The 72,089-nt window shown below is 39.1% G+C and overlaps 1 protein-coding gene and 1 long non-coding RNA gene across 2 annotated transcripts; both read left to right on the top strand.

Annotated features, from left to right (window-relative positions):
- Window positions 1-48,631: 48,631 nt before the first annotated feature.
- Window positions 48,632-49,049, top strand: LOC118480316. Its single transcript, XR_004861864.1, has 2 exons — window positions 48,632-48,687; window positions 48,798-49,049. It is a non-coding gene; the product is annotated as an uncharacterized LOC118480316 (long non-coding RNA).
- A 4,311-nt stretch (window positions 49,050-53,360) lies between these two features.
- Window positions 53,361-67,931, top strand: LOC118480202 (cysteine-rich receptor-like protein kinase 2). Its single transcript, XM_035974926.1, has 7 exons — window positions 53,361-53,746; window positions 64,287-64,693; window positions 65,169-65,288; window positions 65,370-65,488; window positions 67,120-67,330; window positions 67,416-67,647; window positions 67,724-67,931. Exons 1-7 carry the CDS (start codon window positions 53,361-53,363, stop codon window positions 67,929-67,931), a joined length of 1,683 nt encoding a protein of 560 aa, XP_035830819.1.
- Window positions 67,932-72,089: the final 4,158 nt, after the last annotated feature.

The raw sequence follows: 72,089 nt of genomic DNA, 5'->3' as shown, positions 1-72,089 counted from the left end.
CCACCGGAAGATGGCACGCTTTGGCATACACAGTCATGAAGGGTGTGGTTCCTAACAGTGTTTTATAGGCGGTGTGGAATGCCCATAATGCGTCGTCGAGCTTTTCCGACCAATCCTTTGTACTTTTTCCTACCGTTTTTTCTAAGATTCTCTTCACCCCTCGGTTTGCATTCTCTACTTGGCTACTAGTTTGCGGGTGATATGTTGTAGAAAGACGATGAGTGACACTGTAGTGAGCAAGTGCCTTTTCCATGGCGGAATTGCAAAAGTGCGTACCACGGTCACTTATGATAGCTTTAGGAACTCCAAAACGTGTGAATAGCTTTTTAAGAAATCTCACCACCACTCGGGCATCATTAGTGGGCAAAGCTTGAGCTTCCACCCACTTTGAGACATAGTCCATGGCCACAAGGATGTACCTATTCCCACTTGATGAGGGGAAAGGTCCCATGAAATCAATACCCCAAACGTCAAATACTTCAAGAACTTGGATGGGATTTTGGGGCATTTCATCCTTGGATGAGATGTTGCCGGTATGTTGGCAACGGTCACATGTCCTAACAAACTCTATGGCATCTTTAACTACCGTTGGCCAATAGAAGCCACTATCAAAAACCTTTTGTGCCATCACATTCGGCCCGTGATGGCCTCCCGTTAAACCCTCGTGCACATGTATAAGGATGTCCATCCCATCCTCTTTTGAAACACACCTCCTAAGCACTCTATCACCACCTATCCTAAATAGGTACGGGTCATCCCAAATGTACTTCCTAGCATCCCTAAGAAGCGTTTTCTTTTGTTGGTAGGACATACCCCTCACAAGATCGCCGGTTGCTAAATAATTTGCCAAGTCCGAAAACCATGGCAAACCCTCTACCTCGGCACTAACAAAGTCTATGGTTTCATGAGGAAAAGTGTCTCCTATGGAATCCTCACGAACTTCCTCTCTCTTAGGATCCTCTAAGCGTGACAAATGGTCGGCGGCCACGTTTTCCGCTCCCTTTTTATCCTTAATTTCGATATCGAACTCGGAGAGCAAAAGAATCCATCTAATGAGGCGTGGCTTGGCGTCTTTTTTTGGAAAAAAAGCGCAAAGAGGCATGCTTGGTGAACATGGTGGTTTTGGATAGAACGAGATATGAGCGAACTTTTTAAACACAAACACTACGGCTAAGAGCTCTTTTTCCGTGGTGGTATAGTTCTCTTGAGCATCATTCAAAGTTTTGCTCGCGTAGTAGATTGGATGGAAATGTTTATTGACTCTTTGACCTAAAACCGCACCTACGGCATAATCACTTGCATCGCACATGAGCTCGAAAGGCAAGCTCCAATCGGGCGAAACAAGGATAGGGGCACTAGTGAGTTTCTCCTTCAAAAAATCAAAAGCCTTTATGCACTCCTCGTCAAAGACGAAAGGTACATCTTTCTCTATTAGTCGGGGCATGGGGCGCGTAATCTTAGAAAAAATCTTAATGAAACGCCTATAAAAGCCCGCATGCCCTAGGAAACTACGAACGGACTTGACACTAGTAGGTGGAGGCAATCTACTTATGGTATGGCCCTATCCACCTCTATCCCCCCTCTTGACACCTTGTGACCTAAAACTATCCCCTCCGTCACCATAAAGTGACATTTCTCCCAATCGCACCAAAAAATCGACTTCCTTAAGGTTTGTCTCTATACACCTCTTAACCATCTATCAAGATTTAAAAGACATTGATCGAAAGTAGTACCAAGACCGAGAAGTCATCCATGAAAACCTCCATAGAGGTCTCAAGCATGTCTTGGAATATAACAACCATGCATCTTTGAAAAGTAGCCGGAGCGTTGCATAACCCGAAAGGCATGCGGCGATACGCATAAGTGCCGTAAGGGCATGTGAACGTCGTGTTATCTTGATCCTCCAGGGCGATTGGGATCTGAAAATAACCCAGAAATCCATCGAGAAAACAATAAAATTGTTGACCTGCTAGACGCTCCAACATTTGGTCAATGAATGGTAAGGGGAAATGGTCTTTCCGGGTGGCGTCATTTAACTTTCGGTAGTCTATGCATACACGCCAACCGGTAACGGTACGAGAAGGGATTAATTCGTTCTTTTCATTCATGATCACCGTCATCCCACCTTTCTTTGGGACAACTTGAGTCGGGCTAACCCATGGTGAATCGAAAATAGGGTATATCACCCCGACATCTAACAACTTAAGCACTTCCTTCTTAAAAACCTCTTGCTTATTCGGATTTAGGCGCAGTTGAGGTTGCACCACCGGCTTATAATCATCTTCCATGAGTATCCGGTGGGTACAATAGGCGGGGCTTATGCCCTTGATATCCGAAAGTCGCCATGCAATGGCTTCCCTATTCTCTCTCAACACGTCTAACAACCTACCCTTTTCCCCCTCCTCTAACTTAGATGAAATAATGACGGGAAAATCGGACCCCTCACCTAAGAACGCATACTCTAAGTGGGATGGAAGGACTTTAAGTTCTAATGGGGCGGGTTTCTCTAAGGGTGTACTCTCAACCTCACTTTTTACCTCACTCAACTCTAGCACTTCGGGGAACCACTCGGTCTCTTCTACTTCCTCACTCTCACTCACAACCTCCTCTACCTTCTGAACTACCTCATCTACCTTACTCTCATCTAAATCGGCTCCACTAATATAGTCAAAGCAATGGTTGACACATGATAGGAAAGACTCTATGAAATAGACCGAATGACAAGGACTACTAAGATCATCGGAACCACTAGGGTGTTCCATGGAGCGTGCTATCTCGAAAGTAACTCTTTCCTCACCGACTTGGAGTGTGATTTTACCGTCGAAGACATCGATGATAGCCTTGGCGGTACACAAGAATGGGCGTCCTAGAATGATAGGAACCTTTTCGTCGGCTTCCATATCAAGAACGACAAAGTCTACGGGAAAGACGAATTTATCCACTTTGACTAGAAGATTTTCGATTATGCCACGTGGATACTTCACTGATCTATCGGCTAGAGACAAAGACATACATGTAGGGGATAACTCTCCTAGACCTAACCTCTCATACATGGAATAAGGCATGAGGTATACTCGCTCCTAAATCAGCTAGGGCCCTACACTCGGTATCACTCCCAAACAAACATGGAATGGTAAAAAGGCCCGGATCTGTCAATTTTTCCGGGACCTTGTTCAAGACTACGGCGGAATACCCTCCACTAAGGGGAATGTTTGAAACCTCTCCTAACCTATCCTTACGTTTTAGAAGGTCTTTTAAAAATTTTGCATATTTAGGCATCGATTGAAGGGTTTCTATGAAAGGAAGGTTGATTCTAAGCTGCTTAAAGATCTCTAAAAATTTCCCGTACTGTTTGGAATAAGTTTGGTTTTTAAGACGGGAAGGAAATGGAACACGAGAAAGATCAACAGCGGGTGATGGAACAGCTTGTATGGGCCTTTTTCCTATACTTTTCTCACTTTAAGCCCCCCCCGTGTGTGCGGTACTTGCTGGGATGAACCTAGGGTGCGCTTTACTGGGCGCCTCCATTTGAACCTCTTCATCTACGGGCTCCTCATCTTCAATCTCAACACTCTCGGGTCTCACTACCTCTCCTAAGGTTCTACCACTACGGGTCGAAATTGCCTTCTAAGTGCCAGATGGGTTGGGTGATGCGCACAAAATGCAACATATAAATTACATCAATTGTGGCATTAAACTAACCCTTTTTTAGTACTAATGTTGGAAAAAGTGTGCTTTTGTCTTCCTTTTGAATTTTCAGGATTAAATGAGCTCAAATAAACAAAAGAAGCAACAAGGCAGCTAAATCTAACATAAATACAAGAAAAGGAGCAAACGTGGCATGCGCGACCTCCCGACAGCATCTTCCCAAGCAAAACAAGAAGACTGAACACGCCCCGTGCTTAGTGAGCACGGGGGCGTGCCCAAGTGTCAGAAGAAAAGACAAAGTTGCAGAAGCTTCCATCGCCCACCACGGGGCCGTGCTCAGCGGACACGGGGCCATGGTCAACTATAAGATTCGCGGAATCCAGGCAAATCTTGATAGTACTGATATGCTTCTGCACACGGGGTCGTGCTCAGCGGACACGGGGCCGTGGTCAACTAATGCAGACAAACTGCATTTAATGAAGAAAGAGAGGAGGATGGACACGGGGCCGTGCTCAATGGACACAGGGCCGTGCCCGAGCTTCTGTTCAGCCTATAAATAGGAGTGCTTGGAGCTCTTGCAACTCATCCCTTGGCACACCACATCTCTCACACTTCACCCACCACCCACCACCATCACAACAACATCATCCACCACCATCATCCATTGTCCATCATAGAGTGTGTGAGTCGTCTCGGGATCCAAGATTGATCGTAAGAGTTCTTGACAATCAAAGGCCATGTTTGCCTAAGTCTCTTACATCACTTGGTGAAGACAAGTGTTTAGTGTAATACTTTTTATTTTTAATCTTTTGCACTTTTTAATTGTTTTTGTATTAACGACTTTAATTACTAGTTTCTTATGTTGAAGGTGATTCTTCCTTATCGTTTGTCCGTGGTGTCTTGGCATTATTTTACTGTTTATATAAAATAAAAGATTTTCACCATTTATATCTCCACGGTTGGCTACATGGTCGGGGGTTAAGGGAACGGTTTGGTAAGAGTCTTGCCATTGTTCAGTGTATAGATCCTGCAAAGGACCTGGGTCAAATTTAGTAGGACCTCCTTCAATACCCACCGGTATTGGATGGCGGGGGTCCAAACTCTTTGATCCCCTCATAAGTTAAACTACTATTATAACTTTAACCCGGCTACTTAGGACTGTATCCCTGCTGACTCAGACTACTTAGCCAAGGGTAAAGTCGCCTTCAAAAGAGGGGCCTACCACATTATGCATTAATAACTTAATTAATTATCTGTCAATAATCTGACCCTTTAGGATTGTATCCTTGCTGACTCAAACTACTGGGTTGAGGGTAACGTCACCTTCAAAATAGGGGCCTACTACAATAACTAAGATAATCTCTTAGACAAGTGCAAAAGTGCGAAAATAATCAAAGGTTACACTACACACGAGTCGGATCCAAGTGATTCATCTTGTCTATCTGTTTTTTATTTTTATTTTCAGCATTTTAGTTAGTTTTATTTTTCTAGTTTAAAAACTTTTTTTCTAACATTTTGATATGATTAGAGGTTGAGGATAAACCGGTACTAAAAGCTCTTGTGTCCTTGGATGACCTCGGTATCTTACCAACACTATACTACGTCCACGATGGGTGCACTTGCCCACATGTGTGTTTAGTGTTAGTGAATATTGTGTTTATAAATTTAAAACCTGGCTAAAAAGTGTAAAAAGGGCTTAAAATATATACCTAAAATATATACACACTTCATGCACATCAAGTTTTTGGCGCCGTTACCGAGGACACAAGGATTTTAAGAAAGTTATGAATCAGCGGCCTAATCAATTTTTTATTTTTTTATTTTTACTTTTTTTAGGATTTTCTTAATTTTTCAGCTTCTGCAGAACTCAGCACGGGCCGTGCCCGCTGAACACGCCCCCTGCCCAATCATTGGAACTGGCAATCTTGTTTAAGTCAGACAGTACGCTGAACACGGGGCCGTGCCCACTCAACACGCCCCCGTGCCCAAGATTCAGTTACTGAAAACAGAACCGTAAGATCCCGACGGTTGGTAATTTCTGACACAAAAATGAGTGATAATGATATTTTTTACTTTCGGCACTTTTATGGTACGTGGTGTCAATTATGTGGTGGCCGTCATAAAGAATTAGAATGCTATTTTCTAAACTATAAGCCCAAATATATAGACCCATCGTTTTCCTGTAGCCTTAAGAGGGGCGAAAGTAAAAATAATCCCTATCTCTCCATCGAATGCGCTCAACTGGACATTTTAGGAGAAATGCTTCTTGATGAACTATTTCAACTAGAAGATCTAGTTCTTAATTGGTGAAAAGAACTTAAGATGGATTTCCTTAATTCATCTCAAGACAATGACCAAGAAGAATTGTTGGGGTCGCATTCAAATGAAAACAACTTCGTTGTTCCTGACATTACCTTCAACTCAAGCGAAGACTTGGACGATAGTCGTCCCTGTGCCGATTGTGCCGTGAAGGACTCTCCATCGACTTCGTTCGATGCATACATAGACCTGAGCGATTCGGCATACACCTTCTTTAACGAGAGCTCGGAAAATGTTTGGACTTGTCCACCTACATTTAGCATAGGACTCACCCTCACCGACAACCTCTTGCGTTCTCGTCTTAATCTAGAGCAATTAAGGTATCTTAGGCATTTTGGGGTTGTTCCATCCAGTAAGGAACCGCTCGATCCGGATAAGTTCCTTAAAAATAGACAAACTTCATAATCAGCCCTTCGACACGGGGCCGTGCCCAGGCCAACACGCCCCCGTGTCTACCAAAAGATTCCCTTCTGACTTTCGGTCAGAATACGGACAAAGTGTGTCAGGATCTTGCCTGCACACGGGGCCGTGTCCAGCCGACACTGGGCTTGTCCAGCATGCTGTCGTTTTCTATAAATGCAGCCAAGAATCCGGCACATTTGGACCATCCAGGGTGTAGGATCGTGTTTTGACCCGAATGAGTCGTTCAGAGGCGTTCTTCTATGTTTCAGGTGCGGAATAACAAGAAACATAGATAGAAATAGCTTGTTCTTCACTTAAACTACTGATTTCATTTATTTAACAATGTTTACAGCTCAAACGTCACACCGGCAGCACTTCGGTATGGAAATCACAAAACTTGCAAATGATTTCGCTTATCAGGTTTATATAGGTGTTCAGGTTTCGCTTCAAGTGACATGTTCACATAAGCGAAACCTCATGTGAACACATAAGCGGAACCTCATGTTCAACCAAGCGAAACCTATCTCTAATGACCCTATAAGCGAAACCTCTTCCTAACACACATACATTCTCCTATTTTCTCGTATATTGAGCCCTAATCTATACAATGCAATGCAAGACTTGATCCAAGACGAAATCAACAGATGTAGTGCATCAACAGACTCCCCCTCAGATGTTGATGGAGTAGTTCATCGATTCACGACCATGCTGTGTCTTTACATCATCAGTCTTGATCAGTCTTTGGGCTTTTCTTCTCACTCTATCTTCAGACTCTCTTGATCAGATCTCTTGATTCCTTAAGTTTATCAGTTCTAGGATCGAAATCTGGCTCACATTCTGCTCAGGTATCTTCAGACTCTCTCTCTCGATTTACTGGCATTCTTTTGTTCTTCAGTAACATCTTCAGGATTGTTGTCTGACCTTCACAGGTTTTTCAGAATCGATCAGTCTGGCTCAAACAGAGATCTTCAGGAATCGAAATCTAGCACTCTATCTTCAGATTCAAGATCAAACCTCTCTAAATTTAACAATAAGATTTCTAAATTTAACAACTTGAGTGCACCAACACTAACTCCCTCTCATATGCATCAACAAACACTCTCTCTCAGATCATTCACTTATGATGAACCACTTGATAATTTGAAAAACATATTTTGACAATTAGACACTCTCCCCCTCACAACAATGTCATCATGATTAGCACTTGGAACTTTGAAAATCAGCTTTCCAACATCAGTTGTCGAAAATCTTTTTGAATTTTCTGAAACTTTATGCAAACACACACAAAATCTTTTTGGATTTTTCTAAAGGAAAGTAACTGACACCATTTTTTAAAAACACGAAAATGTAGAAATGAAATATTTACAAACATATTTTTGTGAATTCATGTAAGAGGATCATATTAGTTTATAAGACATGTCACAAACACCGTTAAGCTTCATTTCATTTTATGTTCTAAACAATTCACCTAGATTGTCAGTATATTTGTCCACTTAAATTTTCACACAAAGTTCAACTATTCCGAGATACGAAGTTAATGTCTTTGATACTGACTTATTCGTGTGTCTCACTACTTGAATATACTCCCGTATCCAGATCCCAATATTCAGTCTTACAGGTGAATATACCACAGATGATATCTGTATAGGGGTTAAATGCGAGGGCCGTGAGAGCTCAGGTCGATACTTCCGTATACGCAGAGAGATGACGGCTTCGACTTTTGGAGTGTCCCCTTTAGAGGATCTTTTAATTTCAACAGTGGTGACTATCAATTTTATTGTTTCATCAGCATGCTGAGGGTGAAGCTATGTTTCAAGCTTTTTGCGGAAAGCATTATCCGGGGACTAGGTCAGTACTTCCATACAGCAGAAGTCCTGGGATAATACCCTAGATATCACTGAGCATAAAGACCTAGTATCTCAGAATAAGGGACCTTTCAAACAAGATTTCAGGGGTTACCTATATATCCAAGTTTGTGTTAACCCACAGAACAAGCAAGTTTGAAATTTAGTTTATATCTCGTGACAATATACTAAATGTGTAAAAACCTACTGACACATCCTCAGTGAGATTGTTTATCACTTTTTATCTTTACGTTTCTTTAGCATGTTTTGACAGTCCACTGATGTACTATCATTTCCTCTTTTTACAACGAAACTCATTTTTGAATTTTATCATGTTTTTGTCTTTTTCAAATTTTCAAATGTTTTTGGATTTTCTGAAATTTCCCTACTCCCCCTAAAATTCAAACACATTTCAAAGGAAATTTGAAAACTACTAGACTCTTGACCCACTTGAAAACTAAAAAGTAAAACAAAAACTGTACAGAAACCTGACAACCGACATCGAATCACATCAAATCGCCATTCACTCGGCATAAACAATCTGAACTCCCCTTATCACAAACCATTTTCTCATTTAGATTTCAAAACACTTAAGTTTGTTTTAATCAAAATGATTTATCCGGAAAATGAGTTTGTTGTTAACCACTTGAAGGTTAAACATGTGTTAAAATCGGGGTTATGGTTCATCATCTTGTCAGTTTTTCTATCATGTTAGTAAATCAAGTACAACTTAATGTCCCTGATTTACCGTTTTGCACTCAAATAACTACTGTACCACTTGTAAAAATTACCACTTGTAGGTACAACCAACAATACCAATTGTAGGAATGAATCATCTACATTTTCAATCAAGATGCTGATTCCTGCTTCGCACTTACTCACCTGGAAGCTCCGGCGTAGTCCTTCAACCTGTAAAATTCAAACACTATTCAAAATCTTTCAAACACACTTCACAAACACTAGAAAGATGTCGATTCCTGATCCAAGATATAAACTTGGGATCTCCGGCATAGTCCTAAGACTATCATGGAAAGCAGACTTCCATCCAAGTCTTTTCAGACTTGATGGCTTTCAACTCTATCGCAGTGGGGTTGTATGTTGCCTTTTTAGTCGCATAAAAATCCTTAACCCCCTTTGCTTTCCCGTTTAACATTTTCCCAAAAATTTTCTTTACACTTCCATTAAAAGTTTTCTCGACATCAAATTCATTTTTCTCAGTGTAAAACTGTTTCGAGATATCAACTTTTCCAATTTTCTTTTTAACCTCTTCAAATTTCAGTGATGGAAATTCATCATCATCTACTGAAATTTTTTTTCAAACTGTGGCTCTTCTTGCTTTGTGGAACCAGATTCATCGCCGACATTCACATCACTCCTTTTAACAACCCACACTTGGTTGTCTTTTCCTTTCTTTTCATACATATTCCTCTTTGAACATTCACCAACCTCATAAGTTGAGTTTTCAAAAACTTTAAGTTTTTCAGTTGGTGGTTCAATATCGACAACTTTTTCTTTTAATTTCTGAGAAACTCCCTGTATTGTTTTTGCATTTTTCGAACAATTCCATGCAATGTGACCAGCTTCATTGCATTTGTAACAGGTTCGAGTCTCTCTTTGATACACCACTTTAGCTCCATTCTTTCTCTTCTCAGCAAGAAACTCTTGATTTGACTGTCTCCAGAATGGTTTCTTATGTTCCTCATCTGAGCTTCCTCCTGACACAAATTCTGTTTTTGTTTTAGAATTTTTATCATTTTTATGATTTTCTGGCGGAACAAAACCAAGTCCTTTCTTTTTGTAGCTACGATTTTGGTTTGGTTTCTTTTGAAAACCAGAACCAGAATTGTAACCTTTTTTCTTGTTTAACCGTTGTTGAACTCTTGAAGTATATTTTTTAGATTTTTCAAAACGTTTCAAAACTTTCAATTCATGAATATTAATCTCTATTAGTTTGAAAGTTTTGTTAATCAATTCCGTTTTAATACTCATTATTGGGAACTCTTTGTTGTAATATAATTTGTCAGAACCATTCAAAGTATACACAACTTCGAATGTTTCATCATTCAAATTAGCTTTTAATAACAAAAATTCTTTACTGTAAGACCGTTTGACCAACGAATTTTCCCTGTTGACTGACGAAATTGACTTTCCAGACTTAGACTTTGACTCAGATTCCTCATCAGTATCCAACACTTGATCGACCACCTTTTTTATTAACTCAGACTCATGATCAGTATCGGACGAGGTAAACGTGACATCAATGTTATCCGGTAAAACATCAGTTGTGTCGGTTTTAAGCTTTATATTGACTGCTTTTTCCAATTGCTCCCCGTTTGGTTTTCTAGGAGAATACCCTTCCCAAATTGGAGGCGGACACTTGTTATAGCTAACAGTCGGTTTCTTACCACAATCTTTCTTTTCCCTAGGCTTCTCGTCTTGAAAAGCTTCCATACCTGCAACAGTTGGGTAAATACGATCAATGAGATAATCAGAACTAGAATAGCTTTGCAGTAAACGTCTAATTCTCTCATTTTTGATCTTCTCGGTCTCCAACTCTTGCTTCCACTTTGCACTCTATTCGATGTAGAAGTTGATAGCTTTCTGCTTTGACATCATGACTACATTCATCATCGTCAGTGCTTGTTCTCTCTCTGAGTTTGTCTTTTGGAGACCAGTTACTGTTTTGTTCAAGACATCGTACGATTCTTTCACGTAGTTGAGGTTGAACAGTAACTGCTCCTTCTTCTTCTCATACTCAGCAATGATGTCGTCTTTTGCTGCACAATCCTTGCAAGCTTCCAAACACTTCTCGCAAGGCTTTACAACTTCAACAATCTTCTCAACCTCGATTGTTTTCACAACTTCAACCACTTTTTCTTCTTCTTTCACCTTCTCAACTTCAAACATCTTTTCTTCACTCACCAGCTCAGTCTTATCATTCTCCTCAGCAACACTTTCAGTATTCATTTCCATGTGTTCTTTTTCAGCTCTTTTTGCCTTCAACTTTTCCAAGCATTCTGCAAAATAGAAATGAAAACTTTCAGGAGAAAGATGAGATTTTGCAACATTTATATGTTTCTCTTCCTCATCATCACTGCTACTATCAACTGGTGACTGATCAAACTGCACAGACTTTTCAGAATCAACATTTGATGAACCAGAATCAGATGGTGTTTGATCAAATACAACTTCTTTTTCTAAATCAACAGCATTTTGTTCATTTTCATCTGAACTTTGTGACTTTTCAACAGAACTTTCTGAACTTTCATCAGAAGTAACGGATTTTTCATCTTCACTCGTCACATTCACTCCAATAGACTTCATCCATGTAGCAAACATGTCTGGCTCTCTGACAATCTTGGCGATGAAGGCTTTGAACTCTCCTTTTTCATCAACGAACATATCCTAGCTGAAGCCTTCAGGTAGTCTCTCATCATATTGATCAACTATACAGGCTTTGCTGTCAGCAGATATGTATTTGTTCCAGCTGAAGTCCACTAAACACGCTCTCTTTGAATCTTCGATCTTCCTACCATGAGCCGTCTGTGAATCTTGTGATTGACCAACCTGCTGATAAATGGCTTTCCGATAGTAGTCGTCTTTTCCGAACGGATTCTGAGCACCGCTAGCTTCTCTGCCCTTGCACTCCCGTTTGAAATGGCCTTTCTCCTTACAACGAAAACCAGTAACTTTAGATTTATCAAAACCTAAAGTAGGTACATGAGCATCAAGAAAGTCATTTCTCCCGGTGATTGTTTTGAACTTTTCAGCACGCCTAAGAACACTAGCAAGACACCATTTGATATCCATTAATTCCATCTCTTCGGCGTCAATTTGGTCGTAATCCTCTTTGGTGAGCATAGGATTTCCGATCCGACCAGCGACAAGACCCTCATAAGATAACAACACAGAACCAAGAAGTGTCATGTGGTCTTTATTAGTGTCTTCTGAAAAGCTTTGACTTTCTGGAAGGTTTAGAGCTATGATGCACTGAATCACGTATCCATTTCCTGTCTTTGTGCCCTGAGACTGAAAGCTTGTGTTTGATTCCTTAGGATTGACACTCGGAAATGATGAGAATCCGCTGCTGCTTTTTGTTGAACTCTGATCAGCTTTTTCCGTTGAATCACCAGCACTGAAAGCAGTTTGGATTTTCGGACTTCTATCAGTTTCAGGAACCGGAACACTTCCTTTATAGTACATCTTTACATCCTGTTGACCACTGGGACTGTTCATCCTAGCAATCTTCTGTTGTTCCAGATCTTGACTCTCTATCTTTTCGATAAACTGAGAAATCGTTAACCCATCATAAAGACCCGTGTTCTTCAGAATCATCAGATAAGTTCCCCACTCTTTTTGCGGTAGTGCATCAGCCAACTTATCCACCCACTCTTCACGATCTTTAGTAATGCTCAACATAGACATGGATCGCACTGAGTGACAGTAAGGTTCGATCAGCTTCTTTGTATCCTCTCCCGGTAAGCTGCTTAACAGATCAAACTCTTTCTTAAGCAGCGCCTTCTTGCTCTTTATCATGTTCTCGCTTCCCTCAAATTTTACTTTAAGAGCATCCAAGATTGACTTTGCAGTTTTGTCGTGCTGTAACAGAATGAATATGTCTTCTTTGATCGCTTGTTGCAACAGACTAATCATCATTTTCTCGGCTTTGTACATAACCCGTTCCTGATCCGTGAATTCTGATAACTGTTTGATAACCTGCAATTTTGTTCGAGGCAACACATATTTCTTTAAGATGCATTCCCATGATCTAAGATGATTTGCCTGAACCCAGTTCTCGAATCGATCCTTCCACCCGTAGTATTCTTCGATACTCATTAATTTCGGGGGCTTTTGGGTGGTTCCCGTCTCGTTCTCTAAGTTCATGGCCTGAGCAATCGCAGCTGGAGTAGACGGAGTAGCGAACGCGTTGTAAAACTCTAAATCCATGATGACTTTGCACGTTTTTCAAAATCAGTGACAAATAAGCGAACCCAGGTGAGAATGCACAATAAGCGAAACTACAAAAGTTCACACAAGCGAAACTAAGGTTGTCTGAATAAGCGAAACAATGATTGATCACTGAAGCGAAACCAATAAGCGAAATTCCAACACTGTCCCTTGAAGCGGAACCTTTGATGTTTTTGAAGCGGAAACTCACTAATGGTGACACACAAGCGGAACTACCACGTAATTTGGAGCGGAACCACTCAAGCGAAAATATCAAGTGTCAGTTGAAGCGGAACCTTTCAAGCGAAACAGTCAAGTGTTCCTTGAAGCGAAACCTGGTCCGAAGTTCATTTGGTCCATTTTTAGTCTGTATTTTGGCATGAAACTTTCCAGGGTTTGTTAATGTCCAGTAACACACAATCTGTGAAATTTTGAGTCAATTTCGACCGTCACAACTTTCTGAACTAATAAAAGAAGGTGTAGAAGTAGAAAACAATGACAAAATCTAGCTAATTTATGTAGAAAACCTCCTCCCAAGCTCTGATACCACTTGTAGGATCGTGTTCTGACCCGAATTTGTCGTTCAGAGGCGTTCTTCTATGTTTCAGGTGTGGAATAACAAGAAACGTAGATAGAAATAGCTTGTTCTTCACTTAAACTACTGATTTCATTGATTTAACAATGTTTACAGCTCAAACGTCACACCGGCAGCACTTCGGTATGGAAATCACAAAACTTGCAAATGATTTCGCTTATCAGGTTTATATAGGTGTTCAGGTTTCGCTTCAAGTGACATGTTCACATAAGCGAAACCTCATGTGAACACAAGTACCTGACGTAGAAACAGCTAGATATCTCTTTAATTCTCTTTTCTCATTAATTTGACACCTTTTACAATCGATTCTCACACCGGCAGCACCTCGGTATGGAATTTCGGAAGTTACAAATGAGGACCTCTCTTGTGGTATTTATAGGAGATGTGGGCCTCTTATACGGACGTGACGAATAAGAGGGCCAGGAATGTCCATAAAAGGGGTCCAGGAAGTTGTGAGGTGGACCTCTTATTCGGCATGTCCGAATAAGCGGTCCAAGACTCTAAAAACCTAAACTCTCCAGTTTTCTCGTAAAACGCGCCCTAATCTATACAATTCAATGAAAAACGAAATCAACAGATGTAGTGCACCAACAGACTCCCCCTCAGATGTTGATGGAGTCGACTATCGAGTCACAACAATGCTGTGTCTTCACATCTTCAGTCTTGATCAGCCTCTGGGCTTTCCTTTCTATCTGTCTTCAGACTCCCCCTCTCGATTTACTGGCATTCCTTTGTTCTTCAGTAACATCTTCAGGATCGACGCCTGGCTTTCCTGTATAAACTCTACCTCAAAATAAATTTCTTTCACATATAAAATTCAAACATATAATCCTGCATCAATTCACACTTTCCTTCAAAACAAACACAGATTTTGATGAACCACTAGAAAGGATAGATTTAAGAAAACATTTAATTTCATACACCCACTCCCCCTCAAGTATTAATCATCATGTTTAGCACTCGGAATATTGAAAATCAGCTATTCAACATCAGTTGTCAAAAATCTTTTTGACTTTTTCAAAATTTTATGCTAAAACACACTAAAAATCTTTTTGGTTTTTTAGAGTAAAATGCAGAAATGAAATATTTACAAACAATATTTTTGTGAGCTCGTGCAAGAGGATCATATCAGTTTTTGACTAAGCACTAGTACCGTTAAGCTGATATTACATATTAAGTACTAAACAGTTTGCAAAGTTTACCGATATATTGATCCACACAAGTTTTTACACAACTTTCAATATGTTCAGGATATGTGATTAGTGTTTTAGGACTTAAACGTTTACGCGTGTTCCCACCTCAGAATATACTCCCGTATCCAGAATTTCAAGTTTCAGATTTACAGATAATTGTACTAAAATGATGTCTGTATATAATTTAGGGAATGCGAAAACTGAGGGATCTCAGGTCAGAACTTCCGTTCAGCAGAGAGATATCAGTTTCGACTTAGCAGTGTGTCCCCTTTAGAGGATCTTTTTGCTACAACAGATGATTATCAATTTTATTGTCTAATCAATTTGAGGGCTATAATGCTATGTTTCAAGCATTTCAGGCAAAGCATTATCCAAGGACTAGGTCAGAACCACCGTTCAGCAGAAGTCCCGGAATAATACCCCAGACATCAAGTAGTAGAAAAATCTAGTATATCTGAATATGAAATCTTTCAAACGAGATTTCAGGGGTTACCTATATATCCTGGAGATGTTCCCCACGCAAACGCAAGTTAAATTTAGATTTATATCCCAAACTGATTTACTAATTCTGTAAAAACCTATCTGTAAAAATCTATCGACACATCTTTAACAATACTACTTAGATACTTTTATACAACACAAATCTTTAGCATACTGTGATAGTCCACTGATGTACTATCATTTCCTCTTTTATGCAACAAAAACTCATTTTTCAGTTTTATCATGTTTTTGACTTTTTCAAATTTTCTGATGTTTTTGGATTTTCTAAAAATTCTTACTCCCCCTAAAATTCAAATACATCTAATGAAAATTAAAAACAAACTATACAGAACATGACAACTGATATCAAATCACCTCAATTCGCCATTCGCTTGGCATAAACAATCAGAACTCCCCCTATCAACAAACTATTTTCCCATTTAGATTTCAAAACACTTAAGTTTGTTTTAATCAAAATGGTTTTTCCGGAAAATAAGTTTGATTGATTTTATCACTTGTAGGTTACCACTTGTAGGTTATCAAGTATTCGGGGCGTGGTTCATCATCTTGTCTTCCAATCAGCTATAGGAAAATACAAGTACAACTTAATGTCCTTGATTTACCATTTTCCGTGCAGAAACCTCTGTACTACTTGTAAGAAAAACACAAAGAAACCTTTTTACCGATTGTATGATTGACGTTACTGAATAAACTTCAAGAAAGATGCCGATTCATGCTCCACACTTACCAACCTGGGAGCTCCGGCAAGTCCTGAGACTTACTGTTCATAATATGTACCATCCCAGTCACAAACCAGGGATGGTTCAACCTTTTCCTTCATTGTTTTCTTTTCGTAAAATTCTTTAACCCCTTTGACCTTTCGATCAATCATCTTTCCAAAGATATTCTTTACTTTGGAGTTAAAGACCTTCTCAGCATCAAATTCCTGTTCATCATCAAAAAATTGGTTAGAAATCTCAACTCTACCAATTTTCTTCTTGTAATTATCAGCCCGATGTGATGGAAACTCATCATCATCAACACTCGGAACTGATTTTTCATCTTTTAAAATAGCTTCACTTTTTGAAACAACTTGTGGCTCAACTGACTTTGTGGAATCAGTTTCATTGCCTGAAGATAGCTCCTCTAATTTTGATCCATCAGAGTCATCGCTAGAGCTTTCACCACCCTTAACAACCCATTTCTGGTTGTCAGATTTTGCTCTCTTCTGATAAAACTTGTTCGAACTTTCACCAGTTTCAAAAATAGAATCTTTAAACAGCTTTGTTCTGTCAAGTGGTGATTCGAACGCATACACCTTTTTTGAAATTTTACGAAAAACTCCCTGTTTTGATTGTATTGCCTGAGTACAATCTTTGGCGATATGTCCAACGTTGTTGCACTTGAAACAGGTTCTCGAGTCTTTCTTTTGTTCAGCTTGTTTCTTTTTCAGAAACTCACTGTTCGTTTCCCTCCAGAAACTTGTCTTTTCTTCTTCATCAGTTGAAGTACCTGAAACAAACGACATTTTGGATTTAAAATCACGAACATATTTTTCATTTTTCTGTTTTTCTGTAGGAGTAAAACCAAGACCTTTCTTTTTGAAATTACCGCTATGGTTTGATCTCTTTTGGAAATCTGAACCAGAACCGTATTTCTTTTTCTTGTTTAATCTCTGTTGTACTCTTGAGGTGTATTTTTTAGGTTTTTCATTAAAACATAAACCTTTGATTTCAGAAATATTAATTTCTGAGAGTATAAAAACCTTTTTAATCAGTTCAGTTTTAACACCTTTTATAGGAAATTCTTCATCAGAATATAATTTGTCCGAATTATTCAAAGTATAAGCAACTTTAAACAATCCATCATCCAAATTAGATTTTGATACCAAGAATTTTCTATTATAAACTAATTTTCCCTGTTTTTCTGTCTGACTCGGAGTTTTTGACTCTGATTTTGACTCTGACTCCGGCTTTGGCTCATCACTGTCATCACTATCTAACACATGATCCACGATTTTCTTCATCAATTGAGACTGTTGATCAGTGTCAGACGGTGTAAACACAATATCGATGCTTTCTGGAAGATTAACTGACGACTCAGACTCCCACTGTAGATTTGTGGCCTTTTTGACTCTTTCATCGTTAGGATGTCTAGGCAAATATCCATTTTCCAGCGGGGGTGGACATTTGTTATAACTAACACTTTTCTTCTTACCAGATGAATTCTTTTCAGTATCCTTTTTCTTGTCACTCTTCTTCTCGTCAGTAATCTTTTCTTCAATACTAACTTCGGCTGCTTTTTCTTCAGCTATCTCATCTTCTTCCCAGACCTTCATGCTTTCAACTGTAGGATAGATCCTGTCAATTACATAGGAAGTACATGAGTAACTTTTTAATAAACGATTAACTCTTTCAGTTTCAATTCGTTGCAATTCAAGCTTCTGTTCTAAAGCAGCACATTTTTCAATATAATTGTTTACAACTTTTTGTTTTGTCATAAACGCTCCCTGAAGAGTCCTCATAACAACTGCTTGTTCTTCACTTGTTTGATTGTACTGATTCATCGTCTTGTTCAGCACATCATAAGACTCTTTCAGACTGTTTAAGTTGTAAATCAATGTGCTGTTCTGTTTTTTCACAATCTCGCAGTTTTCACACTTTTCAGAAACTTCTTTTGCATCAACTTTTTCTCCAACTTTAAACTTAGGCACTTCTGTCATTTTTTGCCTTCTCACCACCGGCACTTCTTCATCATCACTACTCACCGGCGTTTTGATCTTCTTCTTTTTCTTCTCCTTTTTGACTTTTTCATCTTCGCTATCACTCTCAGCCACCAACTTCATATCCTCTCTGTATTTCCTCGCCCAATATTCTGTATCATCATCACTATCCATGTTTAAGTATTGGAAATATCACAAACTTGGATTCTTCAAATGAGCTGATACACAAATCACCTCGTAAGAATACCTGACTATCTTGATTTACCTGACGTATACAAATAAAACAACAATCAGTTTAAGGTATTATCAATTAATGGAAGCGAACTGGTACTCGAACTGATGATCAATTCTGTGCGGATTGAGGGTTGACACACAGAGCGGACAACTATGACTCGGATCAAATACAAATGACTTGACACTTTTTCGTACAAACTACGAACTTTCAAATGACCTTGCCCGATTTCCAATCGATATGACTTGAATTTTTTTAACTGAGCACCACAGACTGAAACAAGCAACCTTTCTTGCCCAACAAGATCCAAAACAATGATCTAAGTGTGAACTGACTCGGATCACTTTTAACCGAACAACCTCACTACGTGCGAACTGAGTTCACTCTCAATTGACCTTGTTCACAAAGATATGACCTGAACTGTTAAAGCATCATATAACCCGAACATACCATATGACCAGACTTCACTTGCACACAAAAACAACAAACTAACAATTTATGATTTGACCAAACTATTTATAAGCGTGGGTGGCACATTTTGTCTTTTAGTTTGCAAATGAAACTTTGATTTTAATGTGGTGATGAAGGGACTTTGATTGGACCGTATGTTTTTTTTTATTTACAATATAATTTCTTTTGTGCCTTCAATATAAACTGCACATCCACATGGATCACAAATAAATGTTGTGTAGTGGGCTAATTTGACCAACAAGTGTTAATGGGTCGGCAATTAATTCACGTGACCATTCACCTTATCCAACAAGCAAGATTCTAAAATGTCCGACATATGAAATTCATATTATGAATCACTGTTCTTAAATCTCATTGGCCATTTATTTAGTGGGGGGCGGCAATGTTATGATTATTATGGGCGGTGTAATTTTTAATTGAACCCCGTATATATGTTGATGTCATAAAAGCGAGTCATGCATCTACCAAAAGAGCGGACCAAAGACTGACTAATCAGCGAACTCTCCCCTTTTTTAATCCCTATGAGCGATCCAGGTGAGGTCTTATGAGCGGACCACAATTTTTACTAATGAGCGGTTCAAGAGTTGTTTTATGAGCGATTCATCATGTGACCATAAAAGCGGTTCATAAAGTTTCCCTATGAGCGATCCATGATGTTCACAAAAGCGGTTCATAAATTTTCCCTATGAGCGATCCATGATGTTCACAAAAGCGGTTCATAAAGTTGATTTATGAGCGATTCAAAGAATGTCTCTATGAGCGGTCCTACTTGTTTGACGTGAATCGGACCGAAAAATCGCGATATCTCCAAAACGGCTTGGAGTTTCGAGCTGAAACTTGGTAGGGTTTTAGATCATGTATACGCGCACCACATATCCAAAAATCAGCCAAAACGGACCGTGAAATCTTGGTCTGACGTAAGAAAGAAGGTGTAGAAGAAGAAAATGTGACAAAATCCAGCAAATTTCAATAGAACTCCTCCTCCTGAAGCTCTGATACCACTTGTAGGATCGGAATCTGACCTGAACGAGTCAATCAGAGGAGTTTGATCAGATACAGGTGCGGAAAACAAGTACCTGAAGTAGAAACAACTAGATATTTCTTTAATTCTCTTTTCTCATTAATTTGACACCTTTTACAATCGATTCTCACACCGGCAGCACCTCGGTATGGAATTTCGGAAGTTACAAATGAGGACCTCTCTTGTGGTATTTATAGGAGATGTGGGCCTCTTATACGGACGTGACGAATAAGAGGGCCAGGAATGTCCATAAAAGGGGTCCAGGAAGTTGTGAGGTGGACCTCTTATTCGGCATGTCCGAATAAGCGGTCCAAGACTCTAAAAACCTAAACTCTCCAGTTTTCTCGTAAAACGCGCCCTAATCTATACAACTCAATGAAAGACGAAATCAACAGATGTAGTGCACCAACAACACATAAGCGGAACCTCATGTTCAACCAAGCGAAACCTATCTCTAATGACCATATAAGCGAAACCTCTTCCTAACACACATACATTCTCCTATTTTCTCGTATATTGAGCCCTAATCTATACAATGCAATGCAAGACTTGATCCAAGACGAAATCAACAGATGTAGTGCATCAACACAGGGACAGATATTTGAAGGGATCTTCACTCCTACCATCCTAGAATGTCAAGTCAAAATAGTGGAACATCTTCTGTACATTCCAGAAACAGTCGAAGAGAGAGAAGGTCTTCAATTGAAGCTACCCTTGTACTCTACGTCATGGCACTACGGGAGGCTCTTGATGAAATGACTTTGGTAGAGGAGGTCCTAATAGACCGTATAAATTATCTTACGGTGGGGCTGGAAAACAATTTTCAAGAAATTAACCTCTTGCACCAGAGGTTAAATGTTCTTGTAACACCTCCCATGGAACCAATCTTCTCTCAAGAGGATTGGAACCTAGCACTTGGAGTCAACAATCTTACCGGATGGGATGACATTCCAGCGGAGCCTCCACTTGAAGATCTACAAGAAGTCCCGGTGGAAGTTGTACCCCCTCAAACCGACGCCAACGAGCCCGCCTTCCTCCTCCCAAGGGAGATAGAGGAGTGGCTCGCCGACGTGTGAGGAACCCATGCCCGGAGGAAGGAGTTCTTTAAAGCCGCATCTAACCGAGAGAATTATCTTTTCGGAAATTTTGCTAATTAGAATAACTTTTAGGCTAGAACTTCTTGGTTTAAGCTTCTTGTGCTTGCTTATCTAAATTACTAGCTTTTTAGGATAATGTAATTCTCTTTATGACTTTAATGAAATGATGGTTTTAGTGTGTGGATGATGTTGTAATGGAATAAAACACACTCAGGATGGTGAAGGATAACAAGGGAAACTTGCACCAGCACCCCATGCACGAAAACGGGACCATCCGACAAAATTTCTTTATTACAGCAAGTTCAACACGGGCCGTGTCCACCCGACACGGCCCCGTGCTGCAAAATCTACAGAAAACGCCCAGTTCAGGTAACTGGACACGGGCCGTGTTGACTGAACACGCCCCCGTGTCCAGGCTTCTGTTTCTTTTTACAAACTTCTATTACTGGCACTTGAACACGGGGCCGTGCCCGGTCACCACGAGGCCGTGTCCAGGCGCCCAGTAACATAAAATTTTGCTTTTAACACCCTTTTACACATTCAATCAACCTAAAAACTTATTTTTGGGACACATTGAGGACAATGTGTAATTTAAGTGTGGGGGGGGATGGTAAAACCTTGAATCTTGCAAGTCCTAATTAACAAGCCTTACACCAAACTCTATTGGAACCGCTAATCACCCCAATTTTTTTCAAAAAATTTTATTTTATTTTTACTTGTCTAGGTTTAAGTTGGGAATTTCAAGTTCTAACAAGGTTATATTTTTACAAATTTACAACCGATAGCGTCGTGATAAAAAGAACCAACATAAGAAAATTATGAAGCGGCATGACAAGCTTAGTTAAAATTTGATTATATATACTTGATCACATAAAAACCCATTCCCACAAAAGTGAGTTTTGTGCCTTTATTGAGCATACAAATACATATCTTTACACTAAATGCTCATTTTTCGTTTCTTGTGTGAATAGCCGCTTGGTTCTTACGACTCTAGAACTTGCCACAACAATGCATTCCCGGTCCTTAACAACTTAAACCCGAGTAAGTAAATGATGGAGGCATTAGGACTAACCCTTTTTCTTTCTACACCATTATTTTTCATTTTTTTTACCACCTACCAAAAATCCCCCTAGTTAACCCATTTGAGCCTAAACCTTTTCATTTCTTAACCCAAAAACAAACACCCTTTTTACCCACCAAAACCTTTTTTTCATTTTAACCCTTTCTTTTAGTAACAAAGCTCGGTTTTTCTTACGACTTAAAAAAATGATGAAACCAATTAAACAAGCAAGTTCATCAAAAATAACTTTGCTTCAAAAAAATGGTTCATCAAAATAAAATAAATTGTCAAAAATAAAAAGTCTTTCAAAAAACCGACGCTTTTTACGCTTTTCGCCCTTTCACTAACCACTAACCCAACCACCCACCTTTAGCCCAAGCCTAACCCTTCACCCAAAAAGTCCTCTTGGTATTTACAAAGGTATATAATTAAAAAGGAGGAGGATTGATTGCTTGGCAAGCTTATGGTAGGAGTAAGTTTCACGCCCCTCTCGAGTGATTCACTAAAAATACACCTTCGGCCGAGTGTTGAGTGATCCCCCGTGAGGTATGTGAACTTGTATATAAATGGAATTTTAAAAAGGCATGTTATGCCCTAATAAGTAATTTATCTTATGAAATGTTTTTAATAAATCATGACGAATATGATTGTAAATAAATAAAAATAAAACTTAATAAAGAATCTTGAAAATCCCGACACTCTATGACAAGCCCAAAAACCTTCTCTTCTACCCGTTCCATTTGGGAGTGAAAAAACCACATTATAAAGAGTTTTGCTTGAGGACAAGCTAAGATTCAAGTGTGGGGGTATTTGATGTGCATAAAATGCAACATATAAATTACATCAATTGTGGCATTAAACTAACCCTTTTTTTAGTACTAATGTTGGAAAAAGTGTGCTTTTTTCTTCCTTTTGCATTTTCAGGATTAAATGAGCTCAAATAAACAAAACAAGCAAAAAGGCAGCTAAATCTAACATAAATACAAGAAAAGGAGCAATCGTGGCATGCGCGACCTCCCGACAGCATCTTTCCAAGCAAAACAAGAAGACAGAAGACTGAACACGCCCTGTGCTCAGTGAGCACGGGGGCGTGCCCAAGTGTCAGCAGAAAAGACAAAGTTGTAGAAGCTTCCATCGCCCACCATGGGGCCGTGCTCAGCGGACACGGGGCCATGGTCAACTATAAGATTAGCGGAATCCAGGCAAATCTTGATAGTACAGATATGCTTCTGCACACCTGGTCATGCTCAGCGGACACGGGGGGTGGTCAACTAATGCAGACAAACTGCATTTAATGAAGAAAGAGAGGAGGATGGACACGGGGCCGTGCCCAATGGACACGGGGCCGTGCCCGAGCTTCTGTTCAGCCTATAAATAGGAGTGCTTGGAGCTCTTGCAACTCATCCCTTGGCACACCACCTCTCTCACACTTCACCCACCACCATCACAACACCATCATCCACCACCATCATCCATTGTCCATCATAGAGTGTGTGAGTCGTCTCGGGATCCAAGATTGATCGTAAGAGTTCTTGACATTCAAAGGCCATGTTTGCCTAAGTCTCTTACATCACTTGGTGAAGACAAGTGTTTAGTGTAATACTTTTTATTTTTAATCTTTTGCACTTTTTAATTGGTTTTGTATTAATGACTTTAATTACTAGTTTCTTATATTGAAGGTGATTCTTCCTTATCGTTTTTCCGTTGTGTCTTGGCATTATTTTACTGTCTATATAAAATAAAAGATTTTCACCATTCATATCTCCACGGTCTATATGGAGGTATGTTGGCTACCTGGTCGGGGGTTAAGGGAACGGTTTGGTAAGAAGAGTCTTGCCATTGTTCAGTGTATAGATCCTGCAAAGGACCTGGGTCAAATTTAGAAGGACCTCCTTCAATACCTACCGGTATTTGATGGCGGGGGTCCAAACTCTTTGATTCCCTCATAAGTTAAACTACTATTAAAACTTTAACCCGGCTACTTAGGACTGTATCCCTGCTGACTTAGACTACTTAGCCGAGGGTAACGTCGCCTTCAAAAGAGGGGCCTACCACATTATGCATTAATAACTTAATTAATTATCTTTCAATAATCCGACCCTTTAGGATTGTATCCTTGCTGACTTAAACTACTGGGTTGAGGGTAACGTCACCTTCAAAAGAGGGGCCTACTACAATAACTAAGATAATCTCTTAAACAAGTGCAAAAGTGCGAAAATAATCAAAGGTTACACTACACACGAGTCGGATCCAAGTGATTCATCTTGTCTATCTGTTTTTTATTTTTATTTTTATTTTTAGCATTTTAGTTTGTTTTATTTTTCTAGTTTAAAAACCTTTTTTCTAACATTTTGATTTGATTAGACGTTGAGGATTAACTGGTACTAAAAGCTCTTGTGTCCTTGGACAACCTCGGTATCTTACCAACACAATACTACGTCCACGATGGGTGCACTTGCCCACATGTGTGTTTAGTGTTAGTTAATATCGTGTTTATAAATTTAAAACTTGGCTAAAAAGTGTAAAAAGGGCTTAAAATATATACCTAAAATATATACACACTTCACGCACATCATTGGGCTTTGCATTTCCCGAAAATTGACCGGGAGGTCGTTCTTGCAACTGGCGTGTGCAATATCCCCAACTTGCCTTTGAAGGTCTAAGAAATTTGAATGGTTATTCTTTAAGAATGTAGCGTGTTCTTCTAAGGTACGTTGGATAGCCTAATCCTTTAACCACTAGCTGGGTAAGAAGGTCCTCTATCCTAGATAGACTACTATTTGACCCCTCATTCCTAGGTTGAACCTCTTGGTTTGACCCCTCACCTCTAAACTGTGCACCTGAACCTGAACTAGCAAATTGACCTGTTTGACCCGAACCCCTCTAGAATAGAAACCTGGCCCCCTGCTTTGATATTGACCTGATGGAAAACCAGGGGGTTACCTGAAGAGCGATAATTATTAGCACGCCAATTAGAGTTACTATTGCTGAATGGGTTAGTTGGACCCCTATTTTGACCTGCTATGTACTCTACCTGTTCTAGGGTGAGTATTGGGCAATCTACAGTGTCATGACCACCTCTACAAACTTCGCACCTATCGACCTTTTTCTTAATTTCTAGCAACTCTTTGGTGATATAGTCAAGTTGAGATGCTACCTTTGAGTCTGAGACGACTTGGTTTACCCCTCGAGAAGATGAGGAAGTATTCACAGGATTGGAATTCCTGCTGGTATCAATATGATCTATATCAGCATGAGCGAAGCTCTCAAAGAGATCACTGCCGTCAGCCACAGTTTTCTTTCCCATTAGATGGCATCCTGCAGATGTGTCGAATCGGGCCTTACACTCAGGGGTGAGACCATTATAAAATTTTTCTACTAAAGCCCAATCCGAAAGCCCATGTTGGGAACAACGCGAGAGTAAAGTTTGAAACATCTCCCATGCTAAGTGATATGGTTCGTCAGGCTCCATTCTGAATGAATGGATCTGATCTCGAAGGCGAGAGGCCTTCGCAGCTGGGAAATACTTAGCAAGGAAGGCATCTCTAAGTCCAGCCCAAGTAGTATAAGTACCTGCTGGCTGCGACTCGAGCCATGTGGCTGCGCGGCCAGCAAGCGAAAAAGGGAAGACTAGGAGATAACGGGCATCAAGATTAACACCTTCGATGCCGAAGGTCCTACACAGACGGGTGAGACAGTTGATATGTGCAGGAGCATCCTCATCATCACGACCGTGGAACTGACAAGAGTTGTTAATGGCGGTCATGATGTATGAGGGAATTTGCCAGGACTTGTCATTGGTGATTTCAGGGATGGTGATGGGTGAATTTGCGGTAAAACCCACGGTGGAGCGTTGGTGGACAATTTGGTTTTCGGCCATTTGGTGAACAGGTGGTGGACTAGGTGGACGGGAAGGTGGTGGGGAGTTGTGGGGTGACGACTTCGGAGTGAAGTCAAAGTTCGGTGGTTTAGATTGTAGTGTAGAGTCAGAAGGGGCTGTAGATGAAGTTGAAGATTTTCTAACCTGTAAACTAGGTGTGGAGAAGGAAGACTTGTCGATCGGCGACTTCATAGGTCCCTGAGAACGTGTGTGGGGCATGGACTGCAAAACCAAGAACAAACAAGTAAGACGACTCCAACAAAAGATTCTAAAAATAAAAAGACACTAAAGCTACTTGGACTCCTACGACTCAAAAACACACAACAAGCACGTATAGATATCAGTTGAAATCCAAACAAAGTAATTAACGCAATTGCCAAGAATCCCCGGCAACGACGCCAAAAACTTGATGTGCAATAAGTAGTTCAAATAAATAAACTAAAACAAACCTAAATTTAGACTCAGTTAATAATAATCTAGACTCTCTAACTTGACTAAACTACTCACCGGCAAGTGAACCGGTCGACTCTAGCAAAGAAAAGCAAGCCCGGATGTTGAACCCACAAGGACTCTAATTAATCAGGTTAAAGACTTTGTTTAGACTAGACACTGACACGACTTAACTATTGTTGTGTTTTAAGGGGGGGGGTTACTAAAATCCTAAAATTGAAATTAAAATAAAATTAGGTTATGAAACGAATAAGAACTAAGGTTTAATTCAAATGATATTAACGACTACCTAGGCTTGAATCTAGTTTAACTATGAATGGACTTCTAACGGTACTATTGTGGTATGGAATCGGGACCGCGAAGTACTAAACCCTAAGGTATTTCAATCTAAGACTTCCCGACCCTTCTTAGGAAGAAACCTAGGAAACCCTACAAGGCTGTTGTGAACACTGATTGTTAGACTTCCTCTCAGTCCTCTAACGTCTCTTAAAGTGCCCTAATAAGACTATCTACCTCTCAGCGCCACAGTCTAAGGCAATCCTTGACTCTTAACTTGGTTTAATAAACACAGATGCAATTAGGGAACTAAGACTGACTTCTCTCAAAACCTATCTTAGCTATATATTGCACTGAGACCTAATAACTAACTCGAGCCTCTCAGCGACAAGTTAAGCAGAATACTTAATTTTGCTCGTATTTTAGTTACTGTTTCTAAGGCTATCGGCCGATTTACCCAAATAATCACCCGAACCCGCGAAGATACGAATAATCAACACAAATTCATTATGTGAAAGACATCCACCAAAACTTATGTGAAACAGCAGATAATTAACAATCAAAATTAAATACGCACACCCACCAAATCAGATGTTCTAGAATTATTTACTTTCAAAGATCAATCCATAACAAAACAATAGAAACCCGTTAAAGATCCAAACTTTATAACCTATCATCTAACCTAGGTAGTAATGAAGGTTTTAGCCACAAAAAATAGTATTTAAAATCAAAACATGAGTTTCAAAACAAGAATTCATCGCAAAGGTATCGAAACAAGAAAATAACGAAAACCGGGATATAAGACCCGAACAATCTTCTTTCCTATGCTTCGTTCTTCAACCGGATGATTCCCGCAAGCCAAAATACTCCGAAAACCGTAAAATCTGTTCTGAAACTCGCCAAGGGTTTCTTGGATTCGTAAGTTGTCTTTAACGAACCAGACTCGCCTGACAGCCCCGTCGCATCGCGCGACGGGTGAGACCCATCATGGCGTCGCGACGCCACCATGTAAAAATTCAGAAATTCCTTGTTTATTCTTGGTGCTACGCGACGAACTTCCAGAATAGCCGTGGCGCAACGCCACGGGCGTGTTTTCACAGAATGTTGCGTCAAAAATTCAGCTCTAACATCCTAGAACTCTTAAAAATTATTCTAACTCTTTTAAGCTTGTTCCAAGACTTGGTGTTTCAGCAATTTGGCTCGGTTCCACTCCATTTTCAGCAATATTCACTACCAAGACCTGGAAAAACACAATTTGATCAATAGCACGCAATTCTAACTAAAATTAAACTAGAAATAACAAGAAATAATACAAACTATACACGAATAAATGATGTATTTTGCAATACATCACACTCAAAAGCCAAATGTGCGACGTAGTCGTTCAAAGAAAATCAAAGAAGAAAAAAATACACTTCCGATTATAGATAATGACTTTCCACTATTGGCCGGGCACAGGTACATACGTATATACATACATATATTTAGAATTCTTTTTCAATTTTTTTTTTTAATGTTTTTTAGTTTTATATTTTTTTTGCCAATTATAGGTACAAAAACATGATCGAGCGTTTTAAGGATTGGCTTCCATCTAGCTATCGAAGATACATAGCACATATCGAAGATGCCCAGCCGTACGGTAACTGTGGGTTTCGATCCATAGCTATGGGTTTGGGGTATGACGAGAAACAGTGGAAGTGGGTCCGCCAAGAGCTACTCGACGAGATGTTCATTAACAAAAAGCGTTGGGGGCATATACTCGAATCAATGGACAAGGGATGTTACGAAAATGTGTATCAATCAATAAATTGGTTAAATGTTGAACCTGCACCTATGGCATGCTGGATGGTGTTGCCCTACACAGGGTTGTTGGTGGCTCAAAAATTTGGGGGGATTGTTCAACATTTAAGCAACGGTGTTTGTTAAACTTACTTCCCGATGTTCGATGGACCGTAGGTTTACCCGAAACATTCCATTTTAACGATTGCTTATGTCGAAGATGACCATTTCATCATGGTTAAGTTAGCGGATGATAGCCCGATGCCAGTACCAAATGGACTTTGGAATATATACCGAAGTATGGAAGCTATGGAATGGGAGACAATGTACATGTCTCGTATTGCACAGGGTAGGGCATTACTACGTAGTAATAGAACTCGACAAAAAGAAGTTATTGACTTGTATTAGGTGTAGCATCCGTGAAACATAGTGTACGCAACGAATTTATTAATGTTTCTCTTTAATATAATTTAAATATATTGTAACATCCATCAAATATAGTGTACGCAACAATTTTTTTATAAAATGTTTTTAATTCAAGTTCTTCGTATAAAAGAAAGGAGTACAAAATAAAAAAAAAGTATGGTTTTAAAGGGATTTAAAATTGTTGACTCAAACTAAAAATAAAATATGTTATTGTTTTTTTAATAAAAGGAATTAATTTTAATATAAATAAATGAATAATAAAAAATGTCAAAAATGCAGAAAACCGGCCATAAACCAGTTTCAACGCGGCTCGAACTCGTGTCCTCCCAGTTAAATGCACCCGTCCCTTCCACTGGGACAAGTGTCTCACCCATTGCTTATCTCGATTATTATTTCTCTTATACTAAGTTTCATAGATTTAAAATTCAAAAAGGAAAGCACAACTCCTATACGCCGCTCATTGAACCATACGGCTCTCATTGAACACAAACACTTTCCCAACTTCAATAAAGGGGTAAAATAGATCTAAAATTTAAAAACTCACACACTAAAACACCAAGAACCCACACACACAAACGCTCTGGACCACACGTTTTTCACAAGACAAACTCTGGACCACACGATGAAGGTTAGTTTGTATTCCAAATTTTATTGCTTAATCTTCAACCTTTTTTTAATTTTTGGTTTTATTTCCGCCATTTGTGGTGGTGTTGGGTTTGACGGTGGTGGGGGATTGACGGCGGTGGGGGATTGGTGACGGTGGGGGTTGACGGCGGTGGGGGATTGACGGTGGTGGGGAATGACGGCGGTGGTGATTGACGACAGTGGTGGTGGTAGTGGTGGTGGTGGTGGTGGGTGTGGTGGTGGTTGTGGTGGTGGTGGTGGTGGGGATTGATGGGTGTGGTGGTGGTGGTGGTTGTGGTGGTGGGGATTGACGGCTGTGGTGGTGGTGGTTGTGGTGGTGGTGGGGATTGATGGCTGTGGTGGTGGTGATTGTTGTGGTAGTGGTTAGGTGGGTGTGGTGGTGGCTGTGGTGGTGGCGGTTGTGGTGGTGGTGGTTGTTGTGGTGGTGGTTAGGCGGGTGTGGTGGTGGCAGTGGTGGTGGTGGTGGTGGTTGTGGTGGTGGTTAGGCGGGTGTGGCGGTGGCTGTGGTGGTGGTGGTGGTAGCGTAACCCTACCCGACCCCCGGCCCGACACGTTTGCCGGGTCTAGACTTGTATCATCGTTTTTTTTTAATGTGCATATGTTATTTTTATTATTATATTTATTATTTTTAACAATATATTTTCGGATGTCGGGACTAATGCTATAATTGTATGTTTTATTAACAGGATATCGAAAGTTGGTGTTTTAATGGTGGTGGTAGCGTAATCCTTATGGAGAAGTACAATGCGTTCATATTTCAAATTCAAATGCTTAACTGCGTTCGTATTCCAGATTCATGCACTGGGACGTCCACCAACGACAATGCTTCTGCACCGACAATCTGTGAGGGTGGAAGTAGATATTTACCGGTGACTGTGAGGGTGAACTGGAATGTCCTGGAACCTCCACCAACGACAATGCTTCTGCGTCAGCAACCTTGAGGGAGAACTCCTTCTGTATGGATTGGTTCTTCATGATGTGGAACCGGTTACTGAGAATTCTTCTGCAACAACGAGGGAGCGCCAGATTAGGTCGGAGGTTCTTCATGTGGTAATGGGGAAGCGGAAATCACGTTTACCGTGGAACGCATCCTTAAACTTGATAGCAACAATATGGTGACCGAATAGAGACCTAAATAACTGATACAGTCTACAAGAATTTAAGAATATGTAACAGTTAGCGATTTAGAGTTTAGGGTTTAGGATTTAGTCGTTACATTTTGTATTAAAACGAGTTAATACTACCCTGCGCGTTGCCGCGGGATGCTTAAAAGCATTAGCCACACAGATGGTCCATGATTACAATAGTATTTCCTAAACTTATATTGTATCTTTCTCCCTTTTATATTTCGTTTTCTGCAAGTCTTGTATATAAAATTTTACATGTCTTCATAGGATTGATTGCTTGGCAAGCTTATGGTAGGAGTAAGTTTCACGCCCCTCTCGAGTGATTCACTAAAAATACACCTTTGGCCGAGTGTTGAGTGATCCCCCGTGAGGTATGTGAACTTGTATATAAATGGAATTTTAAAAAGGCATGTTATGCCCTAATAAGTAATTTATCTTATGAAACGTTTTTAATAAATCATGACGAATAGGATTGTAAATAAATAAAAATAAAACTTAATAAAGAATCTTGAAAATCCCGACACTCTATGACAAGCCCAAAAACCTTCTCTTCTACCCGTTCCATTTGGGAGTGAAAAAGCCACATTATAAAGAGTTTTGCTTGAGGACAAGCTAAGATTCAAGTGTGGGGGTATTTGATGTGCATAAAATGCAACATATAAATTACATCAATTGTGGCATTAAACTAACCCTTTTTTAGTACTAATGTTGGAAAAAGTGTGCTTTTTTCTTCCTTTTGCATTTTCAGGATTAAATCAGCTCAAATAAACAAAACAAGCAAAAAGGCAGCTAAATCTAACATAAATACAAGAAAAGGAGCAAACGTGGCATGCGCGACCTCCCGACAGCATCTTTCCAAGCAAAACAAGAAGACAGAAGACTGAACACGCCCTGTGCTCAGTGAGCACGGGGGCGTGCCCAAGTGTCAGCAGAAAAGACAAAGTTGTAGAAGCTTCCATCGCCCACCATGGGGCCGTGCTCAGCGGACACGGGGCCGTGGTCAACTATAAGATTAGCGGAATCCAGGCAAATCTTGATAGTACAGATATGCTTCTGCACACGTGGTCGTGCTCAGCGGACACGGGGGGTGGTCAACTAATGCAGACAAACTGCATTTAATGAAGAAAGAGAGGAGGATGGACACGGGGCCGTGCCCAATGGACACGGGGCCGTGCCCGAGCTTCTGTTCAACCTATAAATAGGAGTGGTTGGAGCTCTTGCAACTCATCCCTTGGCACACCACCTCTCTCACACTTCACCCACCACCCACCACCATCACAACACCATCATCCACCACCATCATCCATTGTCCATCATAGAGTGTGTGAGTCGTCTCGGGATCCAAGATTGATCGTAAGAGTTCTTGACAATCAAAGGCCATGTTTGCCTAAGTCTCTTACATCACTTGGTGAAGACAAGTGTTTAGTGTAATACTTTTTTTATTTTTAATCTTTTGGACTTTTTAATTGGTTTTGTATTAATGACTTTAATTACTAGTTTCTTATATTGAAGGTGATTCTTCCTTATCGTTTTTCCGTTGTGTCTTGGCATTATTTTACTGTCTATATAAAATAAAAGATTTTCACCATTCATATCTCCACGGTCTATATGGAGGTATGTTGGCTACCTGGTCGGGGGTTAAGGGAACGGTTTGGTAAGAGTCTTGCCATTGTTCAGTGTATAGATCCTGCAAAGGACCTGGGTCAAATTTAGTAGGACCTCCTTCAATACCTACCGGTATTTGATGGCGGGGTCCAAACTCTTTGATCCCCTCATAAGTTAAACTACTATTAAAACTTTAACCTGTCTACTTAGGACTGTATCCCTGCTGACTCAGACTACTTAGCTGAGGGTAACGTCGCCTTCAAAAGAGGGGCCTACCACATTATGCATTAATAACTTAATTAATTATCTTTCAATAATCCGACCCTTTAGGATTGTATCCTTGCTGACTTAAACTACTGGGTTGAGGGTAACGTCACCTTCAAAAAAGGGGCCTACTACAATAACTAAGATAATCTCTTAAACAAGTGCAAAAGTGCGAAAATAATCAAAGGTTACACTACAAACGAGTCGGATCCAAGTGATTCATCTTGTCTATCTGTTTTTTATTTTTATTTTTATTTTTAGCATTTTAGTTTGTTTTATTTTTCTAGTTTAAAAACCTTTTTTCTAACATTTTGATTTGATTAGACGTTGAGGATAAACTGGTACTAAAAGCTCTTGTGTCCTTGGACGACCTCGGTATCTTACCAACACAATACTACGTCCACGATGGGTGCACTTGCCCACATGTGTGTTTAGTGTTAGTTAATATCGTGTTTATAAATTTAAAACTTGGCTAAAAAGTGTAAAAAGGGCTTAAAATATATACCTAAAATATATACACACTTCACGCACATCATTGGGCTTTGCATTTCCCGAAAATTGACCGGGAGGTCGTTCTTGCAACTGGCGTGCAATATCCCCAACTTGCCTTTGAAGGTCTAAGAAATTTGAATGGTTATTCTTTAAGAATGTAGCGTGTTCTTCTAAGGTACGTTGGATAGCCTGATCCTTTAACCACTAGCTGGGTAAGAAGGTCCTCTATCCTAGATAGACTACTATTTGACCCCTCATTCCTAGGTTGAACCTCTTGGTTTGACCCCTCACCTCTAAACTGTGCACCTAAACCTGAACTAGCAAATTGACCTGTTTGACCCGAACCCCTCTAGAATAGAAACCTGGCCCCCTGCTTTGATATTGACCTGATGGAAAACCAGGGGGTTACCTGAAGAGCGATAATTATTAGCACACCAATTAGAGTTACTATTCCTGAATGGGTTAGTTGGACCCCTATTTTGACCTGCTATGTACTCTACATGTTCTAGGGTGAGTATTGGGCAATCTACAGTGTCATGGCCACCTCTACAAACTTCGCACCTATCGACCTTTTTCTTAATTTCTAGCAACTCTTTGGTGATATAGTCAAGTTGAGATGCTACCTTTGAGTCTGAGACGACTTGGTTTACCCCTCGAGAAGATGAGGAAGTATTCACAGGATTGGAATTCCTGCTGGTAGCAATATGATCTATATCAGCATGAGCGAAGCTCTCAAAGAGATCACTGCCGTCAGCCACAGTTTTCTTTCCCATTAGATGGCCTCCTGCAGATGTGTCGAATCGGGCCTTACACTCAGGGGTGAGACCATTATAAAATTTTACTACTAAAGCCCAATCCAAAAGCCCATGTTGGGAACAACGCGAGAGTAAAGTTTGAAACCTCTCCCATGCTAAGTGATATGGTTCGCCAGGCTCCATTCTGAATGAATGGATCTGATCTCGAAGGCGAGAGGCCTTCGCAGGTGGGAAATACTTAGCAAGGAAGGCATCTCTAAGTGTACCTGCTGGCTGCGACTCGAGCCATGTAGCTGCGCGGCCAGCAAGCGAAAAAGGGAAGACTAGGAGATAACGGGCATCAAGATTAACACCTTCGATGCCGAAGGTCCTACACATACGGGTGTGATGGTTGATATGTGCAGGCCCGAGTTTCTGCGATTCCTGACCCACTCGTTCGCTACATACACCGCTGCATTGCCACGTCGATCTCTGCGCGTGGCAAAAGCAACGAATGGGTCACGAAGGTATCTGTTCTTTCTGTACTGCTTATATACGGGCACACTGTGCGCCTTCCATCGCTGTCTGGCGGTGTATTTCGCCTAGTACGGCAAACGGCAGAGGCGTAGCCGTTTGATTGGAGGGGCGTTTATCACACGTATTGCCCAGCATTGCGGTCTGTATTACCCATTCCTTGAGGATATGCTGGCCCCAGCACCACACGAACCCTTAGATCTTAGGACGATGAGAGGGATGAAGATTGCGGTGAACTTTCCGGATATCGGGCATCGATTTGTTGACGATCACCAACAGATTTATGAACCCCAACCGATAGTCCACCAGGCACTGCTCGAGGCTGGGGAGGTGGAGATGCCGCATATTGCTGACGTGCCTGTTATGGATGGAGACATGGAGCCTCAGGTTGACTAGGGGCATCCGCAGGAGCCGCCACGGATTCCACAACGCGTTTATCATGCAGTGTGGTTGCCTCAGTCCACCCAACGTCTCATTGAGAGGCTGGTGGCGGGTCAGGATGGTATGATGGCGAGCTGGACACAACAGAGCGGATGGACAGGCGGATGGACCGGATGGAGGATTTGATGGAGTGGGTGATGGCTAGTGAGGCCGAGAGACGTACCCAGGCGGGGTTGCTGGTTCGACCCCCGCCACATCCACGAGTGTATCCGGGTATCAACATGAAGACAGGTCCGTCCGGGACGCAGGCAGGTGGTGGGGATGATTCTGACGACACCGATGAGGAAATGGAGGATTAGTATTTGTATTTGTTGGCTGAATTTTGTTTTGTTAAACATTTGTGGGCATGTATGAATAAATATTTATTTCTTTTTGTTTATTTTGGTATGTTTAAACATTTGTAACTTGATGAATGTTTGTTCATTTTGTTATTTATGCTTAGTTATTTATGCTTAGTCGACTTATTATAAAAAAACAACATTTTTTTTAAAACTTAGTATATATAATAACAATGAAAAATAACAAGACAAACAACACAATATTCGATTACATTTTTTTTAAAACTTAATATATATAAAAAACGACATTTATAACTAATATTCGATTACATGTCTTGCATAAACTTACATACTAACAATGAAAAATAACAAAAAAACAACACAAAAAAAATCTAACTGATTATCAACCAACGTCCCTCTTACGAACAACCATTGAATGAATATCTTCAAATTCCGCTTCTTGCAATTTATAAATTCGAACCTCCTCTCTCAAATACTTGACTTCGTTTTGAAGCACGGCCTTCGTATCCATCAGTTCTTTGATGACCACACATGCCCGACGACACATGGGAGGATCGACCCACACAAAGAAGTTGCACTTAGAGCGCTGACACGAAAAAAAAAATAAATCACTAATATACAAGGGTTAATGGAAAAAAAATACGTTAAAAACATACCATACTGTGACAAGTGTAAAATTGACGTCCGGGATTAGCTTCAGTCCAAGATGTTCTTAGTGTAGCCGTCCTACCACATTTGCAAACAACCATTGTGAATTTGTGATTGTGAAGACGGTGTATATTTCTATGGCAAGTAAGGATGACAAAAATACCCGACATTTACAACCAACATATACAAGCTTTTAAAAAAAAGCAAACCAATATGCCGCTCATAGGCCCATACGCGCGTATGGTGGGTACGGAGGCTGACAACTTTTCAGCCCATATGCATCGTATAGCCCGATGAGACCCATATCCACCTACCTTTTCTGAAAAGTTGACAGGACATTTCTGACACGCCACTTGCATATGACTCTTATCGACCCATACGAGTCTCATTGAAGTTCAGTTTCACCTTCTTTTTATAGTTTAACCGAGAACAAGTACATATCCAAATACATATCCAAAAGTTATTTTTTGGACGAGTTCTGGACCACACGATGACAATCCGGAAGGGGACCACACGCGTCTCTCGTATAGTTTTCGCTCTCGTATCGGTCTATACAATCGGAATATTCAAGGTTTGTTTACCCTTGTTTTTTTGTGTTATTATTTTGGCGGTTTGTGGTGGTGTTGGGGTTGTGGTTGTGGTGGTGGTGGTGGTGTTGTTGGGGTTGTGGTTGTGGTGGTGGTGGTGGGTCGGCTGTGGTGGTGGTGGGGGTGGGGGTGGTCGGCTGGGGTGGTGGTGGTGGTGGTGGGTCGGCTGTGATGGTGGTGGTGGTGGTGGTGGTGGTGGGTCGGCTGTGGTGGTGGTGGGTAGGCTGTGGTGGTGGTGGTGGGTCGGCTGGGGTGGTGGGGGTGGGTCGGCTAGGGTGGTGGTGGTGGTGGTGGATCGACTGTGTTGGTGGTGGTGGTGGGTTAGCTAGGGTGGTGGTGGTGGTGGGTCTGCTGGGGTGGTGGTGGTGGTGGTGGCTCGGCTGGGGTGGTGGTGGTGGTGGGTCGGCTGTGTTGGTGGTGGGTCGGCTGGGGTGGTGGTGGTGTTGTGTCGGCTGTGGTGGTGGTGGTGGTGGTGGGTCGGTTGTGGTGGTGGTGGTGGGTCGACTGTGGTGGTGTTTTTTTTTTTAATTTTTACAATATATTTTCGAATGCCGAGTCTGATACTAAATTGTATTCTTTATTAACAGGATATCGAAAGTCGGTGTTTTGACGGTGGTGGTAGCATAATTCTTATAGAGAAACTACGTTCGTATTTCAGATTTATGCACTAGAACGCCGATCTACGATTACGTGTTATCGGAGTAGCCTGTTGCCTCGTCAGCTCCTAGTGACGCTAGCCAACGCAGTTTGCCCCGTAACATGTCCTTCCAAGAGAGGAGTTCATTAGTGTTCTCATGAGCCTTCCACCAACGGGAATGCCACTTCGCTCACCATCCTGACAAGAGGCGGAATACTGGACGGTGGTTGATAAATGAAATGCCGACTCCACTGCTCCAACCTCCTGATCCCTTGTGTCATCTCAGTGTGGTAGATGTGAAGCAGAATCCCGTTGGAAGGTAGGGTTCGGTACGCAATTCCAAGACAGCCGGGCTGTCTTTGTATTGTGTATGCTGCACCCATCGTTTTCCTGTACAGGAATTCAAGAATATGTAACAATTAGCGATCTAGGGTTTAGGGTTTAGGGTTTAGTCGTTACATTCTGTATCAAAGTTTCATGTTTTGTGTATTAATATAAAACGATGTTTAATTACATTTTGAATTACGTTTCTTGTTGCGTTATGGTTAATAAACAACAATTGAAAAACAATTAAAAACTTTCAGAAGTTGACATTTTTTAACATACACGTTGCGTTATAGAAACAATTAAACACATGATAATAATTGATAAAAAAAAGTTGACATTTAATAAAACGTTATAATATACCCATTTAATAAAATTTGAGCACTACAAGAAAAGACCACTATTAGCGGCGACAGGCCAGCTGTCGCCGCTATTGGCCGATCCGCGTCAAACCCAAACACCAGCCGTTGATCATTATTCTGATCTAATGGTTGGGGATTAAAGAGGCAGTACCGGCGACAAATTAGGGTCAATAGCGGCGACATCCTTTTTCCGCTAAAGGTAGGTGTCCCACTTTAATCCCCAGCCACACATATCTTATCCTGGTTAACCCTGGTTAACCTAATAGCGGCGACGAAGGAACCAGTAGCGGCGACAGACCGTCGCCGGTAAAAGTGTTTCCGTAAAAAGACTATACAGCGCCATTTCTTCCCTTCTCCTTCACTTTTCCCCCCAAACTCTTCATCTTACCGCCGGAGAACCGAGCTTCTTCACCAAATCGGTTAGTTTAACTTATTTTTTTGTTAAATATCTTCTATATTTTGTTATTTACATGTTATAGACTTTAATTTTTACTCGTTTTTGTGTATATTTATGTTTAAGGAAGAAAATTCGGATCACCACCATCACCTCTCCGGTCACCACCATCACTTCTCCGGTCACCACCTCGTCTCCGCGGTCTACATCTACTTGAAAGCTTGAAATTACGGTTAGTTTTATATGAGTTTTTTCAAAGTTTAGAAATTGTATAATTTTTTGTTTAGTTATGTAAATGTATATGTAAGAATATATGTTTGTATGTAAATGTTTGTGAAAATGTATAATGTAGGTGTATTTGGTGAAAATGAGTATATGTAGGTGTATGTATTTGTATATGTAGGTGTATGTATGTGTATGTAGGTGTATGTAAGGATGTATATTTGTATGTAAATGTTTGAGAAAATGTATAATGTAGGTGTATTTGATGAAAATGAGTATATGTAGGTGTATGTATTTGTGTATGTAGGTGTATATATGTGTATGTAGGTGTATGTAAAGATGTATATTTGTATGTAAATGAATTATTGTTTGTTTAGGTATGTAAATGTATAGTGTAGGTATATGTTAGTATGTCAAATGTATAATATAGGTGTATTTGGGGAAAATGTGTATATGAAAATCTATGTATTTGTGTATGTAGGTGTATGTAAGCATGTATGTGGGTATGTAAGTGTATGAATGAATGTATGTATGTAGGTGTATGTTAGTATGTTGGTGAAAAATGTGTATGTTAGTATGTATGTTTGTATAAAGTATAATGTAGGTGTATTTGGGGAAAATGTGTATATGAAAATCTATGTATTTGTGTATGTAGGTGTATGTAAGCATGTATGTGAGTATGTAAGTGTATGAATGAATGTATGTATGTAGGTGTATGTTAGTATGTTGGTGAAAAATGTGTATGTTAGTATGTTGGTGAAAAATGTGTATGTTAGTATGTATGTTTGTATAAAGTATGCAAATGTGTGTGTAAGGATGCAACTGTGTAGGTTTGAAAAAAATGTTAAAGTTTGATAATTTGTATAGTTGTGTTTAGGTTTTAAAACATTTATATTTAAATTTGACAAATATATATTAGTTAGGAAATACCCTCTTTATATTAAAATCATCATTTAAAACATAACGGACATAGAAAATACCCACCAATATTGAAATCATCATTTAAAACAAAAGGAGCTATGAAAATACCCGCCCGAAATATAAACCATTATGAAGAACATTACGAGCTTAAAAATCGTGTCTGATATTGAATTCATCATTTCAAACATAACGAGCTAAGAAAATACCCAATCGAAATTGAAATCATGATTTAAAACATAACGTTCCGCCCAAAATTTAAAACAATCATTAAGAACATAACAAACTTAAAAAACTGTGCCCGTGTTTGAATTAATCATTTTAAACATAACGAGCTTAGAAATACCCGCCCGAAATTGATTTAGAAATTAATTTCGGGTTGTCCCCGTTTATCTTGGGACTGATTTTTGAATACTTTATCTCATTTAGGATGTGAATGTGTATTACATGATTGTTTGTTTAAGAAGGATTCGGTTATCATTTTCTCTTTGCTCCTCGGGTATATATATCATTACATATATACTTGGGAGCTAAGAGGAAATGTTGCCGAATTTTTCTTAAACAAACAATCATGTAATACACATTCACATATGAGATAAAGTGTTCAAAAAGTGGGTTTAGCAGCCTACCCTTGTCTTGTTAGTCCTAAATTAGATTTTCTTTCAGTGGCATAATGTACTTTCCCTTAATTTCTATTAGATACACATGCTGTAACATTTGTAACTTTATAGGGATTATGTTTTCGATATTGCTGATATTCGCTTATTTGATGGCGGATGTGGCCCCCTGGGGACATGGGGGTGACAGCGCCGGTGATCCACTGCTTCCTCCTGGTGGGATTCGTGGCACACACGAGACAAACGGTAAGTCTTTACTAAATTATTTTGTAGTCCTTATATTTTATATATTATAAATGTTGTTACTAATTATTTTTGTTTTAATTGTAGTGGTTCCCCCAAAGAAGGTCAGGGGGAAAGCTAAAAACGAGAAACTACGACGTCTAGTAAAAGCGGGGGGCCTATGTCGCTTACGTTCGATCGACAGGTCACGTTTACCCCTGTTGGTAAATCAAGAGACATGTTTTCAAGGGAGGCCGGCCTGTATATGTGGCGGACCGTCCCGTTTGATAAAATTGGATGGGATAATGTTGAACAACATTACAAGGATGCCGTCATGAACCACTTACGGGTAAATAAGTTATATGCATAAAATTTTATAGCACATGCAAATCTAATTTATATATGATATTTTAACTTTTTTATTTAATTTGTAGGAAAATCCCAATCTTGATGAAGTGGAACGTGATTATGAGGCGAAAAACTTAAAGGGTGGTATGAGGACTGTGCTTATGAAGCGGTACTCTGACCGCAAGTATGAAGCTAGACAATTATTTGTGTTGGTGCACTACACCTGTCGACTACGTCTTGTATCGAGTCTTACATTGTATTGTATAGATTAGGGCACGTGTTACGAGAAAACAGGTGATTGTATATGTCTTAGGAGAGGGTTTCGCTCTTATGGTCATGGATAGGGGTTACGCTTATTTGAACCTGTAGAGGTTTCGCTTATGTGGTCATGTCCACAAGAGCGAAACCACCATCACTATATGTAGGTGTTTATTCAAGCGAAACCATATCGATTCTCTTGTATTCCATGCCGAAGTGCTGCCGGTGTGAAGAACTGCGTGTAATCAATTGTTAATCAATACAATTAGCAGTTTTAGTGAAGATTCAGCTGTTTCTACCTCCGTTTCTTGTTATTCCGCACCTGAAACGTAGTTGAACGCCTCTGAACGACTCAATCGGGTCAGAACACGATCCTACAAGTGGTATCAGAGCTCAGGAGGAGGAGTTCTGCAGAGAATAGCTGGAATTCATCAAGATTTCTTACTTCTACACTTTCTTTCTTCAATTCAGAAAATTTTACCGGTCGGAATTCACTCAAAATTTCACAGACTGTGTGTTATTGGATATTAACAAACCCTGGAAAGTTTTGGACCAAAATACGGACTAAAAATGGATCAAGTTAACTTCGAACTAGGTTTCGCTTTTATGGACACTTAGGGGTTTCGCTCCAAAGACCATCTAGTTTTGCTCTTGTGTCACATAATTGAGAGGTTTCGCTCCAAAGTGCTTGGTAGTTTCGCTCCAAAGGACTTGTTTGAGGTTCCGCTCATAGGTTCCGCTCATAAGGTTCCGCTCATAAGGTTCATCTGGTTTCGCTCTTAGGTACATCACAGGTTTCGCTCTTAGTGCACATTTGGGATTTCGCTTTTGTGTCACCAAACACCTGATTTCGCTTATTTGTCACTGTTCTTGGAAAACGTGTTAAATCATCATGGATACGGAGTTCTACAACGCGTTTGCAACACCGTCTGGTCCAACTGCTATTGCACAAGCTATGAATTTAGAAAACGAGACGGGAACCACCCAAAAGCCCCCGAAATTGATGAGTATCGAAGAATATTACGGGTGGAAAGACAGATTCGAGAACTTGGTTCAGGCAAACCATCTTAGATCATGGGAATGCATTATGAAGAAATACGTCTTGCCTAGAACAGATTTACAGGTCTTAAAAGAGTTATCAGAATTCACGGATCAGGAACGGGTTATGTACAAAGCGGAGAAAATGATGATCAGTCTGCTTCAGCAAGCCATAAAAGAAGACGTATTCATTTTGCTACAGCATGACAAAACTGCAAAGTCAATTTGGGATGCACTTAAAGTCAAATTTGAGGGTAGTGAAAATATGATAAAGAGCAAGAAGGGACTGTTAAAGAAATAATTCGATTTGTTTAGCAGCTTACCAGGAGAGGATACAAAGAAGCTGATCGAACGATACTGCCATTTAGTGCGATCTATGTCGATGTTGAGTATTACAAAAGATCGTGAAGAGTGGGTAGACAAGTTAGCCGATGCGTTACCTCAGAAAGAGTGGGGAACTTTTTTGATGATTCTGAAGAATAACGGTGTTTATGATGGGCTAACGATTTCTCAGTTTATCGAAAAGATCGAGAGTCAAGATCTGGAACAGCAGAAGATTGCTCGTATGAACAGTCTGAGTGGTCAACAGGATGTAAAAATGTACTACAAAGGCAGTATTCTAGTTCTAGAATCTGAGAGAAGTCCGAAAATCCAAATTGCATTCAGTGCTGGAGATTCATCAGAAAAAGCTGATCAGGATTCAAGCAAAAGTAGCAGCGGATTCTCATCATTTCCAAGTGTTAATCCTAAAGAGTCAAATTCAAGTTTTCAATCTCAAAGCACAAAAACAGGAAATGGTTACGTGATTCAGTGCAATATCGTTTTAAATTTTCCAGAAGGTCAAAATTTTTCAGAAGACATTGCTAAAGACCACATGGCTCTACTTGGTTCAGTGTTGTTATCTTATGAAGGATTAGTTGCTGGTCGAATCAGAAATCCTATGCTCACCAAAGAGGATTACAATCAGATAGACGCCGAAGAAATGGAACTAATGGATATCAAATGGTGTCTAGCAAGTGTTCTTAGGCGTGCTGAAAAGTTCAAGACAATTACTGGGAGAAATGACTTTCTTGATGCTCATGTATCTACTTTAGGTTTTGATAAATCTAAAGTTACTTGTTTTCGATGCAGGGAGAAAGGCCATTTCAAGCGAGAGTGTAAGAACAGGGAAGCTAATGGTGCTCAGAATCCATTCGGAAAAGACGACTACTACCGGAAAGCCATTTATCAGCAGGTTGGTCAATAACAAGACTCACAGACGGCTCATGGTAGGAAGATTGAGGATTCGAAGAGAGCATGTTTAGTGGATTTCAATTGGAGCAACTACATATCTCCTGATAGCAAAGTTTGTTTAGTTGATCAACATGATGAACAACTACCTGAAGGCTTCAGCTGGGATATGTTTATTGATGAGAATGGTGATTTCAAAGCTTTCATTGCCAAGATTGTCAGAGAACCAGACATGTTTACCACCTGGATGAAGTCTATTGGTGTGACTGTAGAAAGTGTGGAGGAACAGTCTGTTACGTCTGACGAAAGCTCAGAAAGTGCTGATGAAAGTTCTCAGAGTGCTGATGAGAGTGTTCAGAATGATTGTACTTCAGAAAAAGAAGTTGTATTTGATCAAACACCGTATGATTCTAGTGTATTAGATGCTGATTCTGAAAAATCTGTACAGTTTGATCAATCACCAGTTGATAGCAGCAGTGATGATGAGGAAGAGAAACATATCAATATTGCTAAAACTCATCTTTCTCCTGAAAGTTTTCATTTCTATTTTGCAGATCGCATTTAAAAGCTGAAGGCAAAAAGAGCTACAAATAAGCATATGGAAATGAAAACTGAAAGTGTTGATGAGAAGAATGATAAGACTGAGCAGGTGAGTGAAGAAAAGATGTCTGAAGCTGAGAAGGTGATAGAGACAGAAAAGGTGGTTGAAGTAGTGAAAACAATCGAAGTTGAGAAGATTGTTGAAGTTGTAAAGCCTTGCGAGAAGTGTTTGGAAGCTTGCAAGGAATGTGTAGCAAAAGACGAGATAATAGCTGAGTATGAGAAGAAGAAGGAGCAGTTACTGTTCAACCTTAACTATGTGAAGAATCTTATGATGTCTTGAACAAAACAGTAACTGATCTACAAAAGACAAATTCAGAAAGAGAACAAGCACTAACGATGATGAATGCTGTGATGATGACAAAGCAGAAATCTATCAACTTCTACATCGAAGAAAGTGCTAAGTGGAAGCAAGAGTTGGAGACAGAGAAAATCGAGAATGAGAGAATTAGACGTTTATTGCAAAGTTATTCGAGTTCTGATTATCTCATTGATCGTATTTACCCAACTGTTGCAGGTATGGAAGCTTATCAAGACGAGAAGTCGAAGAAAAAGAAAGACAGTGGTAAGAAACCGATTGTTAGCTATAACAAGTGTCCGCCTCCGATTTGGGAAGGATATTCACCTAGAACACCAAACGAGGAGCAACTTGAAAAAGCAGTCAATATAAAGCTAAAAACCGACACAACTGATGAATTACCAGAAAACATTGACGTCACGTTTACCTCGTCTGACACTGATCATGAGTCTGAGTTAATCAAAAAGGTGGTCGATTAGGTGTTGGATACTGATGAGGAGTCTGAGTTAAAGTCTGAGTCTGGAGGGTCAAATTCGTCAGTCAACAGTCAAAAGTCGTCGGTTAAACGGTCTTATAGCAAAGAATTTTTGTTATCAAAAGCAAATTTGGATGATGAAACATTTGAAGTCGCATACACTTTAAATAATTCGGACAAATTATACTCTGACAAAGAGTTACCAATAAGAAGTGTTTAATTTTACATGATCAAAAAGGTTTTCAAAATGACAGAAATTAATATTTCTGAAATAAAAGATTTAAATCTTACCGAAAAACCTAAAAAGTACACTTCAAGAATTCAACAACGTCTAAACAAGAAAAAGGGTTACAATTATGGTTCGGGGTCTCAAAAGAAACCAAACCAAAATCGTAGCTACAAAAAGAAAGGCGTTGACTTTATTCCATCAGAAAATGATAAAAATTTGAAAAATTCTAAAACAAAAACATAATTTGTTTCAGGAGGAAGTTCAGAAGAGGAACAGAAGAGACCGTTCTGGAGACAGTCAAACCAGGAGTTTCTTGCTGAAAAGAAGAAGAATGGAACTGGAGTGTCATATCCAAGAGAAACTCGAACCTGTTATAGATGTAATGAAGTTGGTCACATTGCATGGAATTGTCAGAAAAATGCTAAAACAAAACAGAGATTTTCTAAGAAATTGAAAGAAAAGGCTGTTGATGTTGAACCACCAACCGAAAAACTTAAAGTTTTTGAAAACTCAACTTATGAGGTTGGTGAGTGTTCTAAAAAGAATGTTTTCAAACAGAAAGCTGAGAACAACCAAGTGTGGGTTGTTAAAAAGGTTAGTGAAAAAGTCGGCGATGAATCTGGTTCCACAAAGCCAGAGGAGCCACAAGGTGAGGTGAAAATTTCAGTGAATGATGAAGAGTTTCCATCACTGAAGTTTGAAGAAGTTAAAAAGAAAGTTGGTAAAATTGAAATCTCGAATCAGTTTTACAAAGAGAAAAATGAATTTGATGTCGAGAAAACATTTAATGGAAGTGTAAAGAAAATCTTTGGGAAAATGTTGAATGGGAAAGAAAAGGGGGTTAAAGATTTCTATGCAACTAAAAAGGCAACTTACAACCCTACTACGCAAGAATTGAAAACCATTAAGTCTGGAAAGACTTGGATGGAAGTTTGTTTCCCGTGATAGTCTAAGGACTGCGCCGGAGATCCCAAGTTTATATCGTGGATCAGGAATCGGCATCATTCATGTTTTATGAGTTTGTATGAAAGTTGTTAGAATTGTTTGAATGTTTAAAGGATGAAGGACCACGCCGAAGCTTCCAGGTTAGTAAGTGTGAAGCATGAATCGGCATCTTTGTGATCAATCCTACAAGTGGTAAAATGGTGATGTAGACGTAACATTCCTACAACTGACATTGCTTAGTTGTACCTACAAGTGGTATTGTGTGTTTTTACAAGTGGATATTCTTTACAAGTGATACAGAGGTTGCTGAACTGCAAATGGTAAATCAGGGACATTAAGTTGTACTTGATTTACTACATATGTGGTTGATAAACAGAATGATGAACCATATCCCCGTATTTTACAAGTGATAAACAAACTCATTTTCCGGAAAAAATCATTTTGATTAAAACAAACTTAAGTGTTTTGAGATCTAAATGAGAAAATGGTTTGTGAAAGGGGGAGTTCTGATTGTTTATGCTAGTGGATGGCGAATTGATGCAATTTGATGTCAGTTGTCAAGTTTTTGTACAGTTTGTTTTGTGTTCAAGTGTGTCAAGAGTCTAGGTATGTTTTCAATTTTTCTTTAATGTGTTTGCATTTTAGGGGGAGTAGAAAATTTTCAGAAAATCCAAAAACATTAGAAAATTTGAAAAAGACAAAAACATGATAAAATAAAAAAATGAGTTTTGTTGTAAAAAGAGGAAATGATAGTACATTAGTGGACTGTCACAACATGCTAAAGTAATGTAAAGTGAAAATGTGATAAACAATCTCACTGAGGATATGCCAGTAGGTTTTTTACACATTTAGTAAATTGTGATGAGATATAAACATAAAAATTTCAAACTTGCTTGTTCGGTGGGTTAACAACTTCTTGGATATATAGGTAACCCCTGAAATCTTGTTTGAAAGATCCCTTATTCTGAGATACTAGGTCTTTATGCTCAGTGATATCTGGGGTATTATCCCGGGACTTCTGCTGAATGGAAGTTCTGACCTAGTCCCCGGATAATGCTTTCCGCAAATGCTTGAAACGTAGCATCGCCCTCAGCAAGCTGATGAAACAATAAAATTGATAGTCGCTGTTGTTGTAATCAAAAGATCCTCTAAAGGGGACACACCAAAAGTCGAAGCCGTCATCTCTTTGTGTATACGGAAGTATCGACCTGAGCTCTCACGACCCTCGTATCTAACCCCTGACAGATATCATCTATGGTATACTCACCTGTAAGACTGAATATTGGGATTTGGATACGGGAGTATATTCTAGTAGTAGGACACACGAATAAGTTTAAGTCATTAAAACATTAACATTGTATCTCGGATCATTTGAAATTTGTGTGAAAATTTAAGTGGACAAATATACTGACAATCTAGGTGAATTGTTTAGAACTTAAAATGTAATCAGCTTAACGGTGTTGGTGGCATGTCTTATTAACTGACATGATCCTCTTGCACAAACTCACAAAAATATTGTTTGTAAATATTTCATTTCTACATTATTTTGATTTTTCAAGTGGTGTCATTTACTTTCTTTCAGAAAATCCAAAAAGATTTTGTGTGTGTTTTAGCATAAACTTTTGAAAAAGTCAAAAAGATTTTCGACAACTGGTGTTGGAAAGCTGATTTTCAAAATTTCGAGTGCTAAACATGATGACATTGTTGTGAAGGGAAGTATGTCTTAACTGTCAAAATATATTTTAAATCAACAAGTGGTTCATCATGTGTGTGTGATATGAGAGAGAGTGATTATTGGTATATGTTTTGAGAGAGAGTTGTCTGATTATATCAGAAAGTTGGTGCATTCGTTTATACTTAAATTGTTAAAATCTTACTTCTGGGTTAAGAATGTGCAGGAATAATCAGGTTTCGATCTTTGATCTAAAGACAAAGAGTCGGGTTACGATACCTGAGGACTCTGATTGAAGAAAGCCAAGTTTCGATCCTGAAAAATTTGAAGATTCTGCAGATAGAGCATGAGCCAGATTTCGATCTTGGAACATGAAGAACCAGACAATGATCCTAATGCAGACATTGCTGAAGAACAAAGAAATGCCAGCAATTCGAGAGGGGGAGTCAGAAGATTTTCAAGCAAATATGGTTAAAAGAGGAGTCTGTTGATGAAGATAGAGAGAGAAAAGCCCAGAGACTGATCAAGACTGAAGATGTGAAGTCACAGCATTGTCGTGACTCGATAGTCGACTCGTCAACATCTGAGGGGGAGTCTGTTGGTGCACTACATCTGTCGACTACGTCTTGTATCGAGTCTTACATTGTATTGTATAGATTAGGGCACGTGTTACGAGAAAACAGGAGATTGTATATGTCTTAGGAGAGGGTTTCGCTCTTATGGTCATGGATAGGGGTTTCGCTTATTTGAACCTCTAGAGGTTTCGCTTATGTGGTCATGTCCACAAGAGCGAAACCACCATCACTATATATAGGTGTTCATTCGAGCGAAACCATATCGATTCTCTTGTATTCCATGCCGAAGTGCTGCCGGTGTGAAGAACTGCATGTAATCAATTGTTAATCAATACAATTAGCAGTTTTAGTGAAGATTCAGCTGTTTCTACCTCCGTTTCTTGTTATTCCGCACCTGAAACGTAGTTGAACGCCTCTGAACGACTCAATCGGGTCAGAACATGATCCTACAATTTGATAGCCAGGGAGGTTACGATGATCTTGAGAGGGCAAGGGCATACCATCCCGTGGATATGCCCTATGAAAACTGGTTGAGAACCATCGAAGGTTTCCGACTAGAAAAATATATTAAAAAAAGCAAGGCCTGTAAGCAAGTACGCGAGAAACAACAATTCCCATACCGTGGGGGGACATCTTCGTACGGTAGCACCGCCTATAAAAATGTAATGTTTTATGTATGTGTGCGTGTGTGTAAGCTTTTGTTTATTTAATGTCTAATCTAAGTGTAATGTTAAACAGAATTTGGATTGGGTACCTACGTATGCTAAAACCCACACGGACAATCAAGGGAATTGGGTTGATCCGGTTGCTGAACAAAATTACGTAAGTATTTCTTTTAAGTATTATTTACTATAACAAATATATATATATATATATATACACATATATATTTAATCATCATCTTCGTAAAATACAGCGGAACATACAACAGGCCACAGATGAATGGAGCGGCGATGGTCCTCCAATTGCCCCGTATCAAGAAGCGTTGGGAGAGCGGCGAGGATGGTACTGCGGGATGGGGCCTAAACCTTCTTCCAACACGTCCTCGAACACGTCCTCGAACATGTCATCTTCGCAAGCTTGGACGCAAGAACCCTTTTCCGAGGTAAACTACGCAATTTATAAAATGACAAACGAACGCATGTTTCCTTGTTAAATATATGTTGGTAGCGTTAATTAATATGCTAATATACGTTTTGATATCTATTATTGTAGGATTTTGTTAACAGCTTGTTCCAAACTCCGTCATTTTTGAGCCAACTTAACAACTATCTTGCTTCACAAGGGAAAGGAAAAGGAAAGTCAAATGACTACGATTCTGACAACTTATACGATAGAGAATCCGAGGAAGATTGACTTGTTTTAATGTATGATTTTGATTTAATTAAACGTTGTAGGATTATAATGTACGACTAAAACGTAGTTTGCGTATGTTTGCGTTGTTTTAATTATATTACCTTTAGTATATGTTCGTGGCGTATGTTTGCGTTGTTTGAAATAGGCAGGTTCTGTTTTTTCGGCCGAAAAAATGGCTGGGTGCTGTAAACATAGCAGCTGTATTAAAAGAAAAAAAAAGACTTTTAGCGGCGACACGTGTCGCCGCTATTGACGTATACGCTTTAGCGACGAAGACCAATACCGGCGACCTTTTAGCGACGACAGCTGTCGTTGCTAAAGGTTCAAAAGCAATACCGGCGACGCCAACCTTTAGCGACGACAGGTGGCCAATAGCGGCCTATCAATACCGGCGACCCTTTAGCGACGACAGATCGCCGGTAAAGGTCAATAGCGGCGACAAATTGGACCAATACCGGCGACACCTGTCGCGGCTAAAGGTGTCCCTTTCTTGTGGTGGACATTTAAAAGTTTGACAATTAAAGACGTAATAGTACTCATTTAGTAATATTAAATAAAAGTCGTTTAATAAAAATTTAATAGTAAAAAATTTTGACAATTAAACACATAATAATAATTCATAAATAAAAAACTATGTTATAATATATACAATTCATTTTTTAAAAAAAAAATTGACATTTAATAATACTTATAAAAATTGGCATTTTATAATATACACAATTCATAATAATTCATAAATAAAAAACTATGTTATAATATATACAATTCGTTTTATAAAAAAAATTGACATTTAATAATACTTATAAAAAATTGGCATTTTATAATATACCCAATTCATTTCAGAAAAATATGAAGTTTTTATAATACTAACATAATTTTTTATAACAACATTTTACAATTTTTTTTAATTTTCTTATATTAATATTTCACAACTTCCCATACAAATACCCTATCAAAATAAAGTTCCTTACACCCCAATCATTGGTAATCATTGGCTCACACCCAATTATTGGCATTAATTAGATGGTTGGGATCATTTTCAAACGTATTGGGCAATGAGGGGCGTATAGGTGGGGTCAGTTTGAGGCGTATTGGGCAATGAGGGTCATTTAGGGTTAGGGGATGTGTAAATACTTTTGGGGGGAATGTGTGGATACCTTCACCGTTATTTAAATCCACTTTGCCTTATTTTTTCTTGTTTTCCAAGTTAAAACCTAATAATCAAATACTAGGAATAAACAAAATGTACAATATATACAAACATAAACAAAGAAAGAGAACCAACTTAATGTTGTAGATACGTACATCAATAATATATTCCCCGAAAAGGTAAAGAGGAAAAAAAAGACAATGAGATAAAAATTACAAAAGTAATTTCATTGTTAGGGTTACCCGCAGTTAAGATACAACCATTAGCCCTAGCAAGATTCTCTTTTTCCTGAGAGGGCAATTATCAATAACTTAATTTGCTTACATGTAACAAAACTGAAATAAATGCAAATTCGTAACATACGATCATTATAGATCGCAGGAGACCATGAATTCAACCCATCAATCAAGAATAAAATAATAATCGAACAAAGAACAAGAAGAGAGGGATTAACCCTAATACACAATCGTATTAATAATAAATGAACAATAGAACCTGATTGTTACAAGATGCAAGATACAAGATTCCAGATTACTAAAATACAAACTAAAACTAAACTATTTATAGACTTCAATGGGTGCGAGTGTAGAGTCGTGTCCTTTCACGAATAGTCACGTCTCTAAAACATGTGGTTGAGAATGATTCTGAAGAGTTGCGTCTCTTGATTCAAAAGTCACGTCTCTTCTTGTCTTCCTTGTGGCCGTCGATCTAGAGGTGTGTCTCCAAGAGACACATCGATTCCTTGAGTGGTGGTTACAAACTTCTGAAATGACATAATCACCCCCCGAACTTTATAACCGCCTTGTAACCGCTGTCTAAATAACTTTAAACTAGTGCATAATCAACCCTTGCACTTCTAGTCAAACTTTGATCACACAATTAAGGCCAACATTCACCCCCCTAATTGTTAATCCAAGTTTGATTCTTGAACTTTGCATGCTTCTTCCTGGGCAAACTATAATCCTGGTGTCATGCGTCACACACTACACCAAAAAAACTTTGCGGCCTCATCGATGTCTACATATGACTGTGCAAACCATTATGTCCCCGCTATGATTCCATCAACAATCTTCAACCCTGCAAGTCCTTAGGGAATTCCGACACGAACATCGTCTCTTGCGATTGATCTTTGTGATGGCATCCTCTCTTCCTTCTCTGCATCTTTTTCTTGGGCAATCTCTGAACCCAATATTTTAACTGTATGCGAATCCGGGATCAACTTCTTGGGAGACTTTTAAATTGGTGATTTCCATGAACGAAGGATGGCTTCCCCTGCGCGTACTGTTCACCTTTTCCGCTGCCCGACTGCTCTTTCCTCCATTCATACCCGTACCAACATGCTCGGTTCCTCCGACGATTTCCTTCCTTCCCTCAGATGATTCTTCCGAACGCGAAACCCTTGCCTTGATTGAAGAATTGAATCCATGATCTTGATTCTTTGAGCCTTGGCTCTGATACCAATATAGATCCCAGGAGACCATGAATTCAACCCATCAATCAAGAACAAAATAACAATCGAACAAAGAACAAGAAGAGAGGGATTAACCCTAATACACAATCGTATTAATAAATGAACAATAGAACCTGATTGTTACAAGATGGAAGATACAAGATTCCAGATTACTAAAATACAAACTAAAACTAAACTATTTATAGACTTCAATGGGTGCGAGTGTAGAGTCGTGTCCTTTCACGAATAGTCACGTCTCTAAAACATGTGGTTGAGAATGATTCTGAAGAGTTGCGTCTCTTGATCCAAGAGTCACGTCTCTTCTTGTATTCCTTGTGGCCGTCGATCTAGAGGTGTCTCCAAGAGACACATCGATTCCTTGAGTGGTGGTTACAAACTTCTGAAATGACATAATCACCCCCCGAACTTTATAACCGCCTTGTAACCGCCGTCTAAATAACTTTAAACTAGTGCATAATCAACCCTTGCACTTCTAGTCAAACTTTGATCACACAATTAAGGCCAACAATCATCAAATGAACAGCTTCAATGGCTATCATTTGATTTATCGCCATCCAGAAGCTTCAACAAATGAGCTGATAACTAGTATGCTCATCATATACTGTTTTGCGCATCTATAAGACCTGAAAACTACATGACATGTCTAAAATTGGGATGTGTCTCAATTTGGGATGCCATGTTAACCTCAAGGGGATTAATGTTGAGATGTTACTGGATAACCCTCATACATGTACTAGCCAATTAGGTATTGTTACTCGTACTCACAAACTTGATATTCACAAACAATGATAAAACGAGAATATAAACTAACAGAATCTTGTTAATTTCAATTGAGAATGTATGATAAACTCTCTAAAACCTTTAGGCCTATTTATACCCATCTACATCAATATGATATGTAGCGTTTTTGGGGTGAGACGGCTTGAGGCACCCATACATAATGGGTGTGTACTCAGTTTTGATGGTTCTCAACTTCTAATTTTGGCACAATACACGCTAGACTACAACTTCCATTCCTCAACTTCTAATTTTGGCACAATAGACGCTAGACTTCAACTTTCATTCAAAATACATAATAAACATGGTTTCACTAATTACACTAAGACCCTTGAATATAGGATGAGAGGGATAACATCTTCAAGTATACTATAATTTATAATGCACATGTTACTCAAACAAGAGATTAACGTATAAACTCTAAAATGTGATTATTATTGGAGTTAAATGCCATTTTAGTCTCTCTGATTTGGGTTATTTTGCCAGTTTATTTCAAAAGTTTTATTTTTTGTCTGTGGGTCCAAAAAGGTTTCATTATTGTCATTTTAGTGCACTGGTTTAACTTCATCCGTTTTTTTTTTGTTAACGAGAATAACAATTCGGCCATTTGGCCGAATTGCCCTTCTAGTTAAGAGAATTACATATGAAAGAGTGAGAGATGAAAGTTCGAATCTAGATTTCTGGTATGGGCTTAAGCAAACATTAGTAACCCGAAAATTAACTGGTTACACGAATAAAATTCGGATTCACCTAAACGTGTATCATGTACATTATATTTTGTGATCTTGTTTTGACCAAAATCTTAAGTGAACCTAGCGCATATTTTTTTCTAAATAGAAAGATACATACTTTCATCATTTCTTGCGGGTTTCATCATGGTGCATATTTTATATATTTATAGTAACTATCTGGGGATGTTAATTATCTAAAAGATTATTAGTCAACGGCTGTAGTTGACATTGTATTTATTATAAATGGTTGTAACACATTCTCAATTATTATATCTAGAAACAAAGGAGGAACCATGAGTCTGTGGTGGTCCTTTAGGTGGCAGATGTTGGTGATTGCCACCATATTCATGGTGTTTCTCACAAATCCGGGGAGATCACAGCCCCAAACAAACGTACTAACCCAATCTTGCAGCGCAGTCAACGTTATCAACGACCAAATTTTCTACAGCAATCTTCATGATACATATAGAGACATCCGTAGACAATTATCCAACAATAACACCTACTTTGCCACCTCAAATCTGGAAAGTAATTCGGAGCCGGTTTATGTGATGGCTCAGTGCAGGAAATATATGTCGACAAGCGACTGCCTCCTTTGTTTTGATTTCGCAGCTAGTTCAATACGTAGCTGTGCCGCGTTCAATGGTGCCCGATTAGTACTTGATGGCTGTTTTCTCAGGTGATCTCGTTCACTTTGTTTTTTTTTTTAATACCATTTGTCCTACTTTAGTTGTCTTCATGCCATCATAATTGTCATTGGTATGTTTTTCCATTGAAAGATAAGTGCAACTTAATTTTGTTTCTTAATAAATAAAAGAGAACATTTGCCATGAACCTGACTGGACAGGTTGGTGGGCCGGTTGAATCAGGACCAACTAGACCACCGGTTCCTTCTCGCCCATCCAAAGCGGGCTATTATGCTAAAACAAACAGTTAAATTGAAAATCTTGTTAAACAAGTTTGTCATATGTGAGCCGGTTGTAAGAGCATCACAATGCTATAAACCCATAAACCGTCACCTCAGTCGTCACATCAGATTCCAAACGTTTTTCAAAAACATTTATTTCTCCCACAACACTATAAAATTTTGAAAACACATTAAAAATAGTACAATAATACATAATCTGTGTATGTGAGAGAGGGGGTCCCACCCGGTTTGTGCGCTCCTGGTGTGCAGTTCTGGCCCAAAATCCGTACTCCATTCTAGATCGCCTACACATCGCTTCTTGTCCGGATTTGGCTCGTTTAGAATTTTCTGACAAATGCACATAAACCGTGTTTTGGATGCTCTAATAAGATAGATCTATTGTCTGTAAAACTTAAATTCAAAATGTTTACACATTTGAAAACTCAGCCACTCTTATATACAACTAGTTATAAGGTAATGAAAATTAGTATTATAAAATGTTATTTTGATATAAGATATATTTTCAAAAAATTAAGAGATAGAATACAAATAGGTGAAATGAGAGATGTGAGGAAAAAAAAATCTTGAGATCACATAATTACATGATAAGGGGCGTAATTAAATGGTAAATTGGATTTAAATAACCCTAACTTTTCTTAATTTGGTCGATAATAATAATAATCTGAACACAGTTATTTGCCGATAATAATCCGAACCGGTCCATTTTTGGCTAATAATAGTCCGCTGTTAAAAATAGTTTAATGGAATTATGTTTTTTCCCGAATTACAAACCGATGTTTTAGAGATTTTGATTAGAACGAGGATACGATTCGATTACAAACCGATGTTCCAAACGGCTTAATTTTTGTTAATTAGAAGTTTAAACACCCGAATTGAAGCATCGCTTTCGTTGGTTGGGTCAGTTCAAGGTAAATTTTACATCAATCAACTCGTATTCTCGTTCTAATCAAAATCTCTAAAACATTGGTTTGTAATTTGGAAAAAAACTTAACTTCGTTAAGTTATTTTTAACGCAGAATATTATCGGCCAAAAGTAAACCAGTTCGGATTATTAGCGGTAAATAACTGAGTTGGGATTATTTAAATCCAGTTTTCCTAATTAAATTATCAAGTAAGATGTCTACTATATGATTTGTCTGTTTTAATAAAATATAATTAAATATCTTTTCCTTGTTTGTTGTAAATATTATTCAACTGATTCCCATAGATACATAAATGTAACCTATGAAAGAATCTGAAACTACACTAGGTAAGAAATAATCACATATCTATTAAGTATGTATTAAATGAATGAATCATAATGGCAGTGAAGAACTTACAATTTGAAAAACACAACACTAAAAGTATATCTAATAGATTTCTCCTTATAGCTTATTTATACACATGTCTACCTACGTCTACTTGTCAGCAGTAACTACAATTAGTAGTAATTCTTTTTTTTTGAACGGCGAATCACTTTATATATATATATAAAGAGCCAGCAAGAAACTGGGAAACAAAACAAAACAAAACGAAACATAACAAAACCGGAAAAGAAAAAACACAAAGGAAAACCGATTACAAAAGGTCTATGATCTCGAAACGGATCCACTTATCCCAAACCGGCTTCTTAATCTTTGCTCTACTGCTAATCCAAAGGAACGAATCCTCTTTGATAAAATCGACCGTCTTCATAATAGGGATAAATTTTCCTTCGAAAACCATCTCGTTTCTCGCGCTCCATATTCTCCAGGTTGTGGCAATGATGATGGTATGAACCAGACGCTTCCAAGTTGTGCTTCCCGGACTCTCTTGAATTTTTTTTACAAAATCCAAAAAAGACATGCAATTAACCGGAAAACGGATCCGAACCCAAGCCAAAATGTTCCACCAAATGGATCTGGACCATAAACAGTCAAGGAAAATATGATCATGGCTTTCCACGTGGAGACCGCATCGGGGGCAGCCGACGTATGCGATCGGAATACCCCTACGAGCCAAACCTTCTCTAGAAGCTATTCTACCAATGAGGACTCTCCAAAGAAGATGATTGCCTTTCGGCAAGGCCCAACTATTCCAAACAAACTCCGGATCATTCGGGATATTGGCCCACTTAGCATCTTCAATATCCTGTCTGACCTGCTTAACCGAGAACGGCACATCCGGCGATGTCCTCCATTTCCAAACACCACCGAGTTCTACTTCAACGAGTACTAACTTGTCCTTGATTATTGAGATCGCCTGCATTGACTTGAGTCGTATTTGCCCCTTCCGCTAATGCCAATTATTGAAAAGGAATGTTCGATTAATGAACTACAAACACCCAATGCTAACAGATGAAAAGATCGCAAACTTGAATTGTCATGAAATTGATCATCAACAGTTGAAGATTTCTTATTGAACCAAACAAAAATGACAATGAAAATGTAACATTTGAAAACGGATGCATCAGTTGAATATATCAAAAATATATATCTCCTCAACGATTATATATAGACATTTATATAATGCTTTTAACATAAAACCCAAAATGAATCTTCTAGCCATGTAAACAGCAACTGCCATCAACTCTACTTCTGTGAATACTATCTGTATTTACTCTACACATTAGGGGTGGGCTTAGTGTAGGACCGTGTTTCGTGACCGAAACCGTGATTAGTGTGAGATTAGTTCAAGACGGGAGAGATTAGAGATGATAAATAAACTTCTTTGTATTAATCGGTAGTATAATATTACAAATCGGCCCGATTATATGAGAACCGAACTAATACCAAAGGAGTATACATCCGGAGAGAGACCAAGTGGTGATCTCTCCCCCACACAATGAAGCTCACAGGGAACTCTCAAATGAGCTCCCCTTCTCTCTAAGTTTTGCAAATGACAAAGGGTTGGTATTTATACCCAAACCCACTTGTATAGCAAAACCCACACGGTCAAACATACAACCCTCTCGTTTGACCACTTCAAACGAGCGGGTCAATACACATTCGTTTGACTGTGTCACTAACTATTACAAATTCAGCGTAAAATAATAACTAATCTATTCGACAAGCATCAGACACAAAATCTGCATCAACAAATTCCCCCTTGTCCGTTGCTGTCGAATGCTGAAAATGCAACTACAATCGATCTTCAGCCAAGTATTTATCTTCTATGTGTCAACAAATTCCCCCTTGACCGATGATCCAGGTAAGTAGTATCTTGACGCTCCTTGTATAATAGTTCCCCCTTAAAGTACGCGTATCCGTGTTGGGTGTTGTGCAATTTCCTCAATTGACCGATCTTCCGCTTATCTTCCAATACTGCAACCGGCATTTGATAAGGGTTCCAATCTTTAAGAACTGCATCGAGTCTTGAGCTGTCATAAGAACTCTATTTCATACAAGCATACTACATTGATAGAGATTCCTGGTGAACTGTCTTCTGTAAACCGTCTTTGTGGAATCAAAACATTCCACGCCGAACCATTTTTATCGCCAGCAAATCACAAACTCTACCACCTGTGATTGCGTTTAGAAATTTACCGAAGAAATTCAACATATGAAAATTCTTTTATCCCCCCATTTCTTTGGTAAGATATCTAAACCTTAACAGATTCTCTCCACTTCAAAGAAACTGTCGTCAATTTCACATAACAAATTCTCTCCACTGAGTAGAATTTATCTTCAAATGTTCACCAATTCCCTTTCCTCAATCTTCATTGAATGTTCTCGGTTGTTCGAAAAATCACGAAAATGACTTTCTTCTTTGCATATTCTAGTTGAATAAGAACGTCCCCTGGTACCCCGTAGGATCCGACTTGTATCCCTCCAAAGAATATTTGTGAACTCGTTAGGACCGGTATTGACATTCTAGGTTCATTCATTCGTTACCAAATGCGAGAATATGACAATAAACAAAAAGATTTCTTCGTTGCATATTCTAGTTGATAAAGAAATTTCGCCTAGTACCCCGTAGGATCCGACTTGTATCCCTCCAAAGACTTTGTGAACTCGTTAGGACCGGTATTGACATTCCAGGTTCATACGTTCGTTTTCAAATGCGAGAATATGACAATAAACAAAATGCTTTCGAACATTTGCGAATAATCGATAACAATCATAAACATTGACGTGCGGAAGTAAACATACCGTTTTTGGTTTTTGGCCCATAGTAGTCAAGTCACCATAATTTGACGTTTGCATCGGTAACCGAGACTACCCCATATTTTTCAAAAATCAAGTTTTCATCATCTTCATCATTTCGCGCGCTCCCGAACCCGTACGAATTTGACGTCGACATTTAGAGGCACGGTTCAAATCAACTTTGCGAACACTCGACCCCCACTTTGCAAATCGCGTAAAAATTCTTGGCCCATGTAGTAATCTTTTAAGACCCAACGCAAATATTTAAATCTAATATTTGGGTCAGTCATTTTGCAAGCACAAAACCAATGCCCAACCAAAACATGGCCCAGTCATTAATATGAAGAAAAACAATCCCTTCTTATGGCCTTCAAAACAAACAAAATCCATGTGCATAGTATCAAGTTACACATGTGGGCCAAAAATACGTGACATCATGGATCCTAGTGGGCCACCCAAAATAAATTCCAACCCCATGTATCCATGTGACCACCAAACCCTAAAAGTTTAACTTTCAGCCGACAAGCATTGTTTTTCCGGCCATCATCTTCCTTGTACAACTGCTAACATCACCTTCTTCTTTCTCATCAACACACACACCTAAAACATTCAAACCCCCAAAAATTTGTAGCAACCGCTAACTGACTTTCTCTCCGCTTGGTTGACGGTGGCGGACCGGCGATGGAGGTGCTCCGGTCCATCGAAGACCGTCTTACAGAAACATTTCTCATCTCAGAATCGGATTGAAAATCGAAAACTGAAAATCTTCGACAACGAATCCAATGGCGAACTTGTCAAGCTTAGTTCACGAACTCTGTGAACGAATCGCGGCATCATCTTCAACACCTCACCTTACCTGGTCAAACAAGAGGAGCGGAGCAGATCTCAGCGGATTTAAGAAAATCTGAGCAAAACGAAGCTGATGTAAGAAGATCCGAACAGATCTCAAATCGAAATCAAATGCAGACTGCAATCAGGATAAGAGATTGTTAACAGCAGCCAACATCCTGGTATCTTCCTTAGCCTGGGCAGCGGCGAAACAGAAAGGAGATCTGGTCCGACGAAACAGAAGTCTTTTAGTTATGCGACGAAACTGAATTCTTGATGTTGGCCGACGAAACAGATTTGAAGTGTGTTGAACGACGAAACAGATCTTGAATTCTTGTCGACGAAACAGAATGATGTCTAAAGTCGACGAAACAGGAATACTGTTTCGTCGAAGGGTTTCGTTTCGTCATGGGAAGTGGTGTTTCATCGGAAACCCTAAAATTTCTTTACAGCCGCCACCACTTCTTCAAGAACACAGTGTACTGTTCTTTTGCAGATTTGTATAAAAACATTGTATATATGATATTTGATGATGATAACTTGATTTTCTGGTGTGAAATACAAAACCCAAACCTTTTGTACAGTCCGTTCCATCACAGATCTGCATATGCGGGTTCAAATCTGGGTTTTTCTTATTTCACAATTTTTTACATCTTGAACAAAAACCACTAAAATCATAGATCTAGAGCACATGTGACTTAGTAAACGGTTAGATTTACTAAATCGGGCACCATGGCTCTGATACCAATTGTAGGACCGTGTTTCGTGACCGAAACCGTAATTAGTGTGAGATTAGTTCAAGACGGGAGAGATTAGAGATGATAAACAAACTTCTTTGTATTAATCGGTAGTATAATATTACAAATCGGCCCGATTATATGAGAACCGAACTAATACCAAAGGAGTATACATCCGGAGAGAGACCAAGTGGTGATCTCTCCCCCACACAATGAAGCTCACAGGGAACTCTCAAATGAGCTCCCCTTCTCTCTAAGTTTTGCAAATGACAAAGGGTTGGTATTTATACCCAAACCCACTTGTATAGCAAAACCCACACGGTCAAACATACAACCCTCTTGTTTGACCACTTCAAACGAGCGGGTCAATACACATTCGTTTGACTGTGTCACTAACTATTACAAATTCAGCGTAAAATAATAACTAATCTATTCGACAAGCATCGGACACAAAATCTGCATCAACACTTAGCGTGCCCCCTCTTGTTACTTGTTATAACCCTTCTTGAAAAATTACTTTAAAACTTGTCAATTTCTTCCCCGATAAAAATCTTTATTTTTTAAAAGTTTTTTTATTTAATTCTCGTATACATAAATTATACGTATCTTTATTATAAAAAAAAAATTGTCAACGTCACTTACTTCAATTAGTGTAGACGAAATGTTCATCATCATTCCAAGAATTGATATCAACATAATTGTCATCACAATTGTTCATTATGTTTGTAAAATTATAATAGTAACACTACCAGGTATTTTCAGTATCAGTACCCATTTTTTGGGATTTCAGTATCAGTTTGTTCGAAGCTCATCCCTAAGTAACACAAATCTGACTTTCTGATTGAAAATACAAATCCATACATCATGTTCAAAGTGAAAGACTCATCCACAAAATGTACATAAATATAATTCATAAGAACTAAATTTAGTTTATAATTTAATACTCCCTAAAGTAAAATGGTTTAGAAGGAGTATTTGGTAGCGATTTATATGCCACATCCAAAATTTTTTAATTTATAATTTCGAATTAATTTTGCTGATTCTGCTTGGTACCAACCCTAGACCTCAATTGGACATTACCCATAATTTATAGCAAGAACATTTTTCAATAATTCAACTACAAATATGATTTTACTAGATTTACAAAGATATAAAATGCTAATATGATTTTATAAAGTAAACAAGGATATCTAAAAAAATAATTAGAAATATAATATATGAACTAAAAAATGTTTGTTTGAAGAACGTAGAAGGTACTTTGAAGTTTTTTGGCCAATGGATGTGTGGGAAGTGTTTGAGTATACATGCATTGAGTCGTGCTTGCCATCATCCCGATGGGCTTGTCCGTTTTACCAATCGTGATAATGACATAGATAGCTACATTATAGGGATTTCGAGGCCCTCTCCCAAGGCACACGTGACCAACGTTCATGAGTCGTTCTTGTTGGATACCGTTCTACTAGATCGTGTCTTTAAAGCACCCATTGTCACCGTAAAGAGCATCCCTCATAGCTGTCGGTTGGCTTTCTCTCAGGCGTTGAAAACCGCTCTCTACAAAGTGGTTGCCCAACCTAGATCCGTTGAAGCGTGGGTTAGGTTGTTCCTTCTTCCTCGGTGCACTTTGCAAGTGGTCAGGCCAAAAAATAGGCAAGAAAGAAGGTCTGGGAATAGGAAGGCATTGCAACAAAGATCAATTCTGAATTCTTTAGCCACATGGGGAAAAGAAGATGGTATTTTTATGTTAGTTAAAAATATATTTGATAGTCCTACGGTGGGGTCTCTAGGTCCAAGAGGTGTTGATAATCCTGAGGAGAGTTCTGTTAGTAATACCAATGTTAGGCAGTGTCTTCGAAAGGTTGCTGATGGCCACTTTACAGCTGCAGTGAAGGTGTTATGTTCATCCGGTGTTGCTCCGTACAATGATAATACCATACAGGCTTTAGAGGCTAAACACCCGTACAGAGAACCTCCATCTATACCAGGTACTATATATTCTGAGTCTCCCTTTGTAGCAGAGGTGGATAGTGTTCTTTGCTGCATTAAATCGTTTCCTAAAGGAACCTCATGTGGGAGGGATGGCTTGAGGGCACAACACATTTTGGATGCTTTTTGTGGAGAGGGGTCTGCTATTGCCACTAATCTCTTATGCGCTATCACTGCGGTAGTCAACTTATGGCTAGGGGGAAATGTCCATCGTGTTTGGCAGAGTTTGTCGCGTCTGCTCCGCTTACACCGCTTTTAAACCCCGACAATGGAATTAGACCTATTGCAGTGGGTACTATACGGAGGCGTTTGGTTTCTAAGGTTGCTATGAAGGGTGTTGGTAAAGAAATGACCAAGTACCTTAATGATTTTCAGTTTGGAGTCGGCGTGTCGGGTGGCGCTGAGGCCATTTTGCACAGCGTCAATAGGGTTCTAAGTGAACGTCACACTGATGGGTCTCTTGCAATGCTTACGGTAGATTTTTCTAATGCTTTTAACCAGGTGGATAGATCAGCCTTACTTCGGGAGGTCAGGATGAGGTGCCCTTCTATTTCTTTGTGGGTGGAATTTCTATATGGGCAGCCAGCAAGATTGTATCTTGGAGATGGGCACATTTGGTCTACCACGGGAGTTCAGCAAGGGGACCCATTGGGACCACTTCTTTTCGCGCTTGTTTTGCACCCCCTTGTGCATTATATTAGAGACAAATGCAAGCTTCTTCTTCATGCTTGGTATCTTGGTGATGGGACTGTCATTGGAGGTTCAGAAGAGGTGGCTAGAGTGTTGGACATCATTAAGGTGTCGGGTCCAACTTTGGGTCTTGAACTTAATATTAAGAAAACTGAGCTATTTTGGCCTTCTTGTGATGGTAGCAAGTTTCGTGAAGGGTTATTTCCTAAGGACATCGGGAGACCATTAGTGGGGGTGAAGCTTCTTGGGGGGGCTGTTAGTAGAGACGCAAGCTTTTATAGTGGGTTGGCAAAGAAAAGAGCTGCTAAGGCAGTAGATTTGATGCGTCTTCTACCGAAATTAGGTGACCCGCAGAGTGAACTACTCTTGCTTAGATCCTGTATGGGCATTGCCAAACTTTTCTTTGGCCTAAGGACATGCCAACCTGTACACATGGAAGATGCAGCGTTGTTCTTTGACAAAGGATTGCGTGAGGCGATTGAGGAATTGGTGGTTTGTGGAGGTCCTTTCTTTGGAGACCTCTAGTGGCGACTGGCTTCTTTACCTATTAGGTTTGGAGGTTTGGGGTTGTATTCGGCTGTAGAGGCTTCATCCTATGCTTTTGTGGCCTCGAGGGCCCAATCGTGGGTGCTACAGGACCACATTTTAAGAGACAGTGGCATATTCGGTATGGATTCTGATTATGTTTGTGCTTTGGCTTGTCTTCGTGATACGATTCCAAGCTTTGACTTCGGCGGTTTCACTAATAAGGACACCGCCCCCCCTAAAGCCCAACATGCATTAGCGAGTGCTCTTTTTAGTAAAATTGTCCACGAAATTGAAGTACAGTTTGACTTGACCGTTAGACAAAGAACCGTTTTTGAGTGTCTCCGAGCACCACATGCACAAGATTTTCTTCTTGCTATACCTATAGATGGGTTAGGCCAGCATATGTCGCCGGTGGAGTACCGTACTATTCTTAAGTATCGCCTCATGATTCCTTTATTCCCAGTTGATGAGGTATGCCCGGTTTGTCATAAGGCGTGTTTAGATTCTTTTGGGGAGCATGCCGTTCATTGTAAAGAGCTCCCGAGGTTCAAATACCGACATGATTTGGTTAGGGATGTCCTTTTTGACATATTCAGGTGCGCTGACATTTCTGCTAAGAAAGAGGCACCCGTTAATTTCTTAACAGACCCGTTGGAAGGGAGATCTACCCTTCGACCAGCTGACATTCTGGTTTTTGGATGGGTAGGAGGAAAACACGCATGTGTGGATCTAACAGTGGTTTCTCCGCTTGTGGGCTTAGGGAGTAGTGCTTTCACAGTGGGTCAGGCTGCTTTAAAGGCTGCTTCGGGTAAGGTGATCAAGCATGAGAAAGCATGCCTTGACAACCAGCACGTGTTTATCCCATTTGCTTTTGATACTTTTGGTTTTCTGGCGCCAGAGGCTGTGGACCTACTTAGTCGAGTTCAAAGGGTCATGCATAGTAATGTTATGACCCCGAGATCTATGGACGTAGTTTTTAAAAGGCTTAGTTTTGCTATTCAAAAAGGGGTAGCGGCGCAGCTTATAGCCCGTTTACCAACTATCTCGATATAAATTATTATTCTTTAAAAGAATTGAAATTGATTTTGATTTAAATTTGTTTGACTAAAATGTTTGTTATGTTATATTATATATAGATGGCATTTAAAAAAAATATAGATGACATTTAAGGTGTGAGTCATCTTAGGTAGGTGTCATCTGCGTGGGAAGTGTATGATTGAAGATTGATTGTTGGTAGCTACATATTATATTTTATTTCCAAAAGGGTCATTTCCATAATATGCTTTGCAAATATCAACAATTTAGTAGTTATATTTTCAATATTTTAATAATCATACCCTTGAATTCTATGTAGCAACCTAGCCAATAACATATCCACCAGAACTATGAGAGTAATAATTATATATATGTTGTTTTGTGAAGGTACGAGAGTAGTTCTTTCACCGATCAAACAACATTGCCAGGAGAAAATAAAGTATTATGCGGTAATAGTACTTCATCGCCACAGACTGTTTTCGAAACTGCTGTGGATGAATTAATGTCCAATCTTTCTAAAGCGACACCAAACATAAAAGGTTTCTACGCTGCTGCCACAACGCCCATTGTGGGTACCAATACAAGTACTGCTTATGCTATAGCGCAGTGTGTCGAGACAGTAACACCCGACAGTTGCAAAAGCTGCTTGCAAGAGGCATATGACAACATAAGGAGCTGTGCTAATGATGTTACTGATGGAAGGGCTGTTAATTTGGGGTGTTTTATGAGGTACTCTGACACTGCATTTTTCAGCAACAACCAAACAATTGACATAGCTCCATTGATACGAGACGGTAGGATTTCTGGCCTCCTTACGCTAATTTTTTATTAAAATTATAATATCTAAAGGTATGATTGCGATATTTAAGTCACAAAATTCATTGCAACAAATTTTAGTCGCAATTCTGTCGCTAAAGGTTCAGTTGAAAAAACGACGGGGTCGCGGATTTGTTTGTTATCGCAACGGAAATGTCAGTCGCTAAATCGGTTACAACAATACCCAGTCGCAAAAAACGGTCGCAAAAGTAATTAGCGACCAGGTTTACCGACTGCTGAAACATGTCGCAAACAGTTACAATAAGGGCTTTTCCGACTGTTTTGTAACCATTTTGATAGTTGCGACTGGCCGTTTTTGTAGCAATGTACTCATTATATCAAGTGCATCAAAACCATGCTCACTTATCATATTATCATAGGAAGTTCAATTGTAGCAATGTACTCATTATATCAAGTGCATCAAAACCATGCTCACTTATCATATTTTCATAGTAAGTTCAAGCAATAAGGTAGGCATTATTGGAGGTGTGGTTGGAGGTTTAGGAGGTCTGATCTTCTTGCTAATAATTGTAATTTGGTGGTATGGTCGATCCAAAAGAACAAAACCCAAAGGTATGCATTATCAATTGCTAGTCATACGAATTTTACTAGATGACTCAAATAGATTCACGGATTCCATTTCCAACTTACTAGGGGCAACTGAATTGCAATATGGCCCAAACGATTATAGCTACAGTCATCTCCGAAAAGCGACAAATGATTTTGGGGACGAAAATAAGCTTGGAAGAGGAGGGTTCGGAGATGTGTACAAGGTACTCATATATATATGTGTGTATTAGTAATTTACATATATGTAAATTAGCTAAGATATATACGTAATTAAATTTTTAATTACACATATGTAAATTTGTGATTACACATGTTTAATCACAAAATTACTATAATAAATAAATGATAAAACTATCCTTAAATAATTTAAATATATAACATTAATAAATAAAATGATTGATTTTTTGGAGTTCTCAAAGTTTTTAATTTTTTGGAGTCTCAAAAGGAGCCAACCCCAATACATGATATCTATATATACACACAAAAATTTAGTTCCATGAACGGTACCTTGAGTTTGTTTTGTTAGGTTTCAAAACTAATTACCATTTAACTATACGTGGTATTGATTCATGGATAGAAAAGGATATTTTGATATGACTTGTGACTTTCCACTCGAAGACTATCATATCTATTAAAATTATGAAATAGGTTTTCTTGTTTTACATAAATAAACTTAAATGGAAATTCTGGTGGCAGTGTATTTACATGTTCAATTTTAGTGACAATTTCAAGATCAGATGTGACGTTTATAGGGAAATGAGGCAGTAATAATAAGGATACTAAGGTGGATGTGTGAGCATACTAGTATGGACATGATAAGGAATGAGTTTTTAAGGAAAGATTAGGGATGGCTAGAACATTAGATAAGATAAGATAAGGGAGAGATAATTTATATTGTTATGGCATGTCAGGAGGAAACACAAAGCGACAACAGTTAAAACCATGAAAACTCAATAACACAATAGTTAGAACCGTGAAAACTCTCATTGTGAAGAAAAGGGTGAGTAGAGGCAGCCCTAATCTATAACTAGGGATAAGAGGATTAGGCAAGATTTGTTATACTTTCACCTCTCTATGGATAGGAATTCGTGTAGGCGTAAGATTAAAGTTAGGGACTTTTAAGAGAATAATCTGGTTTTGTATTAAATTCTTGTCTTATGAGCTTGGCGTTTTAGTTTATTTTTGTGGCATGAGTGTTATTACTTACTTGCATGTGTGTCTATATGAGGTGTCATATGTCACTATTATATGTTTTTAGTTCTTTGGTAGTTTACCAAGATAAATTTAGTACACTATGTTTGTCTGTTGTGTTTTGAGTAGTTATGTGCCTAAGTATGTTTTTACTTGCTTGTTATGTGTGGATATAGTTTTGGAGCTAGGGTTCTCATTAGAACAACTTCTCTATCCATCGGGATAGAAGCAAGGCTTGCCCACAATCACATCCCACCCTTCCCAGCCCTTACCATTAGCTTGGTTATAGGTGGGATTATAATAGGTAAGGTTCTTGCTCTTACGTTTTCATAAGATCTTCTTACTAATAAGATCTCCAACTAGCTTTTCCTATCTACCGAATGTACCTTATCCTCATAGAAAACACACACGATCCAACAATCAACATATTATATGCAAAAGTGGTTTTTGTGAGGAATTCAAGGTAATGCTAAAATATGATCCGTTACAAATAACAGCAATAATATACTGATATAAAGATAAAAATGCGACCTATTAGTAAAAAGATCTGAAAGTATGCATTATTCTTTCAAAACCAGATCATTAAGAAATTTAAGTAACTGCTGAGAAGTAGAATGCTACTCATTTCCTAATCATTTAATAGGCAATTCTTGATAACAAAAAAGTTGTAGCGGTTAAGAAACTTAAAGTCGGATATGTTGGAGCAAAAGTAGAATTCGCAAATGAAATCTTACTTGTAAGTCAAATTTGTCATCGTAATCTTCTCGGGCTCCTTGGCTGGTGCATTGATGATTCCAATTTACTTCTCGTCCTGGAATATATGCCAAATGGAAGCCTTGACAAGTTTCTATGGGGTATGTTTCTTTTAACAATTTGATGTAGATTCACAAGATATTTTTAATTTTCTAGATTTGCACTGCTAAATAAAATTCATTATAGGTGAAGGAAAGGGTAGCCTAAACTGGAAAAGAAGATATGACATTATCTTAGGGATAGCTAGGGGTCTCGCCCATCTACACAAGGAATCCCATGTTAGAATTTTACACAGAGATATAAAATCAAGCAACATTCTCCTTGATGATGATTTTCAACCAAAAATAGCAGATTTTGGATTGGCAAGGTTTCAACCCGAGGATCAAAGTCAAATAATCACCAAGTTTGTTGGGACATTGTAAGTCTGATTTACAAGATATGCTCAAGTAATTTCTCATATTGCACCTAATTACATTCTTGCATTATAATACTAGGGGCTACACAGCACCAGAATATGTACGATATGGTGTGTTATCAGATAAGGCTGACACTTACAGTTTTGGTATCGTGGTTCTTGAAATCGTTAGTGGCCGAACGTGTACTTCCCAAGGCATTGATGGACCATCAACCAATTTTCTCCTTGAGCATGTAAGATATAAATCAACACGGACCACTCTTTTCTATTTCATTAACTTAAATTAAGAAATAACTGGTTGGATTCCCCACACGATGCGGCGGGGATTCGGCAATATCGGTTCGGTTGAGTTCGTTACAATACTAGCACTCGCTATAACAGCCGAAACGAAAAACCCAGAAAATTAAATGTGATATGCCCAAAAGGATATCAACACTTGTTTACGTTAATAAAAAACTATAGAAATGAATACCCGTGCGGGTTCCGATGATACGGATACCGATACCGACGTTCGATCGAAATCGGTTAGGTTCGTTACGGTACCACCACTCGTATAGCTTATAATACAAAAAAGATACACTATTTGAATACAACCTTGGTACATGTAACACCGATGTGGTTCAGTCGGTATTGATGCACTTCATCACGGTACCGGTATGGTGCCGTCACTTTTATAATTTATGATACCAAATAAATGTTGTTCGATAAAAAAAATTTTGATTTCCACAAAAGTTATACTGAAATGTCGAAAAAACTGCCTATAGAGTTTTTGTTGTTAAGTTAACAAACGCAACCTATATATATATATATATATATATATATATATATATATATATATATAGGATAAGGATCATGTGAGAAGTAGTAGGCTATTTGAGAAACTTGAGAAGCATTCGACCACACATTTTCCTTAAGCAAAAAAATGAAAAAAAAATGTAAAAAAAATGCAATTTTTTTTTTTTTTGAAAAATCACAGGTTTTTCTTTAAGAATTTAATTTTTATTATTTTTTTTAATTTTTTTTTTGGGATTTATACACATGTGTATATTGTTAATCTTTTTAACTATATATATATGTATATTGTCAATTATATATATATGTATATACATGTTTAAAATTGAAAAATAAGTGTTATTTAGTGTTTAGCATTAGTATTTAGGGTTTAGCATTAGCGTTTAAGGTTTAGCTTTATGGTTTAGGGTTTAGCTTTAGGGTTTAGCATTAGGGTTTAAACTTTCAAACTGTCGGACGGTGTTTGATTATGACATGGTCATTCGTGTGTCATGTGTGTATGTTAACTATATTCCAAGCAGTTGTTCTCATTATGCGTTTAGATTTCTTGCATGTGCAGATTCTAAAGGCTGGGAGAACATAGTCGATGACAAGCTCTGGAATGAAGACACGACGAGAAGGCGCTCAAGTGATGAAAATGATCGAGTTGCCGTTGGCCATCATCAACACCACAAGGATCTCACTTCATAAAGATAAAGTCTTTTCACGAGCATAACTCAAGGGGGAGCTTATATTAAGGGGGAGTTTGTCAACACACTTCCTACATGATACGGGTAGTTTGTTGATACACTCTCTGCTTTCAAGACGTGAAGACTTTGAAGATCCTCCGACATTGAAGACTTGAAAGGACATCAGAGTTTTGGTAACTCGAAGACCAAAGACCGTCGAAGTTCGAGACGAGTCTACAACTATAGAAGATAAAGACAAAGCTACAGCCAAGGGGGAGTTTGTTGGTGCACTTGTGTCTGTACTTTGTCTGTATTCGGTCTGTATGTGAACGATGTCCTTGTAAGTTGACCAAGTCAACCGTCCTCCTGGTTTGACTCAGTCAACAGTAAGTAAACTTGTTGAAAGTTGTCTGGTTCGAAGGATGAGTGATCGAAGGATAATGTAGATCCTTCGATCACCTCGAAAGATATGCTTCGACTGATGGTCCTCGAAGGATGATCCTTCGAGGTCCCTGCTTATCCTTCGAAAGCATTGTATCCGAAAGATGATCCTTCGGACCATCAATCGGATCCTTCGAGCAGACCTGCTGTGTATGGGTATATATACCCATGCAGTGTGTTGTGTGAGTGAGTTCTGCCACTTGCACATTCGAGAGATAGAGAGCATTGAGAGCATTCTGTCCGGAACTCACACACACACACTTAGAGAGTTTATGGAACATTTCTGTAAACATTGAGCTTGTAACCGAACCCTCATTGCATTAATACAAGTTGTGTTAATCGGTGAACTTGTGTGTTTGTTTCTCTACTTGCTACTAACTCGGTTTGCTTGCTAGCTTGGATTCCGCACTCGCTAGTAGGTTTGTATAACAAGGTTTAGGTTCGTAATCCTCCGCGAAAAGGGACCTACAAGTGGTATCAGAGCCTCGCTCTTTACCTTGTTTAAAACCGGGTTTTTACAAGTTTTGGTGTGTTGAAACACTTGGTTTTGCACCTGTTTTTACTTGTTTTCTTGCATTTTCTTTGAGTAAAAACGTGTCTAAACTAACCGGGAGTGTTTAAAGTGGGGTTGGGTAACTTGAAAACTTGTTTTTGAGTAACTTTGTGTTTTCCGGCGAAAGCTCCGGTTAAACTTCCGGTGACTGGTTTGAAGATAAGATTATCCATTTTTGGCATAGTTTATTTCAAATCTTGGTTGGTAAGATAGTTGTCAGCCTGCCATACCCTTTTGCCGAAAGTTGACTTACCAACCAATCACCTTTTCACCAACCTATCACATCGGTGTCAGTGTGTCAGTGCACATTCGAAAGATATCCTTCGACATCGAAAGATATCCTTCGACATCGAAAGACCATCCTTCGATCAGTGACAGCTCGATAGATAAACATCTTTCGAGTAGTCCTACGAAGTTCGAAACATATCTTTCGATCAGGGAATCTTTTCGAAAGATAGTTGTTTTATCTCGAAAGATAAGGATCTTTCAAGTGTGAATCTTTCGAGATTTTGAGTCTTTCGAAGCCAGTGCTCGAAAGTCAACAGTGATCCTTCGAACACTGTTGATCATTCGAACAAGTGTGATCCTTCGGAAGTTAGCTATTCGAAAGATAAGTGTCCGAAAGATAAGGATTTAGCTCGAAAGATAAGGATCTTTCAAAGGAGAATCTTTCGAGTTCTTGAATCTTTCGAAATCATTGTTCGAGAGTCAACAGTAATCTTTCGAGTACTGTTGATCCTTCGAACAAGGTTATATCTTTCGATTGTGGTCTGTTTATAGTTAACAAGTTTCTGTGATTTCAGATCTTTCGACCAGGATCTTTCGTCTGTGTATCTTTCGGATCATTCTTACTTAGCATTTATTTTGCTCATCTATCATGAATCCGAGTTGGTGGGGAAATCCGGCTCCAGACAGTGGAAAATACATGAATACCAGTCAATCTCCATCATGGGCCGAATCTCCGGTATCTGCATCCTCACAAACAAATGCCACTCCAGCTGGTCAATGGGCGTTTGTTTCAAATCAAACTCCGAGTATTCAAAGTCTTCTACTAAGCGAAAGTGAAACCGGAAGTTTGAACAGGCCTCCAAAGTTGATGCATCTTAATGAATATCCGGGATGGGTTGATCGTTTCCATACATACATTCTTGGTCAAAATACAGAGTTGTGGTTGCGGTTCACTACGGAATTCGATCAAACTATCGAGGTTGCTGCTTCTTCGACAGCTACATTTGCCGATCTTCCTGATGATCAAAAGAAGACGTATGACTTAGAAAAGAAAGCATACGCTATTCTCACTCAAGCACTGAGCAAGGATATTTATCATCAGTTCGTCAGTTTCAAGACTACGAAGAAGCTGTGGGATGCATTGAAGACAAGAGGAGTAGGTAATGAAGCCACACGTCAACTACGACGAGATCTACTGAAGAAAGAATTCGATGGCTTCACCTGTATGGATAAGGAGTCCTTGGGAGATATGACAAGCCGTTTCTATCACCTACTTACTGAGCTGACCAACTTTGAAGTCACAACGACTCCAACAGAGGTGGTAAAGAAGTTTGCAGATGCATTGCCTCCTCAATGGAATAACTTCCTGGAAATCTTGAAGTACAACGGAACGTTGAAAACTACAAATATTAACGATTTCGTGCAGCTTCTGGAGAACAAGGATCAGGAAGAAACGTTGAAGGCAAAGAGAGTTGCAGTGCCACAGAATCCAGAGATGTATTATGGCACCTCCACTACTTCATCTGCAAAAGCCGGTTCACATGCTCCAATTCAAACGGCGTTTGTCACAAGCACGGATATGTATGGCAATCCAGTGCAAGTTCCTGTAAAGCCGCCTCCAACCACAGATCTGTATGGAAATCCAATACAACCACCTCCTCCTCCTCCTGCTCAACAACCACAATATGCGTGTTATGGAGGAACATCATCTGCTGCAGGTCAACAATCAAAGTCAAGTACAGTACAGCTCGACACGTCAAGCT

This window comes from Helianthus annuus, chromosome 7 (genome assembly GCF_002127325.2).
Source record: "Helianthus annuus cultivar XRQ/B chromosome 7, HanXRQr2.0-SUNRISE, whole genome shotgun sequence".
Classification (NCBI taxonomy): Eukaryota; Viridiplantae; Streptophyta; class Magnoliopsida; order Asterales; family Asteraceae; genus Helianthus; species Helianthus annuus.
This window is presented reverse-complemented; position numbering and strand designations above follow the sequence as displayed.

Excerpts from the sequence above, each read along its gene's own strand:
- LOC118480202 (XM_035974926.1), top strand. The coding sequence starts at position 53,361 with ATGAGTCTGTGGTGGTCCTTTAGGTGGCAGATGTTGGTGATTGCCACC. Across the intron at positions 53,747-64,286 it reads CTTGATGGCTGTTTTCTCAG|GTACGAGAGTAGTTCTTTCA; the intron begins GTGATCTCGTTC and ends TGTTTTGTGAAG. Across the intron at positions 65,289-65,369 it reads CAAAAGAACAAAACCCAAAG|GGGCAACTGAATTGCAATAT; the intron begins GTATGCATTATC and ends CCAACTTACTAG.